The sequence below is a fragment of the Mycena indigotica genome (assembly GCF_014461135.1).
Source record: "Mycena indigotica strain 171206Taipei chromosome Unknown Mind.scaff0004, whole genome shotgun sequence".
NCBI lineage: Eukaryota > Fungi > Basidiomycota > Agaricomycetes > Agaricales > Mycenaceae > Mycena > Mycena indigotica.
The window spans coordinates 1088016-1148320 of record NW_023503003.1 but is presented as its reverse complement, the minus strand read 5'-3'; the positions used below and the strand labels follow the sequence as shown (position 1 = coordinate 1148320).

General features: G+C 50.8%; 14 protein-coding genes across 14 annotated transcripts; 6 read left to right on the top strand and 8 right to left on the bottom strand.

Annotated features, from left to right (window-relative positions):
* Positions 1–6177: 6177 nt before the first annotated feature.
* On the top strand, positions 6178–7044 carry MIND_00420000 (Triacylglycerol lipase; the record flags this gene model as incomplete). Its single annotated transcript, XM_037361017.1, has 2 exons — positions 6178–6271; positions 6398–7044. The coding sequence occupies 2 exons, from the start codon at positions 6178–6180 to the stop codon at positions 7042–7044; spliced, it is 741 nt and encodes a 246-aa protein (XP_037221309.1).
* A 4036-nt stretch (positions 7045–11080) lies between these two features.
* On the bottom strand, positions 11081–11984 carry MIND_00419900 (uncharacterized protein; the record flags this gene model as incomplete). The annotated part of the gene is made up of 6 exons (XM_037361016.1): positions 11081–11139; positions 11192–11230; positions 11286–11379; positions 11426–11564; positions 11619–11758; positions 11808–11984. The coding sequence occupies 6 exons, from the start codon at positions 11982–11984 to the stop codon at positions 11081–11083; spliced, it is 648 nt and encodes a 215-aa protein (XP_037221308.1).
* A 1017-nt stretch (positions 11985–13001) lies between these two features.
* MIND_00419800 (Heme oxygenase-like protein) lies at positions 13002–16103 on the top strand (the record flags this gene model as incomplete). The annotated part of the gene is made up of 15 exons (XM_037361015.1): positions 13002–13084; positions 13135–13215; positions 13267–13579; positions 13632–13888; positions 13941–13971; positions 14025–14076; positions 14126–14191; positions 14244–14521; positions 14570–14748; positions 14799–14880; positions 14926–15453; positions 15503–15665; positions 15715–15930; positions 15981–16024; positions 16071–16103. 15 exons carry the CDS (start codon positions 13002–13004, stop codon positions 16101–16103), a joined length of 2406 nt encoding a protein of 801 aa, XP_037221307.1.
* A 732-nt stretch (positions 16104–16835) lies between these two features.
* On the bottom strand, positions 16836–18368 carry MIND_00419700 (uncharacterized protein; the record flags this gene model as incomplete). Its single annotated transcript, XM_037361014.1, has 2 exons — positions 16836–16857; positions 16903–18368. The coding sequence occupies 2 exons, from the start codon at positions 18366–18368 to the stop codon at positions 16836–16838; spliced, it is 1488 nt and encodes a 495-aa protein (XP_037221306.1).
* Positions 18369–18613: 245 nt separating this feature from the next.
* MIND_00419600 (Dolichol-phosphate mannosyltransferase subunit 1) lies at positions 18614–19503 on the bottom strand (the record flags this gene model as incomplete). Its single annotated transcript, XM_037361013.1, has 6 exons — positions 18614–18901; positions 18949–19037; positions 19091–19189; positions 19299–19329; positions 19375–19419; positions 19471–19503. The coding sequence occupies 6 exons, from the start codon at positions 19501–19503 to the stop codon at positions 18614–18616; spliced, it is 585 nt and encodes a 194-aa protein (XP_037221305.1).
* Positions 19504–20679: 1176 nt separating this feature from the next.
* Positions 20680–21578, top strand: MIND_00419400 (uncharacterized protein; the record flags this gene model as incomplete). The annotated part of the gene is made up of 4 exons (XM_037361012.1): positions 20680–20967; positions 21021–21076; positions 21125–21395; positions 21444–21578. The coding sequence occupies 4 exons, from the start codon at positions 20680–20682 to the stop codon at positions 21576–21578; spliced, it is 750 nt and encodes a 249-aa protein (XP_037221304.1).
* A 1079-nt stretch (positions 21579–22657) lies between these two features.
* MIND_00419300 (uncharacterized protein) lies at positions 22658–23707 on the bottom strand (the record flags this gene model as incomplete). Its single annotated transcript, XM_037361011.1, has 5 exons — positions 22658–22718; positions 22768–22859; positions 22908–23004; positions 23060–23474; positions 23524–23707. 5 exons carry the CDS (start codon positions 23705–23707, stop codon positions 22658–22660), a joined length of 849 nt encoding a protein of 282 aa, XP_037221303.1.
* Positions 23708–24326: 619 nt separating this feature from the next.
* MIND_00419200 (uncharacterized protein) lies at positions 24327–26171 on the bottom strand (the record flags this gene model as incomplete). The annotated part of the gene is made up of 3 exons (XM_037361010.1): positions 24327–25747; positions 25797–25823; positions 25871–26171. 3 exons carry the CDS (start codon positions 26169–26171, stop codon positions 24327–24329), a joined length of 1749 nt encoding a protein of 582 aa, XP_037221302.1.
* A 464-nt stretch (positions 26172–26635) lies between these two features.
* On the bottom strand, positions 26636–28275 carry MIND_00419100 (Zinc-finger protein ZPR1; the record flags this gene model as incomplete). The annotated part of the gene is made up of 5 exons (XM_037361009.1): positions 26636–27040; positions 27088–27231; positions 27278–27903; positions 27950–28070; positions 28123–28275. 5 exons carry the CDS (start codon positions 28273–28275, stop codon positions 26636–26638), a joined length of 1449 nt encoding a protein of 482 aa, XP_037221301.1.
* A 159-nt stretch (positions 28276–28434) lies between these two features.
* MIND_00419000 (uncharacterized protein) lies at positions 28435–32012 on the top strand (the record flags this gene model as incomplete). Its single annotated transcript, XM_037361008.1, has 2 exons — positions 28435–28840; positions 28885–32012. The coding sequence occupies 2 exons, from the start codon at positions 28435–28437 to the stop codon at positions 32010–32012; spliced, it is 3534 nt and encodes a 1177-aa protein (XP_037221300.1).
* A 20115-nt stretch (positions 32013–52127) lies between these two features.
* On the top strand, positions 52128–55672 carry MIND_00418900 (Heme oxygenase-like protein; the record flags this gene model as incomplete). The annotated part of the gene is made up of 15 exons (XM_037361007.1): positions 52128–52213; positions 52265–52351; positions 52399–52735; positions 52782–53035; positions 53095–53125; positions 53177–53228; positions 53273–53338; positions 53391–53644; positions 53697–53872; positions 54361–54442; positions 54490–54993; positions 55049–55214; positions 55275–55502; positions 55557–55588; positions 55634–55672. 15 exons carry the CDS (start codon positions 52128–52130, stop codon positions 55670–55672), a joined length of 2394 nt encoding a protein of 797 aa, XP_037221299.1.
* A 250-nt stretch (positions 55673–55922) lies between these two features.
* MIND_00418800 (uncharacterized protein) lies at positions 55923–56918 on the bottom strand (the record flags this gene model as incomplete). Its single annotated transcript, XM_037361006.1, has 6 exons — positions 55923–56226; positions 56282–56341; positions 56399–56434; positions 56483–56667; positions 56722–56783; positions 56846–56918. 6 exons carry the CDS (start codon positions 56916–56918, stop codon positions 55923–55925), a joined length of 720 nt encoding a protein of 239 aa, XP_037221298.1.
* A 375-nt stretch (positions 56919–57293) lies between these two features.
* MIND_00418700 (NAD(P)-binding protein) lies at positions 57294–58369 on the bottom strand (the record flags this gene model as incomplete). The annotated part of the gene is made up of 4 exons (XM_037361005.1): positions 57294–57745; positions 57792–57803; positions 57873–58301; positions 58348–58369. The coding sequence occupies 4 exons, from the start codon at positions 58367–58369 to the stop codon at positions 57294–57296; spliced, it is 915 nt and encodes a 304-aa protein (XP_037221297.1).
* A 555-nt stretch (positions 58370–58924) lies between these two features.
* On the top strand, positions 58925–60140 carry MIND_00418600 (uncharacterized protein; the record flags this gene model as incomplete). Its single annotated transcript, XM_037361004.1, has 6 exons — positions 58925–58973; positions 59029–59070; positions 59127–59359; positions 59413–59491; positions 59545–59918; positions 59964–60140. 6 exons carry the CDS (start codon positions 58925–58927, stop codon positions 60138–60140), a joined length of 954 nt encoding a protein of 317 aa, XP_037221296.1.
* Between the last annotated feature and the right edge of the window lie 165 nt (positions 60141–60305).

Here is a 60305-nt window from a genome sequence, read left to right as displayed (position 1 = left end):
CGACGGGGCGGTTCTTTCACAATCCGCCCCGGACGGGAAGTGGCACCCTGTAGCATTCTATTCCAAAAGCTTAAATGATGTCCAGCGCAACTACGAAATCCACGACAAGGAGATGCTCGCGATCATCCGCGCACTCGAGGAGTATAGACACTTCCTCGAGGGTGCCGCGCATCCCGTCGAGATTTGGACTGACCATAAGAATTTGGAGTACTTCAGGAAGACGCAGCACCTCAACCGGAGACAGGCCCGCTGGTCCCTCTACCTCTCCCGGTTCGACTTCACGCTGCACCACAAGCCCGGTCGCGACATGGGCCGACCTGACGCCCTCTCTCGGAGACCCGACCACGGAATCGATTCCGACAACTCCGGCGTCGTCCTTCTGCGGCCCCAAACTCTTCCACGTCCGCGCACTCGAGGGTGTTTCCGTTTCCGGTCCCGGTTCCGAACTTCTTCGCGACATTCGCGATGCCCTCTCCGGTGAGCCTGACCTGGAGGAGCCCGTCGCACTAGCGGCCCGGCAACTCCTAAAGGTCCAAGGTCAAGCTCGAGGCCCCCGCTCCTCACGCTCCGACGAGTGGGCCGTCTCCGGTGGTCTTCTCCACTTCCGTGGGAAGATTGTCGTGCCCAAGGACAAGGACCTCCGGAGGCGCATCATCGAGCTCTGCCATGACACTCGAGTCGCCGGACATGCCGGTCGCTTCAAGACCTTGGAGTTGGTCTCCCGGAACTACTGGTGGCCTCAGATGTCTCGCCATATCGGCCGGTGCGTCGCGACCTGCGACTTGTGCTGTCGCACCAAGGCGCTCCGGAGACTACCCCACGGAGAGCTACACCCGACGGAAACACCCCGGAGCGCTGGCATACCGTCTCCGTCGACTTCATTGTCGAGCTCCCCGAGGCCCATGGGTGCGACGCAATCATGGTCGTCGTGGACACCCTTGGGAAGCGAGCCCACTTCTCCGAGTGCCATACCACGGTCGACGCAGTAGGAGCAGCCCGCCTCTACTACCGGAATGTCTGGCGCCATCACGGGACTCCGGAGAAGTACGTCTCCGACCGTGGCTCACAGTTCATCGCGGACTTCACCCGAGAACTCTGGCGTCTAATCGGCATCAAGCCAGCCACGTCCACCGCGTATCATCCGCAAACGGACGGTCAGACAGAGCGCGTCAACCAGGAGTTGGAGCAGTACCTGCGGATCTTCACCAACTATCAGCAGGACGACTGGGATGAGCTGATTCCGGCCGCGGAGTTCGCTTACAACAACCATGTCCACTCATCCACGCAGCAAGTCCCCTTCATGACGGACACGGGACGGCTTCCGCGCATGGGCTTTGAACCCGGAGCCCGTTCCGCTATGGAGTCTGTGAACGAGTTCCGCGACCGAATTGCCACTGGGGTTGCCGAAGCCAAGGCCGCTCACTAAGGCCAAGGAAGAGTATAAGCGCTACTACGACCGGAGACGCACTCCGTCTCCGGAGTTCAAGGTTGGCGACCGTGTTTGGCTGGATGCCTCTGACATCAGGACGACTCGCCCCTCGGAGAAGTTCTCCCACCGCCGCCTCGGTCCGTTCAAGATAGTCGCGGAGATCAGCAAAGGTGCCTACAAGCTCGACCTCCCTCCGCGCTACTCGAAGCTCCACCCGGTCTTCCCCGTCGTCAAGCTTGAGCTCGCCCAAGACGACCCCTTCGACGGACGCCCCGGCTACGACCAGCCCCTCCGGACCTCGAGGACGGAGTCCCGGAGTGGGAAGTAGAGGAGATCTTGGACCAAGGGTGAGGTATAAACGGCTGAATTACCGTCAGATGGAAAGGCTACGACGCGTCGCACGACCAGTGGGTCCGCTTCGACCGCGTCTTCGCCCCGGACAAAATCGCGGAGTTCTACCGTAAGTACCCTGGCAAACCACGGCACATCGCCTCCGCAACCTTCGACTCGATTCCGTTCCGGTCTATGCGTCGGGACGCCGCATTCAAAGGGGGGTGATGTCAGGGGAACCTCCCTTTCGGCCCCTCGGAGACGATCCCGATTCCGGTCCGACTCCGGTTCCGACTCCGGTGATCGCATCACCGCCTCCGTCAGGCGCATCGCCGCCCCCCCCTGGCGATCCCCCTGGGACCTGGCCTGCGACATGGCGCAGGCATACTGCACGGAGCAACGATCAACCTTGGCGCGTCAAGAGCGCAGTATATAGTTCCGCTACCTAGCAGGCGGACCCTTAGAGTTTCTTCTCTTCGGATCCTCCCCTGCTAGGTCAGCCTCACTTGTATTTGCTTACTTCTATTCACTCTTCGGATCCTCCCCTGCTAGGACCTTGATCTCAGGCCTCCGGGGTTGCCCTTACAGGCTCGCACTTCTCTGCCTGGGTACCTGCTACCGCAATGCCACGGTATCGTAATCGCAAGGGGTTTATCGGGCAGAATATTCTGGCAGCCTGCAATTTTGCTCTGATTTTTGTCTATGTGCTTACAGGCTGGGAAGGGAGTGCATCAGACTCGCACATCTTCAATTATGCGCGCGAGCATGATTTTGCTGTTCCACTGGGCAAGTTCTACCTTGCAGATGCTGGGTTTCCGCTCTGCGACGTTTTGATGACCCCATACCGGAATATCCGATACCACCTCAAGGAATGGGGCAATGTCAACCAGCGCCCTCGGAACTACAAGGAGCTATTCAATCTACGTCATGCTCAGCTTCGAACGCAGTCGAGCGGATATTTGGTATTCTCAAACGTCGCTGGAATATCTTTACGGGTGGTGCTCCAGAGTACTCGGTCGAGACACAGGCTCAACTAATCTCAGCCATCTGTGCACTTCATAATTTTATTCGGGTCTACGATGGTGAAGATGATGGTTTGGAGCCCAACGACACCAATGAAACCCCAAGTATCTCATCCATCACCACCCCGACACGGCGAGAAAGCTCCTTGCAAGATCTTATCGCTAATCCAGCAGAGCCTATTTCAGCTGAGGAGCTAGGGTGGTCAATCAGCCCAGAGGAACGTGCTCGAGCATCAGCCCGGCGTGACGCGATTGCGCAGAATATGTGGGCAGATTACAAGGCATATATGCTTACAAAAGGTATCCAAATTCAAGAGGTCGCTCCCGAGGAATAGATAGTGCTATATTGACAACACAAGTACTCTACGGTGCGAACAATGTACTCTCAATAAGGCCTTGGACAAATTTAGTACGTAGGGCCTTTGTTTTCGGTGCAATGTACAGCTGCGCAGCCTTTGAATTGTTCATGAACAGCTTCATTGCCTCGACACTCTCATTATCCGACAACTCGTCATCCTCCTCCATCACCTGCACAGCCCTAGCCAAGATCTCGGGGCTCCCCTTCACCTTCAGAGCTCCTGCAATCTCGAGCATGGCAGAAGCCATGCTATTTGTGGCATCAGCATTGCGCGCTCGCGACTTTCGGCCAGGCTTCTGCGGTGATGACGAAGCTGCTCGCTTGCGGCTTGATGCTGGCTCGGTAAATGGAGAGGATGGGGTGGCGTCGTTGTAGGCAGGCATGCGAATAGGCGGCGGGTGTATGTGGAACTGTTTGGGAGGGGAGGATGGTGTGCCGGGCGCAGATGGGTTGTTTGAACCTGCATCGGTGCCTGTACTGGTGCTAGGGATGACGGGGTCATTTGTCGATGGAGTTGGGGTGGTGCCTGCATGAAACGCGCCTTCGCCGGTGGCTACGATGCCATCGACAAGGAACATGATGTCGTCGTGTAGAGGGGGATGGTTTTTTTGCCATTTTGTGGCCCAGGCATTTTTCTAGAAAGGAATTAGCGTACACACAAGGCTGAAGAAACAGCCACGCACCTTATTCACGATATAATCCGTCCACACATCATCCGTCGCCGTAACAGTCTTGAGACCATCGTCCCACCCGAATCCCGACCGCCGCGCGCAGCTTTCGAAGCCGTTGAACAGTGCCTTGAGCCCCCGTAGTGGTCTTGGCACTTGGCGGCTGTCTTCGTGGCGCCAGGAGATGCGGCGAGGGGCCGCTGCGCAGATTGGCCACACCTGTGGTTTCCAGCCGCTGTCTGTCTGAAAGGCAGCCTTGTTCGTGCGGAGGGTATTGATGAGTGTCGCGTCATCGGCGTCCCGCCACGAGCAGCGCTCCTTCCGCTGCTTGGTCGAAGGCTCAGTCATGGAGGTAAGAAGAAAAGAGGGGAGGATTGGCCTTGATCCGCGCTCAGCGTGACGAGACAGATGGCTGGCAACGTACCTCCGAACGCCCATCTGGCTACGGAATCACAGGCATCTGCGTGTGTTGCCATCTGGGTTGATTGTGAGTGTGTCCGGGATCAATCCCGGTGACACCGAGCAGGCCCTTAGTAGTCCCGACCTCAGGACCGAGCCAACCAGTGGAGTCTTGGTGGCTCAAAACATATGAAAGAAAGGCCGAGGTCTTTGCCTTGATGGCAGTGTTGTTGACGAGTACGCCATTTGGAACCATTGCATTCTTGACAACGTTAAAGGCAGCGCAAGCTTCGGTGAGGCAACATACAAACCAGTAGCTTCCCGCTGAGATATCCGATCAGAGAAAATAACAGCGCAGGACAAGCTCAACCCACCTTCTTCGAGACTGGAATATGCAGCACTTCCTCCAGTCCAGTCGGTTTGGGATACACTTGAGGGTACTTGAGAAACGGAGAGAGATGATTGGTATATCACAGACTAATGATAGAATTCGTGTTCGTGGCCTGCAAGGCCATTGGTTTGAACCATCAGCTGAAGAAATAATGGTCAGTAAAAAAAGTGATGCGGACATCGCAACTTGCCTGGTCAAACAGCCATCCGGTTGGACGCACAGAGCCTAAAGGGATCGAGAGAAATTTCTTGGGGGCAACTGAGTCGAGTTAGATGTCAATATGGCGTGGCACAAAGAAACATACGGCGTCGTAGGTGTCTGACTACCCACACCCGACGATAGTAACATCAAGGAAACGACGAAAGGGACAAGGCCAACCAGACTGGAAGACATATTGGGTTCGCCACTCAAGGGATACCCACCCAGTGCTTATATGCATCGATTCGAGAAGCTATGCAGGTCTTGCGGTCCAGACCACTTGACGAAAGGATGCGTTGGAGTCGATGAGCTCATGACCGTCGAATGGCACATGCGGCCCGTTGGCGGATGGATCGATTGAGATGAAAATAGAACTTGGTTAAGTATCTTTTAGTTCGGGACCGAGAAGGAAAAGAAGGCACTGCAGGAGTTTGGGAATAAACAGTGCCCCTTTCGATCCATTATACATCTAAAATCAGTGTACCAAAAAAAGAAATTTTTTTATACCTCTATTTGCACCCAAAAAAGATTGTTCCAAATTTGCCTGCTTATATGAGAAATAGATACTATAAACGGACTCAGTTTTGTCAACTGGTTTTGGGGCAGATCAAACAGCCTTTTCTAGACCAGTTTTTGTATCAAAACATGAACCAAAAATATTCACATATATTCACTTATATGATATATATCAGGGCCCTGGACCATATTTTTTTGGTCCTTATTTTGATGCAAAAGCTGGTCTAGAAAAGGGTGTTTAATCTGCCCCCAAACCGGGGGACAAAACTGAGTCTGTTTATAGCATCTATTTCTCATATAAGCAGGCATATTTGGAACGATTTCTTTTGGGTGCAAATAGAGGTATAAAAAAAATCTTTTTTTGGTACATTGATTTTAGGTGTATAATGGATCGAAAGGGGCACTGTTTATTCCCAAACTCCTGCAGTGAGGAGGAGGAATTGAGGAGGAACAACCTTGGGAAATCTTTCAAAGTCCCGTGACGGGACGTCACTTTTTTACATGTAATTTGCCTGAGTGCCTCTCCCTTGTGTTCAACCACCGACTTCCTTGAGGAGCGGCGATGATAGTTGCTTGCAGTCGTTGGTGTTCGATGTCCTCATCTATGCCGACCGTCAATTTGACCGACCCGCAATCAGTTTTCGAACACAGCCAGCGGCCTCGCCGAATCCTCACTCTGTTCTGCACTGGCTTTTCCTCTTTCCCGCCACACTCCCCTTCTCATCTTTTGTCTTCACAAGCAACAATTTCCCCGCTTTTGTTGTTTTCCATCGCCCGTGGCTCCACTTGAAACCTCGACGTCATCGGTTACCTCAGGCCAAAGCGAAAATCATATTTTATAGCTGGCACACGACCAAATCGCCCCAATGCTCACCTCAGCGAAAGACAAACTGATCCTGACGGAGGAGCAAAAGCTCATGTACTCAAATGAGAAGGTCACAAATTTCCGCCTCATTTCTCGTATCCTCGCGAGGCAGCACCGGAGGCGCTTGGAGGGGAGCATCTCGTCCCACACGAGTTGCAAGGATACCTTGCCGAAATAGTAACTGAGGTCTTTTCCCAACCTATAACTGACATAACTGAGAGGCCAATTCGCAGAACTTGCTTACAATGTCATTCCTGTCGCCACCGCCTTTCAGAACCTCCCTGTTCTTGTTGAACCCGGTCTCCCATTGGAAGGTTATCGAGCCCTTCTTCCCGCACGTCTTTTGAACTCTTTCGTTGGCACGACTGCACATCTACCTGGCTTTGTCGCCTACCGCGAAGACACTGGGCAATTAATAGTCGCTATATCCGGTACAAATGTTGATTCAGCACTCCAAGCGCTTTACAATATCCATGCTTTGCGACATCCACACCCTTCCAAACGAGGCAAAATTCATTCTGGGTTCTGGAAGTTGTACAAGGGAATCAGGACCCCGTGTCTTGCTGGGTTGAGGGATGCATTGACGGAACTGAACGGGAGAATTTCTGAGGTGGTGATTACGGGCCACAGCATGGGCTCCGCTATATCCCAACTGCTGGTATTGGACATCTTACATGATGAAAGCTTGCTTCCTCTGGGCAATGCACCACTACATTTCGTTGGATTTGGTGGACCACGGGTTGGAACCGAAGGGCTTGTCAACTTTTGGTCTGAGCTGGTTGGGAAGAGGCAAAAACAGCATGGTAACAAGTCGTTCGCTGAGTTTGCGGTCAAAATGCATAATGATGGTCAGACCATTTACGATTAAAGCTACCACTCATGTTAACAACCGCACAGGTGTTACGGCCATGCCTCCCATGGCGTTTGGCTACAGACATTTCGTTCGACAACCATATTACTGTAAACATGGACGACTATATCATGTTCCTGTGTACATGAAAGAATATTCCCTCTTCCATTGTGACACCTCATCATCTACTCTAACCTCGAGCTCAACTTCATCATCAACATCCTCCCTTTCCACAACTTCCATGCCCTCAAGTTGTCCTGACAGTGTTCCAATAGTACATCCTTGTGGTGGCCATAATTATTATAATGGACGTGACATGGAGCAAGTCGCACGGTCTATCCGGTGGTTCAAGAAGTCGATGTTAAAGGGAGAAGAAGGCTGGCAAGAGAGATATTGGGCAAAAGTTGAGGAACATCGTCGCAAACAATGGCATAACTACTTACCTTAGATAGCTATCTATTTCATTTATCATATCTAGTCTACAGATAGAAAAGGATAATAAGACATCTCAAATACTAACAGGTTTAATCAATAATTAATATTCTTGAATTTACAGATTAACAACTTGAGTCATTCAACTAAACAATTGTGGATCTCAAATCAACTATGGTCAGATTCCCTGCCTGTGAGCCTGTTGCAAAGATCCCCTTGCTTGCCTCCCACAATGTCCTCAACCAAGGTTGGCGCCGACTTGCTGGCACCCAACAAACTCGTTTCCCAGTATGTGGAAATGTAATCCATCCATCCTCCTGAAGATAATGCATTTCATCATCTGGAAGCAAGTCTCCATATGTCACAGGTTTCTTCCCTTCTCTTATTTTAATTCCTTGGTTATGAGTTGCTTGCCGATCTAATCTCCAGTCCTGTATAGGCCATGGTTCAAAAATTAGCTTGTCCACTTTCCACACTTTTACAGATTCATCTTCCAGCCATGAAGCAAGCCATTGGCCATCTGGAGAAAATAATACCCAGAGAATTGGAGGCATTGGACTTGGATCTCCCTTGAGAACTGTGATTTGATCTCCAGTTTGGACATCCCAGATATAGATTTTACCATCAAGAGTCCCAGAACATATAAGTTTATCATCTGGAGAAAAAGAGGCTACACCAACCCCAGCATTATGATATAGCAAATGCTTCTGTGCTTTGGTCACAATATCCCAGATAATAACAGAAGTATCTGGAGAGGCAGAGACAAGTAGAGTGCTATCAGCAGAAAACTGTGCTGTATAAACCTCATCTGTATGTCCTTCCAGAATAATAAATTCAGGCCAGTGTTCTATATCAACAATACAGATAGTCTGATCAACAGATGTTGATGCTAAGAGCTTATCATCACTGCTGAAGGCTAATGACAAGACAGTTCCCTGGTGAGCTTGAATTGGTTTATGAACTAAACTTCCATCATCTGTATTCCATAAAGCAATCTTTCCATCAGTAGAGCCTGATGCAATATGATCAATCTGTTCTGGTATTTGCACCACCATTACAAAGTCTTTTGAGCCCTGGACACCAGTCATTGTAGCATCCCATAGGCGTATAGTTCTGTCCACAGATGAAGAAAGGATATAAAGTCCATCAGACATGGAGCAAATAGATTTGATTGGACCAGAGTGTCCCCTATACTCTGTAGTACAGGTATTCTCTGTAAGATTCCAAATGCGGATAATTCCATCTGAAGAGCCAGAAAGAAGACATACTCCTTTACTGTCAGCTAAAATAGCAAGAGAGTTGATAGCTGTAGTATTATCACCTAGACAGTTAATCTCTTCATATGTTTTAGCATTTTGGACAGTGATCACTCCATTTCTGGAGCCAGAACAGATCAGGGAAGATGTAACAGTAAGACATAGAACTGCATCTGCAAATTGAATGACTTTAAGTAAGCTTCCTGTTTTTATATCCCAGATATGAATAGTGGAATCTTCACTGCCAGAAAAGATTTGAAAGCCATCAGCTGAAATGGCAAGACAAGTTACAGAACCTGAATGCCCTGTGAATAATGCTAGCTGTTTTCTTTCCTGAACACTCCAAAGAGCAACTGTACTATCATCTGAACCAGATATAATTATGTTATCACTTTTTGAGAAGATAGCTGCCTGAACACAGGCTTTGTGACCAACAAAGGTAAAGAGATGAGATCCAGTAATTGCTTCCCAAAGTTGAATTGTGGCATCAGCACCTCCAGATATAATATAGGATGAATCTGAGGAATATTTGACAGAATTCACTGCTCCTTCATGACCAAGCAAACAAGAGACTTGTGCTCCATTAGAGGTATCCCAGATACAAATAGATCCATCATCTGAAGCAGATACAGCCCTTCCTCCTTTGGGTAAGAAAGATATCATATTGACAGATGATGTATGTCCCTCAAGAACTAACAGGTTTGCATCCCAGTTTACAGTTCTAGGGCTTCTTAAGCTAAACATTGGGAGTTCCTGTTTATAAGCCTGAAGAATTGAGCAGTTGGGAATAAACAAAAGAGCAGAGTCATATACTTGAAAGGCACTAATGCTTATAGCATTGTGAAAATCAAGTACAAGTCGGTAAGCATCATATATGAGAGGATAATTCTGTGGAATAGCACTCTATTTTTTTTAAAAAAAATCAGTATTTATTTCAAATCATAGTAATAAAATTACCTTGCACCATTCAAATACTGTAAGCAAGTTACTGATACAAAGGGAAAACCTCTGCTGCAAACTGAGTATCTCTATCCAATAGAGCAGTTTAGTAGAAGCAAAGGTAATCATTTTTTCTGCTAGTTCAGGACTTTTGTCTGACTTGGCTAAATGTATGCCCCAGTACTGACATGCATATAATAATGCTGGAGAAATATATTGTTGAAGTCTGTGCTCTAGATCTGGTATCTCTGAGTTAAGTGCAGTAGTATTTTCTATATTGCAGAGATTGCGTTTTAGATGTTGAAGCATGATATCTAAGCAGCATTTTGCAAGATGTGAATGCATCTGTCTTTCAGCAATACTAAATCGTAAATCTTGACATCGTCCTTTGATCAGAAGGAAATCCTGAACAGAGGGGTGAAATATGCGGATAGGTTGCTCATAATCAGAAGGCACTATAAGAAGAGAATGAAGAGGAGTAAGTGCTCCTTTGATGTCTTCCTGATCATAGTCAAGTAACTCTGCCAGTCCAGATATAGAAAGAGGATTTTGTAGAACCATGATGGCTCCCACAATTTTCTGGAATCTAGCACAGAGTTCTGGGGTATCAGCTCTGTTTTCTACTGATGTTTGTAGAATCTGCAAGTAAAGAAGATCAACCTGGCTATATAATGTTGTTGTTGTTGATCTATTGATATCAACAGTTTCCAACAGCCTTTGAAGTTGTTTTTTAGGGCTGTACAGTTGATCTGCAATAATATTGACAATTGTAGCAGCAAAAATGAAGAAGAGGCCTGCATGTGCAACTAATTTATTAAACACATCATTTCCTGGCCATTCTGGCCAAGAAGGAGATATGTTACGTAACTGCTGAATCTTTTCAAGATGATAGGCTAGGTAGACACTGATATCTTCCGTAATGACAGCTTGATCCATATTATACAGAACCACAGTTTTATGCATAGCCATAGGATCCAGATTTATAGGTCTGAATATGTCTTGAATTGAACGTTCTGGGCGACTTGTAACAAGAACCTTGATATTCAAACCAGAACGAGGTAATTCAGTTAGAAGCAGGGGTATTAGATCTCCACCTTCAACACCCCTCTCTTGGTTGCACTCATCAAGTGCATCAAGCACAATGAGATAGGTACCTGAGAATGCAACTTGCTTGAGAGGCTTCAGAAGAAGTTCTGTTAATTGAGCCTGCTGTGCATAAGAGGCCACATCTGGTTGTGCCTTCAAGACATCACTGAGTTTCCCACAATATGTAGGGTTAACAGAGGCTAGTTGGAATGCTAGAGTTGGTATAACTGAGGCAACTTGTCGACAATCAGCCTTGTCTCTTGAGAAGAAAAAACTTGCACCAAGATGTTGGGCAAGATTTTGGCACAAAGTATGAGATACTGAAGTTTTTCCGGTTCCACCTAAACCTGATAACCAAAAAATCTGGGGGCCATTTGTGTCATTGAACCAAGAAGCAAGTCTATCTAATAGTTGTTTGCAGGTTCCAGGAAAGCAACCAGTACTAGAATGACGTGCATGGAAGCTTGCACTTGTAACTGGCTGTAGCAAGGCTGTCAAAGCATAGCTCTGAGCATATGCATCAAGTCAGACATAGATTGAACTTACAATTGAGCAGCAAGATATTTTGCTTGTTTTGCATATCTTGCACTGCTTCACGTAATTGGTTCAAGGTCTCTTCTGAGCGCATATGCTCTGTAATCTGCAGACATTTGTTAGAATGATCACTGAAAGGACAAGGGACAAACATTGAAGTTGTCTATTGCAGTGTTCAATTTCTGATTCAATACTGCTAGCTTGCCATCAACTTCACCACGCTCAAGGACTCGTTGAATCAGAGAGACAGATGTCAGGTGGTCAAGAAGATCTTTGACTTCTCGCAAGGTACTACATGATTTGGATAAACACATAACCAACAGACAATAAAGCTTTGTAACATACCCCCGCAAACTTGCGACACTGTTTTCACGTCTTGCCAGGGTTTCCCGATCACTCTTCATGAGCTCTGTGGTAATCGCAGCCGTGATACTCAAGACACGATCAGCTAGGAGGTCACATTGCTCGCGCTTTGTTTTGACTTGCTAAGCTCAAGCTTAGTCAAGTTATTATTTGTTGACGGAGGAAACGCACATCTTTGACTTCGATGATGTACAGAACAGCTTCAAGGGCACCTTCAAGAGTGTTCCCGACCAAAGGAATCGCTTTAGACACCGGTACGGCTATTTTGAGAACATCCAGAGCAAGGGCTTTCCATCGGTCAACAGCACCACTGTTCTTGCCACTTTTCTTTTTCGAGCGTGCAGGCATGGCGATGGGAAGGGAAGGAACGAGGACAATGATCGCATCGACTGAGGTTATATATCGCACCAGCACTGTTCTCACGGAAGTACATCCAGGGTTCATTTGTCGGTTTTTTATTTGGAGACAGACATCTCAGTTGCAGCACTGACAGCACGCACCCTGAATTCAGACTGACATTGAAACGAAGAGTTGGATAAACTTAGAGGCACTTGAAAACGAGTAGTAACTTGGCAAAGCGGCCAAAGCCCATTCGTTCCATCGGGAGAGTCGCCAGTCGTAACCATCAGCGAGCACAATACCCCCCTGGTTGTTGTCCCAGCTGATGTCAATATAGAATCATCGACGTCGAGCCTGCGAACGATAAGCAGAGGGGACGGATGCGTGAACCCGATTGAGGCGCTCGCGCCAAGTTTTGGGTCGATCGACGTAAACGGGCTGAAAGGCATGAACACGAGGTATCCGTGTGGTCAAGATCCGAGAGGGACAGACGACGATAATCTTGTAGAGTGTGAACTTTCGGAGAAACAGGCCAGATGTGATTCTTGAGCAATTTCAGAGTTCACAAATGCATGTTAGTTTTGCAGAACACGATATTCCGAGAAGCAGATTGTAGACACGCTCTTGTAGTATGTAGACACGCTCTTGTAGTAAGACTCGCTGTTGTAACTCGGGGCAAGGTGGTAGTAAGGTGGTAGGTGGTTTCGAGTGACAGTAACACGACGGTATGTAACACGTTTTCTTCCCTCCCAGACATCCAGATGGCATTGCCAATGGTATTCTGTCCAACTTCGCTCTCCGCAGCGCCTACTTGGTCTTCACACGCTGCTTATTTAGTCTATTCCCCGGCGCTTTCCACTTTCGGGGCGTTGAGCAGAACCAGAGTACCCACGGTCGGGCGCTAAACTTCCAAGTTCATCGACAGGGAGCTGACAACGGAAGAAATAGACGGTGCCTTGCTAGGCGTCAAGAGATAAACATGATAAAACCCCACCTGAAGAATCGCTGCCGCGCTCGTTGTCCATCATGGCCCAATTCGCAGACTTGGAGGAGACTATAGTCTCCATCGCTGATGCTGCCCTCACAGCCGCTGAAGCTGACGCCGCTGCGTACGTAGCTTTATCCACAGTGTAGCCAGTCGCTCAAAGACATCATCCAGACCCGACACCAAGCTCATCTTCCGTCCAGAATGGCGTCCCACACCTCGAAAGCGAAGCACTACAAGTCAACGTCCACCACTGTAAGCGGATAACTAACATTCTTGACCTTCGACTGAACCAAGCATCTCTAGAGCAAAGCCTTGGTCGTGGGCCTCCGTCGTCAATCAAGTACACCGTGCTGTCCTCCAACCTGAATCTCCCCGGTCCGGATCGCCGGTGGTGCCGCCTCCAAGCCCGTTCTCGACGGCGCCGTCTACTTCGCCTCCTCCCGCCGCTTCCCCCGTTCCACCTCCACCTCAAGCCAAACCACAAGCCCAGGAAGATTTTGTTGCCGAGTTGCTGAAGAGAAACCAAGATGTCTTCGATGCAGTCATCAACCACCCATTCCCCCGCGCTATGGGAGAGGGAACTGCGTCATTGGACGGTTTCAGATACTACATGCTGGTCAATATCGCTTCTATTCTCTCCAGAACCGCTCTCATGCGCATTTCGATAGCAAGACAAACTGTACCTGGAAACCTGCGCTCGATTGAAGATGATGTCTGTCGCTGAAGCATCTGACTTCGATGCCGTTGAAGGCTTCGAATACCGTCATAAATCCTCAATCGAATATGTGACAAAGTTGAAGGAGGTTTGCATGACGATGCTCGGGATCACGGAAGAAACGATCAAGGCGACCAAGCAAAGTGTTCAACTTGACGCAAGCCAGAGATTCTACAAGGACTCTCTCCGGAACGAACACGCTCTGCTGGGGTTCGTTTTGCACCGTCGTTCGTTTTCATTTACGCAGCTAAAACTTTCGCAGATACTATGTTGTCTTACTCCCTTGCGTATTGGTGCGGTATAGCTCATGCCTTGTCTATATGTTGCTGACATTCAAACTTATCAGTGCTACTGGAAGATCGCTGAACGTCTCATGAACGATCCCAAGACGGTGAAAAGTACGGATTTAATTTGCCTTGCACTTTTTTTAAGAAGCTGTCGACCCAGATGTCATCTACCATCCAGCTTGGATCGAAGTCAACTTCGACTCTTCTTCCGTTGGCAAATATACCAGTATGTCGTGCCTAAAAGCGTAGGCCAAATTTACCTGACCGTCATCCCCAAGAATTCATCAATGAAAATATTGCCGCGCAAGGTGGACTCGACCGATGGAACTACATATTTCGAATCGCATGCGGGCTCGAGAGGGACCTTTTCGACACGGGCCTGGCCGCGCCAGCCCCTTACAACATAATACCCGATGGAACCTACTCTGTCAACCCTGTCTCAATCCCAGGCTCCACACTCACCGCTCAAGATCCTCCAGAGCATCTGCCCGAGTACTTCTCCGCCTCTGGTAGCTCTGTCTTGGTGCGGAAGAAGACTGGGCAGGATACGGAGAAGGTAAACGGTACTTTTCGTTCGTTTGCTAACTCAATCTCATTGTAATAGTGGGAGGTCTTGGCCACTAAAACGGGCTACACGATCAAGAACATTTTTACTGGACGATATCTTGCTATGTCTGGCGAAGACCGCGGGAAAGGCCGTATCCTGACCCTCGCTACCGAGCCCTACTCTTGGTGGATCAATCCCACAAAGAGCAAGCTCGGTGAGCGCTCATCAATGTACCAGTATGCCCTTACTCCACAACAACTTACTTGCTCCTCATCAATATCTCTAGCATTCATGACTCCGTCAACCTTCGCCACACGCTTCACGCAGATGCCAAAGCATCCATACGAACTGATGCGTCTCTCAAAGCGGTATGTAGCGTGTTGGCCTTCTTCGTCGTCGTAATGTTTGCTCAGGTCGTTGCGCAAGAGCATAATCCGAGCCCTTCCCAAATGTGGACCATCGACACCGGCGGGGAAAAGCCCCGGCCTCCACCGGTTCAGATAGACGATGACCTCGCTACCAACATCCCAGCCAAGGAACCATTGCCTGATGCTTCAGACAACTCGGGGCTAAGCGCTAGTGACCTCGCGAACATATTGAAAGGTCTTGGGGAGGAGCATGACAACGAGATGCAGGCCCTAAGGGAGGACGTGACAAAGAACTTCGCGGGATTCGGTACCCAACTTGGCGAGGTGATGAAGGACCTTGCGAACAAACACAAGACCGAGATCGGCGCGCTGAAGCAAGAGTTGGCCACAAGCGTGTCGGAAACGGATAAACTCGTGCGCGATTTTCGAGCGCTGAAGGGGCAGACAACGGCAGAGATGGCCAAGTTGTCGAACCGCATGAAGGAAATGGAGACGATGCTGGAGACGGTCAAGACGGAGAAAAAGGATACAGAGAAAAAGCACGAGACGTTGGCGAGAAAAGTGCGCCTTCTGGTGAGCGTGTTCCTCGTGTATTCGGCGATATCTGAAGTACGACCGGTAGACATGCCATTGGGAATCCGCTGGTGGCCACTTCGACGCTGACAATTTCCATCCACCTCCCATCGAGTCTGGAGACCGAGATGGCATATCTTTCTCCGTCATGCGAATCGAGATAAAGCAGGCTTCATGGTATATCACCGATATTGGCGACGGAGGGTTCTGTGGTGAGTCCCTCCGGCTTGATGTAACTTAGGGTGACGACTATTGTTCAAGATGCCCATGGAGGCGAACGCAAATTCTGGATACTCGTTGGCGAAGGGTCCTTGTTGGAGTGGGTCCCGCATCACGGACGATTCAAGGCTGACTCGGGCCTCGAATTGGTTCCCGGCTGGGACAAGGAGTCGAGCAGAGTTGCCAGTACTCTCTATATCGCGCGCTTCACCAAGTCAGGTAGCACCTACGTGACGCACGTGAAGGATGGCCAGAACGGTATGCTGGCCCTTGAGGATGATGATGGTCATTGACATTTTTGTTTTGAGGCGTCTCCAAGAGGCTTGACGACGAGACAAATCTGTCTTCAAAGGTGAGAGGCCCAATGAAAAGCGGGAATGCTACTGATATCTGGTCAGGACTATGAAGTGCTATGCTATAAGGACTTGTGAGATAAGCCCGATTGAAGTCGCTGTTCATATTTTTTTATATGAGGGACGAAGAGAGAGTGAGACGCAGAAGCACGAATGAGTGATATGGCAAAAAAAAAAACAGCATAGTTTGAGCTCGTCAACGTTGTCTACATGGAGTATAGGCATCTTCATGTATCTCGAAGAAACGAGTGTATCCTAATTAGGCAGGTGACTTACTAAATTTGGAATTCCGCGTAGGGCCAAGAACTCTGATTTGCTTGACAAAATATAGTCAAATCCTCGTCTTTCATGAGAGTCATATATAAACTCCAGAGTTCTATCCCAATGTTATGCCACGAAATTAGGCAAGTACAGTAGTCTTGAGCACACTGCCCAACCTTGCTTTTCGATGGTATGCATTACACAATCAAAGTAAGCCTGCAGGTGCAAGACATGACAAAGCAGTTGTCATTCATCGCTGGTTGCCGGTACTTCATTTCAGGTAGGTGACATTCTACAGCCACGGGGGACGAGAGAATCTCTACTGGACAGCGCTCCTCGACTTGTACCAGTCTCGTTTCTGCCTTTTCTTCCACCTTGATCTTGTTTAGTCTGTCTTCCGTTTCCTTCAACTGGTGTGCAAGTTACGCCACCTCCGCCCTTGCATCTGCGAACTGCCCTTTCAGCCTATTTATTTCAAGCCGCGGACTTCTTCGTCATGTCCTCTCGTCACGTCCGCCTCCTCGGGCTGTCATTTTCATGATCTTGAAGTTAGACTCCGAGTTTTGAGTTGCTAGGAAAATGTTAGCAAGAAGGATGTAGCCGCTTCAAAACTTACGATAGGACATCGACATCCCCAAACTTGATGCTGACGTTGGGACGATCTGGCGCCGCTGCAATGTGTCGAATCTTCTTCACAGCGGCAGCCTCGACCTCAGGTTTCCTGTGTGCTGCGGTAGTGGGGTCGGGCTTGTTGTGAGGAATACACAACTCAAAGCTCTTCAGGGAGATATTTTGGCTGCGCGAGACGAACGACGCTATTGACGGGTATGGAATGGGGCCCAGAGCCATAGCGAGCCGGACGTGTTGGATGTGGCGAATGGGCTGAGGTGATTTTGCGGGTGCTACTGGTGGCCCGTCCAAGAGAATAATTGATGCTTCTGACTCCGTATCCGAGTTGGACTCGCCGTCTCCCGGCGCGAGGAAAAACATCAGTTCCTCTAGCTCCTCCCATCCGAGTCCGGTCACAGTTAGGCGGTCGAGATGCTGGGCAGCATCTAGAATGCGCGTGACGGCTCCGTAGCTGTCATTCGTATCAATAGTCACAGAACGCAGCGTGGCGCCGCATTTGGAGCGGGAAAGGAGTTGGGGGAACACATCCACATACGGCTCGCGGTGGCGGAAAGTGAGATGGGTGAGCGCAGGAAGCGTGAGCCAGTCGATTAAATGGTGTCTTCTCGGTCCGGCGTCACTTGGATTTGGAGTGCAGTCTACTATCAGAGTGTGCACACGTTCGAGACTGAGCTTGGGCAATGTGGAAGAAAGCAATGATACCCCGAAAAGCTCCAAATTGAGGGTCTCGAGTGCGGGTGTCTTGGACAATATTTGGATACACCAGTCCGGCTTGATGGAGAAGAGCGAGAGACTTGTGAGCTGTGCCCATGGGAGAGAAATTAGATCGCAAGGGTTGTTGCTCACTGGCCCAGAAAGATGGACCTCTCGAAGCATCGGTGCGGTTTCGAATACGACACGAAGGCCCTCGCGACCTAGAGGCTCGTCAAAAGGACAGTAAATGCTGAGTCGTTGCAGGCGAGGCAGGCGCTGACGTATGCTGTTCCATTGGCGTATCCTGACTGAGTGGAGCTCGAGTTCTGACAACCGTTCCGCTAACGGCGCAAGCAACGCGAACGTTGCATCAAAGCCATAAAACTCCACATTGAGATTCACGGCATTACCAGCGCGGGACACGCAGAGAGAGAGAATTCGTTGGACTGGGCGGGGATCCAAGCAGAGTATGGAGATGCGCGTCCATAGTTGGCACAGTCCCAACGCAATCTCGCGCCAATGCTTGCAGACGCTGGCAAGTATAAATGGGCCCGTGTCTTGATGCTCTCCGATCTTGATGCGGTCGAGGGAGGATAAGAGGAAAATTTCGGACATTATTTCCACCGGAAGCTTGAGAACGCGGTAGGTAATACGCTGCAACTTTTCAACAACATTTTGTCGCTCAGCAGCTAGAGCCGCAGTTTTGGCGTCGATTTCCTCCAGATGATGTCGCAACGCGGCAGCGGATTGGCCAGACATCCCAGGCGGTGAAAGTTTTTGACAGGAAGAACTTGAAAGGGCGGCCCGATGGCCGGTCACGTGATATTATCTATACAGTTGCTGAGAATAACTTGGTTGCCTTAATGCATCGTAGGGAGTTTACGACCGCCACGATATTGGGGCTGTAAAAGAGACAAGCTTTAATATTCTAGCCTGAGTTCGGTTCCGAAGGACACTGAAAGCGTATATCGATGATAAGTACACTGCGAAGGATTTGTTTGGGTTTAATAATCGCCATCGCCGACCCAACCACCTTTATCACGCACTCCACCCCCACCCCCACCCCACTTCGGTTTAGCCTTCGACTTGCGGCCATTGAGTTCCTTGTACATTCCACGCATCTCTATTTTTCCTGGAGCGGTGACCTCCGCCTCCTGTCTCCACTTCTCTTCTTTCAGTTCTCGAGGTGTCTGGGCTCCCGAAAGGACGGGCGATGTGTAGCCTGAGCCACGGGACATGACCGCTGTCGTGCTCCCCGGCGAACGACGGCCGTTCGATAAATGTACAACTCTCTGAGACAATATCAGTCTGGGCTGGCCCAGAGTAAGGCACAGCGCACCCAGTTCTGCTTCGATTCTCTCTTCGTCCACTTGCCCGGAGGTAAACTCTCGTCGTGGAAATTCTCCTTTCTATAGTGTTGGAACCATACTAGTGGGACGTCAGATACAGTTCTCGAAATTTGCGTCGGGATGAAGATTGACCATAGTTTATTGTCTGGCTGCGATTCCATTTCTTGGAAACGAGCGCACATCTAGCCAGGTCTTTCAGTGGGAGTTGCCCGAATATTCTCTGGGATATTTCTGTGGGAAGCGCCTTGAGTAGATCGCGGCGCGATGGAGATGCCGATGATAAATGTAGTGGGCCCCGTAAAGGGCGGGTAGCAGCGCCGCCGGGTAGGCGACGGCGGACGGGTTCTAGCAGGCGTGCCGGGGAGTGATACCTGGAATGAATAAGGAGGGGTAGAGAAAGGTGGGATCTGACTCACAACGTTGACGAGCTCATCGTCTGATTCGTCAGAAGTGTTACCCCTCTGTTGAACAACTTTGTTCAGTCGCCTCTCTATCGACTTCGCGTCGAGTACGTTGGACCGCAAAACGTCTTGCAATAGACTCATGGTGGTGGTTGCGGAAAGAGTTTGGTGAGGCAATCCAAATCAGGATCGGTGACATCATAACCTAATCTCAAGCCAATGGAGTCGTGGAAATTATATACCGACAAACAATGCCCAGACACCCTTCGCGTAGCCGACAATCTCGTCTGCACCAAGCTTACTCTCTCCAAATATGCGGTCGACGAAAGTTATTGGTACTTCGCCAACGGTGTAACCCAACGCTCTTGCTCTGACCATCATTTCCATCTGGAAGACATATCCTTTCGACTGAGTCTCTGCGATAATATGCCGCAACACGGGCAGGCGGTACAGCCTGCGAGCATATAAGCAATAGAAGCAGCAGTCAAACGGAGACATACCGGAAACTCCCCGTCAAATCACTCACACCCGGATTCAGCACAGTGTCCGCCAGGAAATTAGCTCCACGAGAAACAAGCTTGCGCTTTAAATCCCACCCATGCACTCCCCCCAGCGTTGCTTCTTGCAAGAAAGGCTTCGATGTCGAGCGGTAGCGGGTTCCAGTCACAATGTCAAGATTATGCGCTTTCTGCAGGCTGTTTGACGCCTAAGTAAGGTGTAACACAAACAACAAGACAGACCTGATGAACTGCGGGATAAATTTCGGCTGAAAAACGCGTTAATTAGTACAAGTGATTTAGACGCGCATACGTGGTGGGAGAAGTCGGCATCCATGATAATAACAAAGTCTCCCGTGCAAAAGTTGAGTCCATGAATATAAGCCGTTCTGTCAGAGGTATCAGCACAAAAGCATGTAGTGTTGCACTGACCCAAGACCAAGCTTTCCCGCCCGCGGTTTCAGCACCTTGTGAAAAAGATATGAGACATTCGTCAGAAGACGCGACACGTACAATCTTCTCGGGACCATAAACCCCAGCCAACTGCATCGCGACCTCTTGCGTCCCATCCGGGCTCGCATCGTCTACAACAATGATCTCCCAAGCAAGTTGACTATTTCGTTCAGTCCTTAGTTAGCAGCAGTCGCGCCAGCGAGAATGACCGACTTTTCCTCGAAGACTTTGGCAAGCAACCAGATTATAATAGGCAGGTTCTTGCGTTCATTATAGGTCGGCAGGATAACGGAGTATTTGTGCGTATTGGAAGTCGCGAACTGGCCCTGCATTGTCGCGAGTGAAAGGTTGTTACACGGTGTGACTCTGTATGCAGCGGCCCGTCATCTCCTACGACGACATTACACTGTCTTACGATGACTCTGAGCCCACGAAGCCAGCGGCTGTAGCCTCATCTCCGCCCAAGGCGTCGTCCTCCAAAAAGCGCAAATGGAACAACAACCATAATCGAAACAAGAAACCACCTCAAGCCCCCGTAAAACAAGAGCCAGAATACGACGATGAGGACGATCCTGACAGTCGCATATTAACTGCGGAAGAAATATGGGACGACTCCGCGCTCATTGACGCGTGGAATGCGGCGACAGAGGAATATGAAGTGTGTTTTCTTGCTGATCACTCAACGATCCGACAGCTCAATACTTCTTGCAGGCACTGAATGGACCGGACAAGGGATGGAAGAGCGAGCCGGTACATAAATCTCCGTTGTGTGTTTTCTTCACCCCCGTTGCCTTCCTACTAACCGTGTAAGACAGATGGTACAATGTCCCTCCCAATCAACCACCGAAGAAAAGGCCTAGGACCGAGGCTGTTGCACCGGAAAACGATGGAGACTCGCAGCCAATAGATTTCGCGACCTTCGTGCCAACTTATGACGCGTCTCTCGTTTTGCCGGCGCCGACCCTTCCCGAGTCAAATGAGGGCTACCACCTCCCAAATCTTGCATCGATGCCCAGTCAGGATGAAGCATTCCAGCGAGCCTTGGGTGCCATGTACTGGGGTGGGTACTGGACAGCGGTTTATCATGTGCGTGCTGTTATTTTACTTTACATCATTGTTTAATTGACTTTCTAGTGCCAACGTAATGCTGCGGCTGGCCTACAAGAAGACGTAGTCGAGGAAGGCGAAGATGGAGACGAAGATGACGAAAAGGTGTTAGAGGACGGCGAGGATGAGGGTGAAGAGAATTTTGTGCCTACGCAGAGATGAAATATTGGTTCGTTTCAGCAGAGCCGAAGTCTGTTACTAACATGTTCGAACAGAGAGAAATCTAGTCTACTTTCTTGTCTGTATGTTCATCCCCAGATGCCGATTGCACGGATTACATCCTGTTCGCAGTGAACTCTCGACCCTCACGATCAAGAAAGTTTGTTTGACGGCTTCCATCGTTGTCTCTCTCTTTAGCCAGGCTATGCGGCGAAATCATTGGTTTTCGAGCCTGTAAATTGCATCATATCAGCAATTCTGGCCCTGCGATCTCCCTATAATGTCAGTAAAGCGAAACCTGGACTTCACTTGCTGCCCGCAATGATTAGTAAGATGTCTAAATTCCACTTCCAGTATTTTTTTTGACTCCCTTGCAAGCTCACAACATCTTGTTGCTCATGATGATACTTCATAAGAGGTTGACATTGACATCGTCTGGAATACCTTCGGAAGCACCACATCTATATCCACCAGACAATCCACGCTGTTTCCATCTCCCATTGTCGCAGTTAAGCAGCACCTGGAGCGATTAGGAAGCATCCGAATAATCGGTGGCCAAGTTATTCACATTGGCTTACTAACCCTTTATTCCCCAATGCCTGCGCCGCGTCTTTTGACATTGAAAGCATATATTACAGCTCTCCTGCGCTCGTGTGGGGTATCAAACACGTTGTCCGATCTCTTCCTGGTACGACTTGAGTTGACGATGAAGGTTGACCCTCAATCCCACGTTTATCTACTTGGCCGCCAGCGAGGCTGCTCAGTCACTCGAAAACCAGCCCGGAACTGGCCGGGAAGCATGCAAAGCACACATGTAACCTGATTTGCAAGAACTAGTCATCAAAGGTCATCTCAAGAGTTACGTGCTGAATAGGACCATTTTGGGATGAGGTTGGAGAAGAGCAGAGACAAAAGGCTTGTCTCCCGCAGTTACACTGGTGTCAGACTGTGAATTTGGTCTGAGCGGGCGACCAAATTAAGCCGAGGACTGCAAAGGATAGGGAATCCGATATGTGCATTTGGCTGCTAATTTCGCAGTAAATTTCAGTAGTACAAGCCTTCGACGTTCGCAAGCTTCCACCCTAGTAACCTTCGAAGGGAACTACCCTATTACTTGCTGCGGGATCAGCCCACTTCTCCAGACTGCAGTCATCTTCAGTCAACAAAGAAGACAGATGGAAAATGGACATGCGTGATAAGACCATAAGCATTGGGAAACCCTTTACGGATCGACGGGTCCAGTGCTGCAGGCTGAATGGAATATTGAATACAATTGAGAAGAGCCTGTAATAATTAGTGAGAATCACTTCTGGATCGAATAGAACAGCATACGTGCTGGCCTAAGATAATGAAAGTTGCGCCATTCGGGAGCTGCGGACGGAAGTGGATGACGGAATCAATGGGCTTAGGTTTCTTCACGTTCGCAAAGCTGTAATCGTACAGTAAGCTAGATAGGATACCGTGTCATAGAGCTTTGAACGCACGATATTTCCATGAAACAGCTGCCTTCAGTCTTGCCCTTCGTCACAGCCCTATTCAGCTGGCTAGTTACGACGAAGGACGTCTGCGCACCAGTGTCCCAGAGACACCAGACGTTCGTGAAGACCGACTGAGGTGGATTACGGGACGTCTCTTCGGCATTTGTTATAACGATTTGCGTGGCGAGGATGAAAGGCAGTTTATTGGCCGCAGCGTCCTTTGATAGGCCGAGCCATGTCTTCGGCGGGCCCACCACAAAAGGGTTAGGAATGATCCCATCCGGGAATGCTTCCTTGGTGAGCTCCAAAAGGCGTCGGCGACGCTGTTCACGGAGCGGATCGACATCGATGGGCTCCGGAGGGTTGGCGATAAACTCGGAGACTGTAGTCATTTCAAGTCCAGCAGCAGGTTGCCAGGTGACTGGGAGCCGAATGAGCGAACATGAAGGAGAGTTAGTGGCAGAGCCCACGTTCAGTGACCGCTGCATGGCGTTCTTCTACTTGAACGGCCCGGCGCTCGTCCTCCTCGTGAATAGCGTCGAGGATGTCTTGAAGGGCAATGTTTGCATCGAGTTTCTTCAGCGCAGCTTCGAGAGAGTCGACAGAAATCACATCGAACTTTGAGCGGGTGGGCGGAGGAGGAGGGAGGGACATGATTGAATACTCATTTGGCGCAGCGTTCATTGAGATTTTATCCCTCTTGCCTTGGGCTTTGTTTCCATTCAAACTGCAGTCCAGATGCAGTCGGCCTGTAGCTCAGCTGCCATAGTGTGGTGCCCAGCATGGTACTTTCCCAAACACAAAGCTCAGTCTTTCAGTGGCCCCAGTCTATCGTTCCTACTTGGCTCTCAATGCTCTGAGATGCGTGCAACAAGTCATAGCATGGGCGACTCTAGCGTAGAGAAACAACTGGAGAAACGCAGAGTTCAAGTTGTACGAGTTGGGACTGCGAAGAGATGCTGATGCTGCTATTCCGGTGATATCAAAACCCCTGAGAAACCACGGTTGACGGTTGGAGCCAGCAAGAAGCCGACAGAAGGGGTTCTGTAGCAGCATAATATTTTGGACTGCAAAGAGATCCTGATTCTGAGCCTCAGGCTGCTACTCCAGTGATATCGAAACCCCTGCGATACGGTTGACGGTTGGAACTAGCAAGAAGTCGACAGAAGGGGGACCAAGTTAAGTTAGAACACGTGAGAACACGTGATCGAGCATTTCTAACCTTAAGCTTGAATTATCCAAGTCGACATTATCTTCCGCTACGATACCGAGACTAAACACGACACTGTACATCTACACCTCCAACAAGCTTGAATCCAGCACCCAGCGCCCAACCCAACTCTGTCCCCGCAATCTGCTTGCCATACATCACTTCCCGGTGGCCGTCAAACTCGTAACCGTTCCGCAGCAGACGATGCATAAACGTCAAGTCAAGACACCACTCCGGGCGCTCCTCCAAGTCTGCCATCAACGCAGTTTGCGCGCCCCATCGAGGAAGCCACCCTTCTCTTCCCTTGCACACAACTTTGGCCAGATCAGCGATCTCATCAACTGTCGTAGCAAGCTGGGTGTCGCCTTTCGGTTTGGGCATAAGCGGTGCAACACGGTCGTAGAAGTAGCTGAGGAGGAGAACCCGACCAGCGTGAGCCGGGAAGGCTTCACTCAGTGCAGGCTGGTAGACACCTCCGAAAGCGCAGGGCCGGACAGTGCAAACCGCGTCTTTGGCAAGCACGAGGTCGACGATCTTTTTACAAGCCTCGAATCCACCCACATCACCGCCGTCCATGGTAAAGTTCTGCATCGCCCCGCCGTCTATTGGGAGCTCGACTCTGCGACGGGTTTCGCGAGAAAGACAAGGATTGCTGATGACGGGATCCTGGCCATGAGCTGCAACAGGCGGATCGTGGTGTAGCGACGACATAAAGTGGACAACACGGTGGATGCTAGCACGGGCCTGCATTAGCCCATAGCCCAAGTACGAATGCTGGTACAGCACACGCGTTTTACCGCCAAAGTCAAGGTCGTATTTGTGTTCTCCTTCGTGAAGCGGTGCATCGCCGACTGGCGCAAAAACGATTTGTGTGCTTGCCCCTCCGAGGTCGAGAACGGCAAAAGTGGGCGTCTTGGGTTTGGCATCTGCGCGGATTGACCCGAGGAGATAGTTGGCGGTTATCCAGGCAAACACGGCTTCGTCAGCGCCGTCCATGATCGTCACGGGGTCCTTGGAAGGGAGCGAGAAAGGGTAGTTGTCGCGTAAATGGGTTGTGACGGCCGCGAGAATGTCAGCGGATTGGGAGCCTGGAAGCAATCGCAGTCCAGCAGTCGCGCGAACAGCAACGGGAGTGCATTTCCGCAGCGAAGGAGGGACAACACGCATGGCCTCCTGCATGAGAACATCCAACGAGGCAGCTGCCGCCTCAGGTCGGCCAGCAAATGAAGACAGACCACTCTTTTTGGTTGTTTCCGTCTGTTTGAAGACTTCATACTCGTAGACAGGCTGGGGACCGCAGTTGTTGAATTTGTAGATGTGGATACGTGAGCCAGTGGAGCCCGCGTCTATCATGAGGCCAAACTGAACGAGTTGCTCAGAAGAAGAGTGCGGTTTTTTGCAGTATGTGGTCTTAGTTGGGTCCGAATCTTCGTCGAAGGATGTAGGATGTTTGAGGCCATTTGAGGGCGATTTGGCGGGCGTTTCTGTTGGCTGGTTAGATGGGGTGTGTGGGGAGGCTTTAATGAGACATACGTGTTGGTCGTCGGAGTGGTGGGATGACTGGGGAGTAAAATTCAGCCACGGCCACGAGCGAGGAAGCCACACACCTTCATCCCCTGAGCTCGAGCTCCATTTCGGCAAGTGGCGTCGCTCTTTGGGCACAAACAGCCACACCAACACGAGCAGCAAACTGGCGCCAATGGCAAACTTTCTCCAGCCAAAACGAAGCGACTGCTTTGGAGGGGGCCGGCCAGCTTCGAGTCGGTCGTAGATGGGCGACCCGGGAGCCATGGGAGTGCGGGAGCGAGGGGCCGTTGCGGTAGAAGGGGAAAGGGTGGCGGACACGGAAGAAGAACGAGATGAAGTGGTGGGAGGCGTGATGTGTCGTGGTATTGACTCTGCCACCATAAATTAGCGTTCAAAGTAAGATTTCTAGCGCATATAGAGCTAGCGGGTACGGAGGTCGTAGTCGTAGTCGCGGAGCACTGCCAACCCGGTTTTGTTCGTCATCAACGGCAACCCGACTCGGACCTAAACAACTTTAAAGTTTACGTAGCACAAACCACAAAATCATGGTAAACTCAGTCACCGGTAGCTTGAGGACGACGATATTGTGTTCCTGCAAGCCGCCTTTCATCTGGTTTAAACTGGTGAGGTTCTCAAGGACTTTCTCTTGCCTTGCTCATAAATCAGTGAACATATTACGTAATACGCGTCACGACCAATTGCAAACCTTTGCAAACTGCCACCACATCGCATCCATCCTTTTCAGCTCTATCCAAACGATTCTATGGACTGTTATTTTGGTCGTCTCTCACCCCCACTCAGACCAAATTCACAGAAACAATCTACAGACAGTTGACTAACAATAGCTAGGATTCTACCTTCTCCTCCTGCTTCTCTTCGTATCCCTCTACCTTAATATCGTTCAGGCCCAGCTCCTCGTTCTGCTGCCATGTCCTATCATACAGCTCGATAACCATGTTGGGGTCCGGGTCTGGCGCGTACAAGTTTTGCACGTACGAATTTGCCAGCGGGTCGTCCAGAATCAACGTGAATGGCTCGTTCGCCTCTTTCACTCCTTTTAGCTTCCCCAAGAATATCTCAAACGCGCTTCGCCCGTCATCGTCCGCCGAATCACCGGCCTTAAACACTTTCTCCGATAACTCTTCGTATATTTGTTCCAGGATGCCTTCGACAGTGGTGAACCTCCCACCAAGAGTGCCCTGCTGCAGTACAAGGTCGATTTCCGGTATTTCTAGGCCAGCAGTCTCGCTCTATTGAACGTGAGCCGTGTAAACAATGCAAATATTAACAAGCCGACCTTCAAAATGTCACGACTCAAATCCTCGCGGTCCTCCACCTTGAGTATTATTCGTTTACCCTTCTCAGAGATGGCGGCACCCGACTTGACTTCGTTGTCTCGGTAGCCACATCGATCGCAATTCGTCGACATGATAAGCACGTCCTGTGCGTTTCAGGAAATGCGAAGGGGTTTCTGGATGATAACTTACTTGGAAGTATGGGATTGTAACCTTCTTCATGAGGGTGTCCAGCGGATGGCCACAGCTCGAACAGGTGCCTTTGAAAACGAAGATCTCCTCGTTTTCGCGACCCTCTAGAGCCTCCTCCACTTCTTCTTCTTTGACCACAGCAAGCTCAGGCTGGTCTTCTGGTGCAACTAGACCCAAGGTGATGTTATCTTGCAACGAGCGCGAATACGTTCGCATGTTCCACTTTGGGTCAGCCATACTCCCGATAAACTCAATCCAAGAGTTTCCAGCGGGATCGTTGAGTCGGATTGTGAAAGCAGGCATGGGGAGTTCTGCCTTTTTAGTAGCCGAAAGTGGTTCAGTGGCTTCCTCATCGTCGTCGATCACGATCTCTTTCAATTTCCCAATTAGCTCTTCAATTTTGTCGTAACCTGCGGGATCTTGGATTCGACGGAGTGGCTGGTCCATGCTGAGGTCTGTCACAACATCGCGAAGCAACCCTTCAACGGTCGTGAGCTGACCACGGCTTGATGGAGGAAGAGTCAACTCGTATTCAGCCAGATAAACCTCGCAAGTGGGGGATCTAACGATTTGTCGATCGAGGTCGCTGCGATTTAGGATGCGGGCGGTGTAGACAGTTCCCTCAGCTAAAGACACTATAAGAATAATTTTATGTGGCCGAGTGCACCTTACGCCGTATCGTGCTTGCCGCTTGGACCTCGTTGTTGGTCCAGCCACAGTGTTCGCATCGGAATGACATTACGATGACCTCGCGGAAATAAGGGATGGAGGTGAGCAGCATTCGGGTTACACCCTACTATGTAGGGGTTCTTAGGCTTGAAAGTAGTTCGGATGGATAAACGCACCTGTTCATGGCATTTCATGCACAAGGACTCGATCTCCTCGACTGCTTTGTCTTCGTCTCCATCAACGGCGCTACCGGTATCGGGGGGCTCTTGAAGTGAATCAGTTTGTTCAGCTACAGCGCCGATAGTGGGGAAAAGCGTTGCGTCGGTCATATTTTAGTATATGGATCCCAAGTCCTAAAAGCACTAGTTATATCTTGAGCGATTGACGAGTATTGACTAGAGTCGAGTCAGAGAGATGAGTGGCAGATGTTGGGCAGATGCTAAAATTTGGCGACATCACATGAGTAATCTCGCTTGACATCGACAGCCATGTCCTCGCTTGTGGGCGCTGTATTTGAACGTTCTGCCACATCTAAACCGTCATCTCCTTTTGCACCGGGTCCATCGAGCGCCGGATTTCCTCAAGCCACCCATCGGTCAAAGAAAAGCGCGTTTTCAAAGGCCAGAGAGCAAAATGTCCAACGTCGGGATCATCTCCCAACAGTGGTTCCTTCGCAGCCAATGCAGCAGCATGCTGAAGCCGGTCGAAGTCTGGACTGGAGAGAGCAAATGAGTCGAGAGAATGAGTATCGTGTCAGCGCAATGACGGAGGACGAGCGAGAACAGGAAAAGAAGGAGATTTTACAGCGGTTTGGCCCGGGCATTGGGGACATCTTGAAGAAGGCGCGTGAAGCACGAGAGAGGAATGTTGCTGGGCCGTCTTCCCCACGAATCGGTGCGTAGTATGTTGTGATTCAACATCGTCTTAAGTAGACATAGAGCCACTCCCTTCTGCGCTCGCCTCTCCGTCGCGACCTGCCAGCAGCGCCTCCAAAAAGATCAGATTCGCTGAAGTCACTGAGAGCGATGTGCATGTGTATGAATCTGCCCCGCCTTCACCGCGAAAGAAAGCTCTCGCATTACCGCCTCCCTCAATCGACGACAACGACGCGGTCTCCATAGGCACCTGGAAGGGCAAATCACCAGCTTCCACCCTGGCGAACGAAGAACCTGAAGAAGGTACACCGGAATACATCAGACGTCGATTCTTCCCTTCTGCCCCTTCCAATAACCCAAATCTCGCTTGGATGGAGGAATCTGCTCGACCAGGCTCCTCTGGTCCAGCTTCCACTTCATTGCGATTTGACCTCTCCGGAAATGTTCTCCCTCCATCACTTCACGACTCCCTTCCAACTCATCTTGGTCTTCATCATCATGCCCCGGACGAAACTGGCGTTCAACTGGCCGGATACACACTGGATGATATCTTTTTAATGTCAAGATCAGAGGTGAAGGCTCAACGCGCGGCTGCAATGCGAATGTTAGGTGGAATTGCCGACTGGGCCAATTTAAATGAAGACCAAGCAGAGTTGAGACCTCGTGTCTTGGCTGCAGGTATTGAAGCGATGGCGGAACGAGGTAGTCTGGGACTTCATGCTGTCGAAGTTGTCTGGAAGTGCCTGAGCGCATATGCAGTGCCGATTATTGCTGGAGTAGAGCTAGGAATCACCATTCCCTCTCTTCCTCTTTCGCATCTCCTTCAACAGACAGCCACAGCCCTAGAAACGTCGGAGGATCCCACTTCTTTAGGTCATCTACTTGCTATTCTTAGACAATTAGCGAACACAAACAACGATACTGCAACCGAAATCGTCTCGACACCGTCGCTGATCTCAAACCTATTCCGAGCCTTCCTTCTTTCCAGCTCGCATACTTCTACAGAGCACGCTAACGAGGCCTTGCAACTGCTAACGACACTTGCCTCCTCGTCACGTGCCAATGCCAGAACACTCTGCGAGCCTGCTGACGCTCTCCTCCGTTTCATCGCGATTTTACCGCCGCCAAACCCACATCTCGTCACCTCAACGCTGGCTTTTTACAAAACCCTTGCGTCATATGGTCTCTACTCGAACATCGCCAGTACCGCACACCTTCCTCTTACCGATCTTGCTCGGTATATCCACGACAATCATAGTCTTGCAGCTCCGTGGGCTGAATTATTAGAGGCGTGGATTGTTTGTGCCACCGATCCACATCATACCACTCCAGAGCATGATATTCTTTGGAGCCAGGTTGTCGCTTGTGGCTGGGGTCAAGATTTACTCGCTATAATGCCTAAGCTGGACGACAGCGATGATATGGCTGCTGTATGGCGTGCAACTGCGACGTGGCTCGAGGGGGCAAGGATTAACGGCGTTCGAGCCGGAGAGGAAGAACGGGCCGAATGTTTGGCGTCGGTGAAGGCTGGCTTTGAGACGGAAGGAGGCTTGGAACACAAGACCGTCCAAGCCGCGCTATCAAATTTAACTTCTGAGCTTTCTCTGATTGAAGGATCCGACCCTGAGAAGATGGCCAGAATGGGGCGTGTCGCAGAGACGTTAGCGGCCGCTATTCGTCTGTGGCTTGCATGTTTACCAACGTCGTCAACAAACCCGATTTCTTCACCGCCATTTCGGCTACCCTTCGAGCAACTTTCTGAAATATGCAGAAAGCTGGTAGCACATCCGGTCTGGTCTGCTCTACCAGGTTCTGGTGCGGGATACGCTGTCTATCGACCGCTCAGCTCGCTCCTCGCCAGGTACCTCCGTCTTTCCAGACACCTTCCCAATATCTCTCAAGACGTGTGGATGGCCCAGGCGCTTGCTGTCATCGCCCGCTTGCTTCCTGGAGATGAAGATTTTGCAGTCGAGGTGACGAATGAGTTGATTGACTTGTTTACGGTCGAATGGACCAATGCTCGTGGCTTCGACATGACCTTGGAGTTCTGGAATAAGAGGGGTCTCAAAATTCTCAAGCCCTTTCTTCCGCACGTTATCCGTCCCACTCTGGATGTCTTTGTGGGCCCTTCAACGACATCTCCCAATTCCATAAAATACTCCACGACACAGCGGCTCCCCACACATTCATCAGCTTTCTCGCGAGAGTATGGCGTGCCTTTGCGAAGAGACTGGTCGCTGGCTCCTTTGGATCATCTACTTCGTTCAGGTGTCTCTCCTGCCTTCCAAAATCTTCCACCGTCCTGGGATGGCTCCGAAGTTGATGTTACGCGTGCCGCATTGCTGCTGACGAATATCTGTCGAGAAATATCATCCAGGTATTCGTTGTCAAGCTTCGTCTTGACCCGCGAAGAGGCGGTATTTGGCTGCATGAAAGTGTTCATGCTTGAACACGGCCAGCCGCATAACGATTCGGCAGAGGAGGTATTCCGTGATCCGCTCGTCAACAAATTGATGGACAACCTGCTGAGCCGATATACGGCTGTCGCTGGCCTCCCAACTTCCCCAGACGACCTCGAACAAGCCGCCATACCTTTCCTGGGGTCTTCAACCCCGTTCTACCAGTACTACACAGACTTCATCGCACTCTACGATGCAATTTCCTTCTCCCACCCGACCTTTGCCCGTTTGCTGTTGCCGCCAACGACAATGAAGTATGCACCAGACTACCGTCGCCATCTTTGGAACGACTTTGCGCATGTGATCAGAACCATTCGCGTTACGCCGGAGACTCTCATCGCCGGTGACCTCGGGGAGTACCTTTGGCCAGTAGATTCGGACCCGCAAATGCTCGGCGGGTATCTCCGCGCGCTGCTGAAAGATGGAGGGGTTCAAGACTTCTTGCGGCTAGTTGCCCTCCACCATGTCGCGTGCAATATTTGGCCTGATCTGCGGGAAAATGGCGAGGACGAGCGGGCGGAGAAGTTGTTGAAGGCGGTCATTGAGCAGGGGTCGCATGACACTGTTGCGGAGGTGATGCGCTACCGACAAGCTTCGAAACAACATGTCTCTTTGCCCCCAGATTGCTTTAATATACATGAAAACCTTAGGATCTCACGACTGGACTTCGTTCGTCGTGTGGGAGGCGATGTGTTGGTGGAAAGGGTTCATGGCTTGTTTTCGCAAGGGTAGCATTGTACATAGACATACTTTAAATACTCGGTGCTCGAAACTAATCAAGTAGGAGCTTGGGGCTCAACGACGAAGCTCAACGACAGATGAGCTCTAAGAAATAGTATGGGTTTAAAACCGCGAGTCGTTTGGCACGGCGATCAGGTGTGACAGTCAAGACAGACTGTGAGGAAGAACTGCCATGTAAGTAGGTCCTTAAGTAGGAGGACTGACTGCAGATAGCTAGTCTTGCTATCAACTCTCCATGGAGAGCTCTCCATGGAGAGTGCTGCTTTGCCAAGGCAGCTCTGGTTGTCATAGTTTTCCACCTGTAGTTGCCTACACAATCCAACTTATGTCTCTTACCAGCACTACTGTAGCTGCCTACAGGCTAAACTGGCCTAGATGACTTGGTAACCCAACTGTAGATGTCATAGCCATACATCTATAGATGCTGGCTCAACCTACCATGAGATGAGTTAGAAGGGCAGCCCAGGGTGAGCTGTAAGAGCAGCTGAGGCTGCTCCAAGCAAGGCACCTAGGCTGTTCAGGTTCAGACATCATAGGCTGTTTCCCCAAGGCTTCTCATGAGGTTCTGAGTAATACATCCTGGTATGTTTAGACAGTCCAGCCAAGGCAGGCCTAATAAAGCAGCACGCCCATGTGACAATTTGACTAAGCGGCATGCAGACACGCTCCTTTATCATGTCCTCCACCCCTGCTCTAGCCTGCCAGCTTGTCAACAACCAAGAAGAGCTGTATACACTGACTCTCTTTGTCAGTCTTCTCTCCCGTCTCTGGACCCATGTTGTCTATCAAGATGAGATTCCACTCATTCTCTCTCGGAGCAAGCTCAAGGACTTTTTGATCCTGTTGTTCAACACTGAAGAGCTTGTTGACCATCTGTGGCTCACAACTCGTCTTCATATCCAAAACTGGCAGGGTCCAAAGTTGGAGGAGAAGGTGGATGGCCTCTTGCAGCAACATGGGGAGGCGTTTGAGCTTGGTTTGTATTGTTTCGGTTCAGCTCTCTATATTCACCTTCTTTCAGGAACGGAAATGCTCTATCCACCTCACCGTAACTGTGTGGGTCAACTAAATGAAAGGTGCCGGGGTTATCGACTCACTCAACCTCAACGTTCTCCCTGTCGCATTTTTACATTGCGCCGAGGAGTTCTTGCTGCTTATGAAGTATCTCTTTATTGTGCTGGTAAGTCTTTGGCCTTATACTCAACAAACAGTCAAGCATGGGTCACTAGGATGCAAAACACGTTACCACTACGCTTATCATGTAAGCGACGCCGCACAAGCTGACGCCAAACGTTACTACTACCGGGAGCCTCTATTGTACATTCAAGCTCAAGAGGCATCATTCGTTGACCGTGATCTTTGCGTTTATTTTGAGAGAGCACTGGCAATTTCCCAGTAAGGCCTTTCAGCTTCATTTCACAGCTAAACCCGTTTAGCACGTCGACTTCAGATTTGGCCGAAATCTACAATGACACCCTTGGGAACCCTAGCAATATAGTCAACTCTCCTCTCCTCTCTACTATCAGTCAGTCAGCTGTTCTGGATGCTTTCTTCATGCATAGTCTGCTGCGACGGGCAGACCGAGCGGGCGAAAGCTTAGTACTCCGTCATCAATGCACTCATGCTCAACGTCTAGAGCTTGCCTTCATTCACTATAACAAGGCTATAGTTCTCAACGGGCAACCAATGCGGCTCCATGCCTGTCACGACTGTCTCAAGATTATTAAGGGGCAGGACGGCAGTCAGCGTACGTGACCCGCGACTAAGTTTCAACAGCATTTGACGATTCAATTCTAAGGCTTGTTACGGGCAGCAGTAACTGACGGCGTTACAATTGGCCATCCGTGCTGTCTCAAGTTTAACTGCCAAACACGACTCGAGTCAATCAAAGACCAGTTCTGCCCAACCCACCGAGGCTGTGATACTCAATGCCGAGTCTCTATATGTGAGATGCCTGCGGAGCCTGGTTTTATTACCTGTTCACTTCCGGCTCATCGGCAAATGGAAGAGAAGATGGTCGCCAGCAGCGAGTCGGTCTTTCGCGATCTGAATCGTCGCTTAGATAAGAGTAACGTGCCCAGAACACCAAGACGTCTCCGCTCTCATAAATCTAATGGACCCAAGTCCCAGGGCAGGCTTGAGACCCATAGGAAGTATACTCATAATGACCAGCTCTTGGTACTACCATGTGGTATCATCACAGGTAGAGCCACATTTTTCACGTCGGAAGGTCAGGACTCAGTACGGGTATGTCTATCTATCCTGGAGATTTCCTTATCTGTGACTGATAAGGAATTAGCAATTCCTAAAGGCTATGTTTCCTGAAAAATGGATGCTTCCAACTCACTTGTTCTACGATAATGCTTGCCATCTCTTGAAGCATATTATGACTGAAAACGATCCTCACTTTGACAACGTCAACTTCGTTCTGGATGTCTTTCACTCCTCCGGTCATGATGACGAGTTTTGCAACAATCACTGTCTCCCCATTCTCTTCTCCGAGCTCAGAACCAAAGACACTTGGACCTTCAACTCTTCAGTCTGTGAACAAACCAATGTGTGGTATGGCGCGTTTCAGTCTATAGTGCGCGAGATGCCCGAACCACGGTATAAAGTTTTTTCATACACAAATACACTAACTTATATTGTCAGTTATAATTTTTTCCTTGACGAGATGGTATGGGTGTCCAACGTTCGACGATCAGCTGTGCTGGCTAAACGCGGAAAGCAGCCATTTATAATGGAGGAGAGACTATTCAAAGAAGAATGGAAACCTGTATTGAACTAGTTGAAAATTATGCTGCACCAGCCAACGCAGCTCTACTACGTAAATTATAGTGATTAAGTCCATCGCGGCAGGTTTGAGCACGGTTTCGATTACGGCGGTTGTCAGAGGCATGATCTCCCTCCGAACGAGCACCAGCATTCATGGCCTGAACACTAGGCATAATGGACCCATGAGCGTCACGTCCGTCAAAGAGCCTATCACTTTATCAGAAAGTAACAAAAAAGTCAAGACGTTAAAAAATACCAGGCAGCATTGGTGACTGTATACACAGCTACCCCCCATTCAACATAAGCGAAGTTGAAGTTGTGTTTGCCGCAGTTCTCCTTAAGCAATTGGAAGCATGGATGTAGACACCCACCTTCCACATCATCGTCCCGATGAATGCAGCTGAGAAAATTGCTGCAGTGGTAACCGGTTAACCCATACTTGCCCATATAGGCCAACTCCGCATCCTCCACCAGCTCTCGGTAATGCGCGGCAGCACCACTCCAAATGGTTCGTGCACCCTCCACCAATAGATTCAAAGTCTATGAGTATTGTCAGCAAAAACTCATGCAGAGTTTAGATAACTGACCAGGGCGTGTCGCATGAGAGCCAGCAGGTCCTCTGGCGTGGCACCACTATGGCATGCATAGGCATTATAAATGTCGCCCTTGATCCCACCTTTTGGTTGCCGTGTACCGTAGCCCGTCATGGATCCAATGTGAGACCATCTATCCATTGCCGCGCGCCTGCGAATCCCATGTACTTGAACGAGGCGATGATTTTCAGTAAGAATCTTGAGTATTTCATCTGAGAAAGCACAGAAGTTGACTCCGCCAACCTGTAGGACCATCAGATAACAGCACACACAGAGCCAGAAGAAAGATAGACCAGTCGGCGCTTTCCATCTTCCCGACACCAGAAACGCACAATGTCACGCCCACACCTTTTCGCCACATCATCACGTTTCCCATAGTTGTCAGGGGAACCCCCGCTTCGGCCTCCTTCGGACCCTCCGAACGCATCCGAGGCGCATCCGACCGGCGCCCCCTCGGACGCTCCGACCCACCCCGACCATCGTCCACGGCCTCCTTCGCCCGCACAATCACCGATCCGTCAAGACCCTCCCAACGATCACCTTGGGACAGAGCCTGCGACGCCGCTCAGGCCTTCTGCGCTCTCGTCGGCAGTTACGGACGACCAGTATATAGTTGGCGCCCTAGCAGGCGGACCCTTAGAGTTTCTTCTCTTTGGATCCTCCCCTGCTAGGTCGGTCCCTCCGTGTATTTCCTGTAGTCTTATTCACGCTTTGGATCCTCCCCTGCTAGCTAGGCTTTCGTCGGAGTCTCCAGGGTTGCCCTTACAGCAGAAGAAACTCTCTACGGGATTAACCGGTCAAGATTGCCAGGTTTGGTGCTGACTCAGGCTCGAGTACGAGTCCGTACCCCCCTCGTCACCGCCCCTGCCACTTGACCCCTCCTCCTCTGCTCTTGTCGTCTTTACGCCCGCTATGTCTACCGGAGCTGCTCCGGACGCTGACGCGCATGGACGCACTTGAGGCGAAACTAGACAACCTCACCAATATCCTCACCCACCTTGCTTCCCAGGCTTCCGCTGCCGCACCACCTCCGGCAGCTCCCGAACCGCCTGGCATCTCCGAATGCCCCCGACGCGGATGCGTTATTTGGTGACATTACTGTCGCCTCAAAACTGGTCTTACGACCAAACCCCCCGTTTGCGTTTAACGGAGACCGCAAACGCGGCCGCGCCTTCCTATACGCGGTCAAAACCTACGCTCGGCTTGCCCCGGGAGGCCTTCGTAGTTAACGGAGAGCCGAGCGAAGAAAAGGCCGTCCGCTACGCCATGTCCTATATGGCGGAGGGACCTGCTCAGCAATGGGCAGAGCGTCATGGGAGCAAAAACCCTTCCCTTTCCCTCGGTGGAGCCAGTTCCTCTCCGAGTTTCGCCTTCGGTTCGTCGAGGAGAACGAACAGGACCTCGCGCTCGCTAAGTTGGAAAGCGGGGTTATCACATGGGAACGCGGGATGTCTACGGATATACCGACGACTTCGAGGACTTGATGGACCTCGCTGGCTTCAAGACGCGTTGGTTAAGGTAACCAAGTACCGCCACGGACTTGACCCCTTGATCAACAACGGCATCACCTCTTCGAACGACCCCCAGACCTCCGTGACTATCTGGGCTGGCGCACTCGGGCTTTCCGACAGTATGAAGCCCTGGTGCGAGCGAAGCTCATTAAGGGAACGGCTACCCCGCGACCGCCGGGAGCTCCGCGCGGCGCCTTCCCCATCACTCGCTCGGCAACTCCGTTCCCCATCCGCCCGGTGGCCCCGCCTGTGCCACCCAGGCCCGCGCCCCCGTCCCGGTACCTCCGGCTCCCGTCCCTATGGAGCTGGATCGTACTAGGGCTCGGGGTGCCCCTCGTCGAGCTTGCTTCAGATGCGGCGACCCCAACCATTTGGCTCGGGACTGTCCGCTCCCCGCCGACGTCCGCCATGTGGACATCCTCGACGAGGTAATCCAGCAACTTGGCGATGAGATGCTGGGAGAGCTGCTTGCGCGGTTGTCCGATACTGCGGCCTTAGCGGAGGCGCATTCGGAGGCTCCGGCAGAGGATTTTGTCCCCGCGACGAGTGACTGGTGTGCCCTCGTTCGCGTCCATAAATCGTTTCACTTGTTTGTATGATGAATCAACTCCCTTGCCCTACAACGAGCCCGAAACGAAAGACGCACCCTCTGCCCCCTCCGAAGCCCCCGTTCGGATTCGCCGACTTGCCTGGGAGAAAAAGCTACCTGGCAGTTATACCATCTCCGCCGCTCCTGGCGTTAACTCGCTGCACCTCCCCCTTGAACTTGAGTCCACTGCGAACGCGCTCAAGCTCTCCCTCTCGGGTCTGGTCGACTGCGGAGACTACTTGGACTTTATCGACACAGAATATGTCAACCGGAATAATGTGCCAGTCCGAAATCTCTCAGTACCCATCCCGGTCTACAACGTCGACGGCACCCCCAATGATGCTGGGTCTATTCGCCAAATCGCGGACCTCGTTCTACGGTACAACGGACACTCCGAACGCGTTCAGCTGGCTGTAACCCACCTTGGGAAACAGGACCTGATACTCGGATACTCCTGGCTCAAAAAGCATAACCCCGAGATCAACTGGGAAACAAAGGAGGTGAAAATGAGTCGTTGCCCCCTGCAGCTGCTCTACCTGCCGTGACGAAGAGCGGGACCGAACGCGCCGAGGTTCGGCGGCTCCGACTCCTTAAATCACGACTACTTGCGGGCGCCTTCCCCACTGTTTGCGCTATCGATATCGCTGGCCCAGATGATGCTGACGACGAGGCTCGGAGCTGCTTCGACCCTCCGGAGCCCTCACCAGACCTCGACGGCGACGAGCATCTTGAAGACGGCGACCGCATCTTCTACACCTCCTTTCGCCCAGTTGAGGAGATCCGCGCTGGCAGTACAGTGTCCCAACGCCTTGCAGAGGCCTTCGCCCGTAACTCGGCCCCTCCGCCTTCGGAGATCCCGGACTGGGCCAAGGAGTTCCAAGACGTCTTCGACAAGGAGTCCTTTGACACGTTACCAGAACGAAGGGCTTGGGACCACGCTATCGAACTCGTCCCCGACGCGAAGCCCGCTAACTGCAAGGTGTATCCGATCTCTCCCCTCGAACAGCGCAACTTGACGAGTTCATCGAGGAAGGACTTGCCACAGGCCGTATTCGCCCTTCGAAATCTCCGATGGCCTCCCCGTCTTCTTCGTTAAGAAAAAGGACGGAGGGCTTCGGTTTGTCCAGGACTACCGCGCCCTCAACGCAATGACGATTAAGAACCGGTACCCCCTTCCGTTGATTAACGACCTTATCAACAGGCTCAAGGGCGCTCGTTACTTCACCAAACTCGACGTTCGCTGGGGTTTTAATAACGTCCGGATTAAAGAAGGAGACGAGTGGAAGGCGGCCTTTCGGACTAACCGAGGGTTGTTCGAACCTTTGGTGATGTATTTCGGCCTGACAAACTCCCCCGCGACGTTCCAAACGATGATGAATGACATTTTCCAGGATCTCATTCTTTCAGGCGACGTTATGATCTACCTCGACGACATCCTTATTGCACATTCGGACCTCCGCAAGCACCGCGAGATCGTCCGGGAGGTCCTTCGGCGGCTCGAATGCACAAGTTGTACCTTCGCAAGGAAAAGTGCGACTTGAGAAATCGTCAATCGAGTACTTGGGGGTCATTATCTCGCACAACCACGTCGAAATGGACCCCGTTAAGGTCGCCGGAGTCTCCGCATGGCCTCCGGCCGAAAACAAGAAGGACGTTCAGCAGTTCCTGGGGTTTGCTAATTTCTACCGCAGGTTCATTCGGGATTTCTCGGCCCTAGCGCAACCTCTCTTTGCGCTCACCAAGAAAGACCAGAAATGGACCTGGGGAGACGCCGGCCGCCGCCTTTCAAGCCATCAAGGACGCGGTCGTGTATCAGAACCTGTCTTAGCGATCCCGGACGACTCTCGGCCTTTCCGACTTGAAGCAGACAGCTCAGATTATGCGACGGGGGCGGTTCTTTCACAACAATCCGCCCCGGACGGGAAGTGGCACCCTGTAGCGTTCTATTCCAAAAGCTTAAATGATGTCCAGCGCAACTACGAGATTCACGACAAGGAGATGCTCGCGATCATCCGCGCACTCGAGGAGTACCGGCATTTCCTCGAGGGCGCCGCATCCCGGTTGAGATCTGGACTGACCATAAGAACTTGGAATACTTCCGAAAGGCGCAACACCTTAATCGTCGGCAAGCCCGATGGTCGTTGTACCTTTCCAGGTTTGACTTTACGCTGCACCACGTCCCAGGTCGCCAGATGGGCCGTCCCGATGCTCTCTCCCGCCGGCCTGACCACGGTATCTCCGACGACAACTCGGATGTCACCCTCTTACGCCCCGAGCTGTTCCACGTTCGCGCGCTTGAGGCCGTCACTGTCTCTGGGCCTGGCTCCGAACTTGTCCGCGACATCAAGGAAGCGCTATCTGGTGAGCCTGACCTAGAGGAACCCGTCGCACTTGCGGCTCGGCAACTCTTGAAGGTCCGAGGTCAAGCTCGGGGCCCCGCTCATCGCGTTCGGACGAGTGGGCCGTCTCAGGCGACCTCCTGTACTTCCGCGGCAAGGTTGTAGTCCCCAAAGACAAAGACCTGAGGAGGCGCATTATGGAGCTCTGCCACGACACGCGTGTCGCCGGACATGCCGGGCGGTTCAAGACCCTGGAGTTGGTTTCGGCAACTACTGGTGGCCACAGATGTCCCGCCATATCGGACGCCACGTCGCGACCTGCGACTTATGCTGTCGTGGAAGGCCCTCCGAAGGCTTCCGCACGGGGAGCTACATCCAACCGAAGTCCCCCGAGCGCTGGCACACCGTCACTGTGGACTTCATCGTCGAGCTCCCCGAGGCCCATGGGTATGACGCGGTTATGGTAGTGGTTGACGCCCTCGGGAAACGCGCTCACTTCACCGAATGCCATACGACAATAGACGCGGTCGGAGCTGCCCGCTTGTACTATCGGAACGTCTGGAGACACCACGGAACCCCCGAGAAGTACATTTCGGACCGCGGTTCGCAGTTCATCGCTGACTTTACGCGCGAACTCTGGCGCTTAATTGGCGTCAAGCCGGCTACCTCTACGGCTTACCACCCGCAGACCGACGGACAAACCGAACGCGTTAACCAGGAGCTCGAGCAGTACATCCGAATCTTCACCAACTACCAACAAGACGACTGGGACGAGCTTATCCCTGCCGCTGAGTTCGCCTATAACAACCACGTTCACTCCTCCACTCAACAGGTACCCTTTATGACGGACACTGGCCGGCTCCCCGAATGGGTTTCGAGCCGGGCACCCGCTCAGAGTTAGAGTCAGTGAACGAAGTTTCGCGATCGGATAGCGAACGGCGTCTCCGAGGCGAAGGCCGCGCTCGTCAAAGCCAAAGACGAGTATAAACGGTACTACGATCGGAGACGATCGGACGCTCCGAATATTCAAGTTGGTGACAAGGTTTGGTTAGATGCCTCTGACATCAGAACAACTCGGCCCTCCGAGAAGTTCTCCCACAAGCGCCTCGGACCGTTTAAGGTGCTCGCAGAGGTTAGTAAAGGTGCCTACAAGCTCGACCTCCCCCGCGTTACTCCAAGCTCCACCCCGTCTTCCCCCGTTGTTAAACTCGAGCTCGCTCAGGACGACCCCCTTCAATGGACGACCCGGCTACGACGAACCGCCCCCGAACTAGAGGACGGAGTCCCCGAGTGGGAAGTCGAGGAAATCTTGGATGCCAGGATAAGGTATAAGCGTCTTAACTACTTCGTCAGGTGGAAAGGCTACGATGCTTCGCACGACTCGTGGGTTCGGTTCGACCGTGTCTTCGCGCCAGACAAAATTGCGGACTTCTATCGGAGGTACCCAGGTAAACCACGGCACATCGCCTCAGCGACCTTCGACTCCTTGCCCTTCCGAACTATGCGTCGGGACGCCGCATTCAAAGGGGGGTGATGTCAGGGGAACCCCCGCTCGGCCTCCTTCGACCCTCCGAACGCATCCGAGGCGCATCCGACCGGCGCCCCCTCGGACGCTCCGACCCACCCCGACCATCGTCCCACGGCCTCCTTCGCCCGCACAATCACCGATCCGTCAAGACCCTCCCAACGATCACCTTGGGACAGAGCCTGCGACGCCGCTCAGGCCTTCTGCGCCTACGTCGGCAGTTACGGACGACCAGTATATAGTTGGCGCCCTAGCAGGCGGACCCTTAGAGTTTCTTCTCTTTGGATCCTCCCCTGCTAGGTCGGTCCCTCCGTGTATTTCCTGTAGTCTTATTCACGCTTTGGATCCTCCCCTGCTAGCTAGGCTTTCGTCGGAGTCTCCAGGGTTGCCCTTACAATAGTACTTGAGATTGAGACGTGGGTCGTCAGGGGAAATATACTGTTGTCGTTTGCCCTTCTTGGATTTTTTTGCCCTGGATTGCATGTCAGTCAAGATATAGCGCGGAGGTCAGAATGCACAAACGTTGAAAGTACGTGGTTGGAGACGGTCCTTGCCTTGTGCATGGGTGATCGCGTAGTCGGTTAACTTGCTGGCATGGGGATTCCGGAAGACTTCCTCAATTCGAACACAATACTGAGATTTATCGCCAGCCGAGCATTTTGGACACGAGCGGTCCCGCCACCAGGAAGGCGCGTGAGGGTCAAGCATGTCCGGGTCGTCATTCCCATCATCGACCATCTCCAAACTCTGAGAGTTGTCGTTGGCTTGCTGCTGCTCTCCAGCATGGGCAGATTGGCTGGTACGTTGGGTCCGATTACGCTTCTTACGCGAGCTGCGTCCTTCACCGCCTAACCGAATCCCCGAAGTCGATAACTCATCCCGCTCTCTCTTCACTCCCTTGCCCTTCGTCTCAAGTGCTGGCTTATGATGAAGTTGGTTATTGACGTTGTCGAGAAGACTGCGCTGCCAGAGAGATTCGGTAGTAATTGTGCGCAACCGAGGGTCAAGATTCTCGACAAATATGGTAGCTTCATCTCGAACCACCTGGTGAGGAGGAACATCTTTGCGAGCAGGCCGAGGAACAACAACGTAGCCCATTACATGGTTGTATACCATATGTGGGTCCCAACGATCCGGGTCCTAATATTCAAGTCAGCAAAGCCAATTTTAAGGCCTTTCAACTCACCGTCTTCCAGCGTGCACGCCCTGGATAACGTTTCATGCAAGTCTTGAGATGTGGCTTCACCCAGCGCCGCCAATTGATAGCGAATGCAGCCTGCGACATGAACATGAACGCCGCCATTGGATTATATGACCAAGGCTGCATTTCACGTGTGGAGCTTAGGAAGCCCAAAAAGTCAGGAGCGAATTGTGTGTTTCCCGCGGCGGGATCGATTAAACGTGGTTCATTCTGAGGCCTAGGTTAGAGTTACCCAACCACAGCAGGACAAAGCGCACCAGAGCCGGTTTCAATGGGGGAATAGAAGGAGCCTCCCAACGGTCAAGCAACAGAACATACGCTAACTTCCAGTTGTATTGTCGAAAAGATTGAATAAGAGCATCATGTTGACTAAATTCGATGAGATTGCCAGGTTCGCAAAATGTGTACATCCATCTTCGTAAACCTGATGTCTAGGGACTGTAAGGACAGGATATACCAAATTATTGACGATTACCTTCCACTCATTCTGGAATTCGGCTCGCTTATAGGTGCTGCGTTTGATTTTGCGAAGCCATACCAGGTCGTCAACCACATAGCCAAGTTCGGTCTTGAAGGTTTTCATGTCGTTTGGTTGATCAGTCCACGGAATGGCCTATAGTCATAAAATTAGTGATATATCCCAAGTGTGAAGAAACAGGGTCATACGCGATAAAACAGATGATGAGCACGCTCCCGGATTCCCTGCAGTGATCTCTCTCCACCCCTCAGTTCTGGCACGTAAGGGAGCTCTTCAGTCTCCCAGAACCGTATATGTTCTTGAAGTTGTTGGAGGCCATCTTCAAGCTCTTCTTCGACGTCTTCCATAACAAAGTCCGTGTCGTTCGTCACAGAGTCGCTATCATCTTCTTCGTCATGACCCCATGGCAATAGTATTTCCTCTAGGGTTGAGTACTGTCGGCTGGGAGCATTCTATAGACAGTTAACCAGGAATTCATGAAATAATAGAGCGCGCTGACCGCAAGCCATTGAGTGGTCTGGATTTTCTGGAATTTGGTTCGGATCTGGGTCAGAGCTGTCCGCGCGTAGGCCACGCTTTCTGGTGAGTCGTTATCTTGGTTGAAACGAAGCTCTTGGAAATCGACAAATTCGTGAACAAGCAGGGACAAGCCCTCATTCGGAAAGTTGCTCAGATCAACGTTGAGGACGCGACTGAAGTAGTCAACAATGAGCGCAATCTGCCAACCACTCATTAGTTTCTACCCTGAAACCGCAAAACCAGTCTTCTACCCAGTAAGTGGAGACACTCAGATGCTCCAGCAGTTGAGAGCGTAGAGCTTTAGCCCCTTGCGTTTTGAAGAATGAGTTCGACAGAGAGAAGCCCAAGCGGCGGTTGTCCTCGGACCATATTCGAGTCTGCAGATATTCAATTGAGTCAACCTGGGGGGGTCCACCCCAGGAGAATTGGTAGGACATGGCGGCAGGGTCGAAAATGGTGACAGCAGTCAGCCACGTTCCCATTCGGACATAAGACGGTAACAAAGGTTCATACGATTAGGATCAGTCGTACGCTAAATTACAGCTAAGTACAACTCTCCACTTTAACCAAATTCCCCGTCTGTCACCCTCACTCGCTGCCCGGTGGCGCGCCGCAAACGTCGCCAACGTCGCCTGTGGCCTTGAGGAGCTGGGGAGATTGAGCTTTGGGTACGAAAACGAGGTAAGTCATTCTTACGGCTAATCGGAGCTGGCAGACCATCCGGGTTAGTGGCCGGGGCGAGCCTATCCGCTCGACCACGGTTTTACCAGAGAACCAAGGAGGTTTGTCGCCGTTGTAGCGTCAGAAAATTTGAAGGGGTTGCGGAGTCGGACCTTGACGACTTGATATCCCAGAGAGTTCAAGAGCTCAACTTCATCGCAGGTGACAGCAAGGTTCGTCGGCTTAGTTGTGAACTTGGAGAATCGGGCTGGGTTATTATGGGTGTCGAGAGCCAAGGAGGGTGAGAAGGAAGAGCCGTGTGGAGGAAATGAGGGAAGGCCAGGGTGGAGACCTCGAAAATGGATGGGTTCGGGGAGGAGAGGGCGATCTGGGGCCTCCGCGAAAGCGAGGTGGTCTTGAGGGCAAGTTCAGCGTCAAAGTTGGCGAGCGATGGCGGGCATAAATTGCGCAGGGAGGGAGAGGAGAGCGGGGAGAGGGTGGTCGTCAGGCTCAGTAGGCGGGAGGGAGAGGGTGGTCATCGGGCTCAGTTTTCGCTCGCGATTTGTCGCGGTTATCGACCTCCACAACGGACGGCGGGTTCTGCCGATTAGACCGCGTGCAAAGTTTTGCGGAGGGCGGGATGCGGGAACGGGGGACGTTGGGCGCTCAACTAGAGCTGGTGGGCTCTACACGTGTGGCGGGCACAAAGATCGACTCCCCACGACGCGTTGTTGTGGGCACGCGGTGAGCCAGGGATGTCGTCACGGGGACACTCTCCTTCTCCTTCACGGGGGTCTACCAGGCTAGATGGCACGAACGAGGCGTGGCGGGGGCTTCGCGAGTACTCGTAGGTGGTCGTTGGGTGGTCGTGGTCGCAGGGAAGGTGGTCGTTGGGTGGTCGTGGTCGCAGGGACGTGACGTGGCACGGAAGCTGATCGGCCGGATCGTCCCGATCAGCTTCCGTGCCACGTCACGTTTAGTCACCGCCTCTCCTCCTTTTCTCTTCGCCAGACGGGTCTGCGCCGCCCGCAGCTCCCACGGGGAACGCCTCAAGCTAGTGGCGCCTCTCTCAAGACGAAGAATTCGAAGGTGGGAACGGGGCGGGGAACCGGGACGGGATGTCAAAGAGGGGAGGGGAAAGCCAGAGTTGGCAGGGGGTTATTGGAGTTGCGGGAAGGCGCTGAGAGGGGGGCGGAATGAGGACATAATAACACCAGGTGCGCTATAGTGTTTATTTCCCTCCCAAGCAACCAAGTCGCCTCGCTCGGAGTGCAATTCAAAGGCGCGCGGGACGGGACGTTCGAGGAGAGGGTGGCGGGTACCACCTACGGCTGTCAGACCAGCAGGGGAAGCAGGTGCGAAACGGGTATCGGGGCCGTTGGGTGCGGGAAGCGGGGATCGTGGATCGCGGGGGAGACGGGGACGGAGGGCTGGCTGCACTGGCCAGGTAAGGCTGTTTGCCTCCGCTCGAGGAAGAGGCAAAGACCCGGGTCAGGGTGGATGTAGCCATGGAGAAGGAGGGTGGTGGGCAGAGAACGATCGTAGGAGGTCGCGTGTCACGGCACGTAGTAGTCCAGCGAGACGAGGGTGGTCCAACACAATGAATAACGAGAACTTGATGATCGACCGGAGGGGTGAGGAAGGACTCGAGTAGAATACGTTCGGAACAAAGACTTGAATAGATGAGCGACATGCAGAGCTTTCAAACGGACAACTTACCCGTACAGTGACCACAATAAGCCAAGGAGAGACAAAACTGGAAGGAGGTAGGAACACGTCTCCACGGCTGTCGCCCGAGGGCCCAACCGGCAGGTCTTGCGACAGGCTGCTTTCACTCGCTCGCTACGGCAGCCTTTGGAGAGATGAGAAAGGGGGTAAAATAAGATCAGCCAGCTTAAATATGTGTGACCTTACCCTTAAAGGGTCACATATTGTTGATAATTCACGCAGCTGGACGCGTCCAGCATCAACAAGAATGTGACGAGACGCGTAGACGCGTAGACGCGTTCCACGTGTTGCGCATGACCGTCACTCCGTCACCACTGTCACACCGCAAGATTTCCTCATTCTCTTCTCTTCTCTTGACTCTGAGGTCGCTCACTCTCATGGCTTCTGCACCTCTGGTGCAGGCTTTCCGACAACCTCGAATAGTACCTCCTGCAGCTATCAACATACAAGATGCCGAGTTGCCAGACGTTCCTGAGCTGGTGGAGCAAGCGCGAGTACGACGTTTGGGACCAATCGTGCCAGTGGCTCCGGTTGCCTCACTGAAGTTAACCATGAAGCCCAAGAAGACCTCTCCTCTACCAGAGACACAAGAGACTGAGAAACACAACAAGCTAGAAGAAGGTGAGTTAACTTCGGTATCACAAACCTATCTTAACCGGGAGAATAGTGGCCGAAGTCTTGCAGTGCCTGTTCTGTGGAGTCATACCTCAAGCACCTGTGCATCTTTGGTAATTATTGGCACCCATTCTTTTCACAGATTCTCATAAATGTAGCGCTCAATGTTCTAACGGTATCGCCTGCGCCGCCTGCGTCACCACTTGGCTTGAAACCAATAAGCGCACTTCAACGTTTGCAGCCCAAGGACCTCATGCTATTCTGGACAGTCCCTGCTGCCGTACCTCCGTTTATATCGCGGGTATCCAAATTTCACGCAAGCTGCGAACGATCTGCGAGATTGTTGGAATTGCGGAGGATCAAGAGGGTGTGGTGGATATTGCCAAGCAGCGAGAGGCACTGGAAAAGGCAAAAAAACGTTTCAATTCTCCTACTTTTCTGAATGAGGACAACGTTTTCGTTTTTCCTGACCACAATTATCATGGCACGGTACGCTACTAGACCTTTTCATTCCTCTTCGCCACTTTCTACCTCACTACTGTCCTCCCCCTCCTGTTGCTCTCCCTCGTCATTACTATCCTCTTCGCTATTGTCTTCTTCGCTAGTAACAATCAATTCGGCAATGGCCTTTTGTCTCTTCTCCTCAACCATCTTAACATGCTCCCACAACGTCTTGGGATTGACCGAGGCGTTCTGTTTGCCTTTCAATGCCGCTTTGACCGCAGCAAGCTGATATTTTTCGAAGGCCGCGCTTCCTCTTTCTCCTTCGTGTTTGAAACGACGAATGTGTCCACCGAGACGAACCATATGGCGAATCCATTCGGGTGAGCGGCGAAGGACAGACTTAGACCAAGTCGTCCGAGTGTAAACTTCTGAAGCCAGTCAGTCTTTTGGCTTTGAACTAGGTCAGATTCACTTACTTCCTTGGTTATCCATGACACTAAGATAAATGTTGTTCATGTAGGGTGCCCACTCAACTAACTGGTCAACAGAAGCACCAACTCCAGCCCTGCTAGGCCCCTTCATCGCCATAAAAATCCGATCTCCACTAAATTTCTTGATCTGGTCATGCGCGCTAGCATAGGCCTTGACGATGGCAGCTCGAGTGGGCTGCTCATTACGATGCAAGACTTTGCGCTCTTTAGGACCGGATGATGTGGCGACTGTAGCTGGGCCATGGGACTGCTGGCGGGCAAGAAGCAGTTTGAATTCATAGGTTGGCTTATTGTCTTGACTGGGAATGCTGACCGCATGAAGTACAGGGTTTTCTTGTGCCCACCAGGTGAGGGAGCCAATGTCGTCAACATCATCCTCCGAGAAGACGATTTTAGAAATCTTGATGTTCTCCTCATGGGCACGCGTCGATCCTACACAGCCAGACGGGCATGTGTTCGCGCAGCGGAAGATAGCGCCCGACCAAGTATTTGTATCCAACGTTGTCGGTGTCCCAGGCATTGGAACCAGCTTTGAATTCAGTACCCATGCGTTGTTCGTGAATGGTAAGAGTATAGGTGTCTGATAAATCAGGTTAATCTTAGTCTATCATCCAAATTTTATCCTACCGGACAGGGCCAGACTCTCTTCTTCCAAGAAGTTGCGGAGCAGATGAACAACACCTTGGATAGGAATCTCAACGATAGGTGGAAGGGGCAATTCTTTGACGTCCGGGAACAGCTGAGCCGTGGTAAGTTCAAAAGTCTTCTGATTGCGTTGGACTATATTGAACTGGCTAGCGACGTCACGCAATGCTACGGTCATAACAACTGGATGTCATGTAAGTAAGATTCGGTGAATGAGCAGGCAAACGCACAGGAGGTGTGCTGAGGGATAACGTTCTGAGGTGGTTGGGGTGGGTCTTGTATCACGTTGGGATCATCAGGAGTGTCGGGACTGTTGGGCACTTCAACGCCTTCAGATTCTATGAGGTTTGCATTTGGAAGAGCCTGCTGAATGTGAGAAGAAGGGGAACAATTAATAAACGAACACGTACACTGATCTCCAGATAGGACAGTCGAATGAGCTGTCGTAAAGCCTTTTCCACCTCATCCAGTCCCACGGGTTCTTGCAAGGCTTTGACAAAATGAAGTCGGAACTGTACTGCCTTGTGTCGGAGAGTCTGAACAATTTTGTCGGGCTGGTTGCGTAAAGAACGGTCACGGATGCTGCGGCTCTGGGCAAGCGATGACAGGAGACGCCGTGCACGATCACCATCAGGGGTTTGGCGCTGCTGACTTTCGCGGTTGAGCCGGTCAAGAAGGGCAGAGGGAATCTTCATTTCAGAGCGAGTGTTACTCTCCATGATGGTGGTCTGAAGAAAAAACGGTAGCAAAACTGCGGAGACCCGTTAAGCTTTTTGATAATAAATAAAAAAATTAAACTAATAAATAAGATAAGATTATTTCCTTTTTGCTACGTCGCGCACAAGGGACCAGTGTCCCTTCTCCGTTGCTCCCGCATTCAGTGTCTGCTGGTACATATCCAGAATATCCGCCCGTGCTTTCCCATCATGTAAACTTTTCCAAAGACTTGAGTGTGCATACCAGCTCGCATTCACATACTGAGTGGAAAACACCTTTTTGAAAGCCTCTGGCACCTTGTCCCCCCCAGCCACATACCGACTATGCTCCAGAAATAACTTGTCCACTTCACATGTGTACAACGGTGGGAACATAGGAAGTGCCTCTCTGACAAAGGCGTGAGATGCGTCAACGTAAAGTTCCCTGTCGCACCTTTTGATCCCCGTGACTGGCGTACTGACAGCAGGGCTACTATGGTAGCTGCTCAGTCCTCGTTGAAGAATTGGCGTTTAATCTTACTTTATTAAAAATGGGTTGTCATCATCGGTCAGATCTATAATGGCGGGTGGAGGTGTTTTGGTCTGAGTTGATGTCATAGCCGTGTCGTGGAATCTAGATATGATTGGAGTAGGCATAGGGATTTAGATGCAACTCACTCAAGCTTGACACGTTTAATAGGAGACGAGTCGCTACTGGCGCGCGGGGCCTTTTCTGGGTGGCGAAAGGACAGACCTCATCCGCTAGCTCCATAGGACCTAGAAGAATGTGGTCACCTGCTTGTACGTTGGTCAGAGCCAAGGCTTGGGCCTGCCAGTGTCCGTCCATGGGAACACAGTAAATGCGGAGTTGTTCGGCGCTTTTTTGGGTGAACTGGATGAGCTCTGAGCTCTGACAGGGAAGAAAGAGAGGGAGCGCGCGTCAGCGGGAATCTTGCAAGATTTCGGCTTTTGATCAGGGGCCTATTGAGAAGCTGAGTGGATGGGTAGTTTGAAAGCCAGAGGGAATACGCACTGAACACCACTCAATGGTAATAGCTCTTTCTAGTTGACGTCCAATCTCTGGTCGACTGAGATGGCGGGGAGTCTGTGTACCTCCAAGCTGAGAATTTTGAGCAAATGATGGGGGGAAGCCATTTTAAAGAAGGTTGTTGGAGAGGTTATTACCGTACCGAGCGCCTATAACGTGACGCGGGTGTAGGTGTGGTTTGCGCAGACTGGATTGGTGACGCAGAGGCCCCAGAGGGTGTGGACACAGTGGAAATGGTGGACGCGCTTGATGGTGAGTTTAAATTTTGTACAGCTGAGAAGCAGGCATTAGTACTAGCCATAACAGAGATAATTCTTACGCCAATGATCAGCAAAAATGCAGCCTTGCTCGGGATGGCGTGTCTTGAGATTGAGACAGCACTCTCGACAGATAAAGTGAGAGCATGAGTCGCTACGGAGCCCCTGCCCACCGCAGAATGCCGTTTCAAGACAGTAAACCTCCCCAGGAGGCTAGGAAGAATTTTTAGCTCTCAGCAAATGAAGGAAGAGATATCACTTGCCCGCGCATTTGTCTCTGAGTCAGCTCCAAGAAGAAAATAGACAGCACATCTGCGAGAACGCGCCTCACTGGGAATGCCTTTGGGTAGGCACCCTTGAGCAGGCCAACATAAAGAGCACTGTAGAGGAGGTGAGGTTTGGGAAACAGATAGGTAAGCAACTTCCCTTGGAAAAGTACTGGCCATTAAGACCAACCACAGAGGAGTTCCTTATCTTCTTGGAAGGAAGAATAGTCCCAATCTGGCATTTGGAGCAGAGGGAGCCAACAGAAGGGATGCTCTCCTCCTCAGTCATGAAGGAGGAAACGAGGAAAAGTGACTGATGTCACAACTGTATTGTTGATACAGAAAACGGAGAACAGAGAAACGCGCCCACAAATCTAACGTCACACCCATGCCTGACCGTGAATGCATCATCAGGCCTTCTTAGAACAAAGCCCTAGTCACAGATGTGAGATCAGCATCAGCTGTATTCTGATGACAGCCCCAGCTGTATGGCCAGAGCAGCCCTGTATACCTTAAGCAAACACCTTAAGCTGTCTTGACTTGAACAGCTCTGGTGGTCTGGGACAAACAACTAGGTTTGCCTTGAGTAGTAGGACCATAGGTTGACTTGAGAAACCAGCTACAGGCTGTCTGAGTGAGCAGCTGGAGTTGCCTTGGAGGGCCAGCCCCAGTTGCTTAAGAAGAAATGACTGGGCTGCTTTGAAGAATACAGCTATAGGTGAACAGACAACTCATCTACAGTGGTCTACTCAGTACAGCCCTAGCTAGCTTGACAATGCCACTGCTGTTGCCTCATGAATGCAGCTGGAGGTGTCTCCACAACCTAGCTAGAGCTGTTCTAGCTCAAGCTAGCAGTCTCCAGAAAGAATGTGGAGAGTTGATAGTAAGACTGTCGATCTCACTGACTGACTTTTTTTTTTTTTGAATCACATTTATATACCACGTACAAGTATGCGTATGCTACTAAGGCGCGGTGCTCGAAGAGCACGGGCCGGGGTGGGTTGAGTGTCATTTACTGTCCTGTGGGGGTTGATGTATTGGTTTCCGTGTGTATGATTGAGCAGCGTCTGATTCGCTGACATCCCGCGAGTTGATTTGTCGAGCATAAAGCATGGGGGTCATAGGGGGGCCATAATTGGGCGGGTTGGCAGTGAGGTTCGTGTGTAAGAGGGCTATCCCGCCGCTCTTGAACATCTTCAGGTCGACTTACTGAGACTGTGGCAAGAGGTGGCAAGAAATTGTCACGATGGCACGTGCCGTTATATTTTTTCTTGTACTCCCCGGCTTGTTCAGACCTTTTATCCTCGAGGTCTCTGTGCCCTTCTGCAACACGACATATTACTTATCTCCGGCGCTGCCCAAGCGTCCTGAATTCCAGCTGTAAGGGTGATAGATGGCAGGCACTTCACCAAACGGCCACAAGCGGCAATTTCGAGACTGAGAGACCGGCTTTCTCAGCCTTTCTGGCTTCTCTTGCATCGAAGTCATCGACCTTGAAGCCAAATCTATATGTGGAGCGCCGTTGAATGTTCACCGAATCATATGAACACCTGTTGTCCTCGTTGAAGCCACGCCATGCATGTCCCATGAACGAGAACCTTATCGATATCTCATCGAGTGGCTGCAACGGAAGGAATAAAGACTGACTTGCTTAGCGTCCCAAGGGAGTCTAAACACAAAATATCAAAGCCCCTCCAGAAATAGTCACATTCCACAGCTCTCTTATCATGGCCCAGCCCGCAGTCAACTTGGACGAAACCTTGTTTTCCATTGCCGACGCTGCTCTCTTGTCAGCTGAAGCCGATGCTGCCGCGTGCGTCCACTCGAATCTTTGAATTGGTCTCGTTACTCAGAGGCATTCCAGACCTGGCAGCTCGCTGACTTTCCGCCCTGAATGGCGACCTACACCCCGGAAGAGAAGTACTATCAATCAACCAATACAACTCCCCTGGTATGACGCGATCCAGTATTCGAATTGAAATACTGAACTTTTTCAAGGGAAACGGCTTCAGGTGGGTGGCTGGCGTCAACGATCAATCAAGTCAATCGTGCCGTTGTTTCTGGCTCTCCTTGGCCTGGGCCGCTCGCACCGGCTTCGTCGACTCCGAGTCCATTCCCCCAGCCAACGGCCAACACAACATCGCCTTCTCCTGCTACTCAGACTTCTGCCCCCGTAGTCCCTTCTTACCAAGCACAACCGAAAATCTCAGAGGATCTTGTTGCACAATTGCTGGAGAGATATAAAGTAGCGTATGACCGAGTCATCGATCATGCCTTCCCAACCGCTATGGGGAACGGTACCGCATCCTTGGACGGTTTCAGGTACTACATGTTGGTAGGTCGTTCGTTTCGCTCTATTCAGCGCTAACATATTCCTACAGCAAGATAGACTGTATCTTCAAACCTGCGCTCGCCTAAAGATGATATCCGGGGCCAGTTCTGACTACGCACAGGTCGAAGCTTTCGGGTTTCGTCATAAATCCTCCATGGAATATGTCAAAAATTTGGAGGATGTGTGTACAACGCTGCTCGGTATCACGGACGAGACAATGAAGGCCACTCAACCAAGCGTCCAAGTGGAGACAACCCAGAACTTCTACACAGACTGTCTCCGAAACAAGGATCCCGTACTTGGGTCAGTCTTTCAATCTCGTTCGGGCTGTTCAAAGCATCTAATGCGTCCTATGTACATAGGTACTATGTTGTTTTGCTACCTTGCGTATTGGTGCGACATGTACCATGTTCTTCTTATCTTTCTCACCTTCAAACTCATCAGTGCTATTGGAAGATCGCCGAACGTCTCATGAAGGATCCACAGACAGTCAAAAGTACGCATAAACATGAAACTTTCTTTCCCAATCAATGAAACCAGATGTCGTTTACCATTCCGCTTGGACTGAGGTGAACTATGACTCTTCTTCTGTCGACAAATACATCAGTAAGAATGTCTGAAGCATCATCAGCAACTCTCTCACTTTGACATCCGCTAGAATTCATCAATGAAAACATCGCAGCAAAAGGCGGAATTAAAGCCTGGGGCTATATATTCCAAATCGCATGCGAGCGGGAGAAGGACATTTTCGACACAGGCCTTGCAGCACCAGTCCCGTATAACATCATTCCTGACGGGACATACTCCATCATCCCCGTCTCAATCCCAGGTGTCACACTCACCGCCCATGACTCTCAGAATATCAGTACTTCTGTCTTGTTGCAGAAGAAGATTAGTGGAAATGCGGAGAAAGTGGACTATTTTTCTCTACTTTTGCAACTTGGTTCAACTGACTAAATTTTAGTGGACGGTCGCAGCAACAAATGCGGGCTATTCAATCAAAAATGTCGAAACTGGTCGGTACCTCGCTATGTCTGCTGAAGATGACGGTAAAGGTCGTATATCGGCTCTCGCTGAGCCTTACTATTGGTGGATTAATCCCACCAAGAGCAAGTCTGGTGAGCGTTCGGATATGCACCAGTATGTTATTTTTCAACACCTACGGATGTGCTTGTCGCTGAACCCAGGACCCGGGAAGCTCCACCAAAGGGTGATTCAAAAAATTTCCGGATTTTGGCCTCAAAAACCCATTTTTTTGGACGCCAAAAACCCATTTTTGAAGAAGGATCCTGACATGTCACCGTGTGACACTTGCTAAAAATGGTAATTCTTGCAGGTGTCAAAAAATGTCTTGCGCCGCTTTTACCTTTGAACTAACACTCTTTGGGGTGATTTCCCTCCCAAAAGGCATCTGGTACTCAGTCAAACACTGGTGCACATGTCAGTCTAAAACTTTTCTGTCAACCTTCCCAGGGCCTAAAAAACCCATATTTTGAAGAAGGTTTTCAGAATTTTTGTCTCAAAAACCCATTTTTTGGACAAGGAAATCGCGATTTTTCGGCCTCAAAAACCCAAATTTTTGAATCACCCTTTGGTGGAGCTTCCCGGGTCCTCTGAACCCCTCCCAGTATTCATGCCTCCGTCAACCTACGTTATGCGTTGGCCGCCGATGTGATAGGGTCGATGAAACCTGATTCTTCTCTGACTCCAGTATGCATTACTTGAAGCATACCTAAATGAAATTTGATCACAATCAGGTTATTGCCAAAGAGCATACTCAGAGTCCATATCAGATGTGGACATTCGATGCCGAAGAGCAGCATCCCCAAGACGACGTAGGCGCTGATCAAGAACCGAGTTCGAAAGTCGATGCCAGCGAGCCCGCCACAGAGACCGACATGCAGATGTTGAGGGAGGACGTGGCGAGAAACTTTGCAGGGCTTAGCGCTCATTTTGAAGCGGAGCTCAAGTCCTCTACAGAGAACCGTCAACATGAACTGGAAGCACTGAAAGAGGAGATAATGGGTGCCACATCGGAGATGCTTGCCAAGGATATTCGGCTTGAGACAGCCAGGGAGTTGACGAACCGGTTGAAGGGGATGGATGACTGGATGATGGACCTAACCAACCGGATGCATCGCATGGAGGAGCGGGACGACATAGTAGAGAAGTCTCTTCTCCTCAAGGTGAACGAACTGGAGGGCCAACTCCAGGATCAGAGACAAAAGTATGGCGTCCTGGCAAGACGAATGCGCCATCTGGTGACTGTCCTTTTTTGCCCCTCAGATTTGGAAAACCCTAAAGTGTGTTTGATAGACATGTCATTGGGAGCCCATCTACGGCCGTTTTGACCCCGACAACCTTCATGCGCCGCCCATCGAGGCAGCTATCAAGGAAAATGGGGTCAGGATATATGTTGCGCGGTGGCAGGTCAATAGGGCTCTATGGTTTATCGATGACGTTTACGATGGGGAAATTGCCGGTGAGTTTGCCTGTGAACACCCGGAATGTAAAATCACTGAGAAACATTATTGAAACGAAGACTTTGGCCAAGCCCAGGCTGAACACAATCTCAAGTTCTGGGCCCTTGTTGGGGACCCGTCTCAGTTGGAGTGGATCCCGCAACATGGGCGGTTTAACGCGGCAGCACTTGACCCAGTGCCTGGCTGGAACCAGGAAACAACTAGAGCGCCAACCACAATGCATATCGCACGCTTCAGAGCGGCAAATGGCATAGCACATGTGACATCTGTGGTGGACGGACAGTTTGGTACTTATACTGTATGTTATACGCGCAAAGTGGACTGATAACTTATTCCTCTAGGCGTCTCGAAGGGTGATAACATGCGGTCGGCAGTAAGTATGGAAGGCAACAGCAAATACAACTACTGACCTTTGTAGGACTATCAAGTGCTCTGTTACAAAAACCTGAGATTGTGATTGGTAGTGTCGATAACAAAGCCCGACCGAATTAGGCAACTGAACTGCCATTTTAAGAACAGTATGATGCGACGGGCCGACGGTAGGCACATGACTCGGGAACCTCTTACGCACTCCGCCGAGATGGCCGGTTATTTTAGCGTGTTCCTTTCTGACAACTGAATCCATTATTGAAACGAGTGGCAATAGAACACAGTTTTTTCAATTTATGACATCCTCTTGGTGAACTATAACTAGTCGACCGAGATTTTCATTCCAACGACGCAGCTGACAAGAAGCTAGCGTAGTCTCTGCTCTCGAACTCGCTTATGTTGGCCAGGTCAATCCGAGTGATGGTAGCACCTTTCGTAGTGAAGCTGGCATTGTACGCACCAGGTGCCGGGTACATGGGAGATGCATCGGTCCGGAAAAGTAACAAATAGCCAGAACTGTCCATGTTGAAGCATTTTTTGCACCTGTAGATGAACGTGGCATTTGTCGCAGTATATGCGGAGAGTGGCGACACAGTGATGTTAGCGTCGGAGACCATCGGAACGAGCTGTGCCTTGTCTGGACTGTGATTTAGATGAGCCATTATCCTAAAACACATATCTGCATATGCATGTTTACCTCGGCATAGATCGCTGAACGAGTAGTACATTAACCGATACAGCTCCCGCCGCCGTGTGTCTAGATGGATTGTTATTGGCCATGTACTCGTTAGCATTTCGTAGGTTCCGCACTTACTGAGTAGCAGCAAGAAACCATTCCAGCATGACCGGCCTGAGAAACTCGTTATTTGGAGGCGCCCGAGTATGAAGCGACACAAACTCAGTTCCGAAAAATTCATCGGCCTTTTGGTCGTTTGCACTAGTACTGCCAGTGCCCTGAGTATCCACTAGAGAAAAACCGGCTGCCCCATAAGGCAACGGAATAGTGACTTGGGCGATGAACTCGCGGTTAAAAGAGCCGGATGGTGGGAGCACAAGGCCTACGGACATCTGAGTTGCTGGATCCTAGAAGGATTCGTTATGTCGATACTAGTACTTGGAATAGAAATGGGGCTCTACGGAGACTTGGTTGAAACAAAGGCCAATTGTTGAGCTGCAGGTACGAGTAGGTTTGTTGTTTGCTGTGAATTAATGCCAGTAGAGTCAATAAAACTACTGTCGTATAAAGAGGGCATATACTCACTGGTAACGGCAATGCAGCCGGAGGGCAGCGTGAACAAAGTGGCAAGAATGATCAGAGAGTGGAGGAGCATCATCGTCCAACTTCAACTAGCAGTGGGTCAACTTGAAGCATCCGGGCCAAGGGATATCAAAGTCTCTTTTATGCTCCGCAAAACTGCAAAGCTGTCCCGGAAGCTCTATCTCAGGTAGAACCCGGATAGGAAAAGCTTTCTCTTGGGGATGTTTCTCCCGTCATTGTATTCTGGGCCATCATTGCCTGCACCTCAAGATCTCAACAAGAAGGACGAAAGGAGCTTATACCACGTAGCCGGATGGAAGGAAATCGTCAGCACACTGCCCTTGGTTCGCGGGAGGATCGACCTGAATATCATTTTTAACAGTAGCAATTCTGATCGAGAAAGTTATCCTTGTACTTCAAGATAAACAGAGGTGAACAAAAATACCAATCTTTACTTCGGGCCAACATTATCAGGCTTGATTGGCAGCTCCAGGCCATCCGACCAGCTCTCGAATGCGGTGGTCTCCTCTGAAACAGCGGCTATCTTGATTCTCACCCCACCAATTGCGTCTTTCCCAACAGCCCAACGCTTGGGGGGTGTTTCCAGTTGAGAGAACTTGAATATCGTCTCAGCAGCCGCTGCTGGGTTACCGCGGATGCCACTTCCGTCTTCAAACCACTCACGAACGAAGCGCGACGGAAGTCCTTCTTTATCATAGGCCGATGGCGCAGGGAACTTGAGCGTACGATCACCATGCATGCCCGTCTTGAACGCACCGGGCCCAATAACGGAAATCTGTCTGTCATGAGAACCATCGCAATGCACAAGCGGCGATCTCAGAACCTTGATATTCCAGGCAGGGTCGACTTCACCGGCGAGTGCTTCTGTTAGCCCTTCAAGCGCTATATGGTTGAATTAATATCGTTTGCATACTGCAGCTCGGCGCACTTGCCATGTTTACTATGTGAAGTGGATGAGTAGCTCGTTTAGTTGATGTGGTAGAATAATCTTACCTTGCAGCATATATACCGGAGAGAGGCATCGCAGAGAATCCGACCCCAGAGCTCATGTTGAGAAGTCTACCACCTGCACCAGCGGGGTTGACTTCCCGAAAGACTCTCACCGCCTCTTTGCTGACGCTCAACGCACCCCAGAAGTTGACTTCGAAAAGGGCACGAGCCGCTTTATTTGGAACAGCTTCCAGCTCGCCGAGTATCGCAGTGCCGGCGTTGTTGAACACAACATCGATCTGCCCGAATTTCTCGACGCCTGAAGCAAAAGCGGTGATCACATCTTCTTCGACCGTCACGTCACACCCAATGGCAATCAGGTCATCTGGGTTGGCTTCTACCAGCTTTCTCAAGTCGTCTGGGTTGCGAGAGACGGCGACAACTTTCTCTTTCATGCGCAAAGCAACTTTCGTCACATCCAGCCCAAATCCAGAAGATGCTCCAGTCACTATTTTATGTTTGAGTAACCACTGGCTTCCACAATAAAGACAAACCAAGCCAAACACGCGCAGACATGGAGGTTAAGGTCTGTGCTGCTCGTCTATGCGGCCATTCTCTTTTCATGCTGCACAAATCCACAGCCTCGAGAAGGATGATCGCGTTTAAGGCGCTTTCTGAACCGCCTTCCCTCAGACCGCAACACGGAAGAAGACAACATTCAACCCTGAAAGATGTTCTGTTCCGTTCGAATTCGCTACATCATCATTTCACGAAGGGTGGTATTGCGGCGTGCCTATGCCTCCCAAAAGCGGGTTTCCTCGATGTGTTGGAACATTATTTTTGGAGGTTCAATTTTGATTACCGTTCAGATGCTGCATTGTGAACACTGAACAAGTATAGTTGTGCGAGTACTGATCGTACCACGAAGGCGGTCATATCGCGCTATTCGTGCTTCGGGCCTCCTGGATGTGATACATAAATGATTTCCGCACTGGCAGTCGGACCGTGTATCACGATCAACCTACGCCTTTTGGATTAAATAAAAGGCTCGTGTTACTAACAAATGCTCATCGTCCCTCTCTTGTCGCAGCCGTCCTCTTTCAAGTTCTCGTTCTCGTGTATCAACTACGGATGACTCTACTTTCTTCCAACTCAACTCTAGTTGAACTATGGTTTCATGGCAAGCCTAATACAAAAAAGCCTAGATCTTGTTTAATTCGACCTGTCGCATGCAGGACTATATTCTGCCATCGTCATTGTCACTCTGGGTCTCATTTGTGCTAACTCTTGGCTCGGAGGATTGACTATGAACTAATTGAACGCTTGTTTCCAGACCACCATCGCGGCACCAAGAAGATTTTTCAGGCCACCATTGTGGCCATACCTTGGACCTGCTCGACTATTCATGCGACCCTTACTTGGTGGTGGCTGGCCAATGCGATTGACACTAATGAGGGTCCCAATGGACCAGGCCTGGCTTTCTCGCTTTCCCATCTGCCCCCCGATCTTGCTGTGGTGGCTCAGACTTTCTTTGCTCTGAACATCTTCCTTGCTGACTGCATGTTTGTGAGTACTTCGGCCAAGTGAAATTCCAAGTTGTTATTCATTGACTTGCTTAGATTTGGCGTTGTTGGTGTGTGTGGAATCGCCGTTCAATAGTCGTTTTGCTTCCTGTGATAGCGGCCATCATCGGTGCAGGTGAGGTGGCGGACTCAATTGTAGTGCCAGAAACTGAAACGAAATATGCACAGTTCTTGCTGGAATTCTAATCCGTTATCAGCTCACCGCTCTGAGGGCTTCCACACCCTTCGTCGTCGAGCAAACTGCCGCTAAGTTCCTCAAAATCAACACCATTTACTTTTCGCTGTCCATCGCAACAAGCCTGACGACTACATTCCTAATCGTGCTACGCATCGTTCTCGTCCAGCTCGCAGCTCGAGCCACTCGCCGCACCCCTGGTGTTGAAGGCTCGAACGGACAGCTGGCCGCGAAAGACTTCAATTTCATTATAGAAATTTTGGTCGAGTCAGCGATGCTCTATTCAGTGACGTTGCTGACCTTTGTTGTTTTTGACTTACACAAGAGCGCCAATGCAATTTATGCTCAAAACATCCAATCACAAATGGTGCGCCGGATAGAAAAGCTCTTTTCTCTTAAACTTCGATTGCAGGCCGGACTAGCGCCACTCCTCATCATCTTACGCATCGCTGCCGGCCAGGCACGTCCGCAAAAGGACTGGGAGGGCAAGTTGGAAATGAGTAGTCTCAAGTTTGCCGGCGCTGGCAATGCTCAGTCAAACTCTGAAATCAATTTCGAGCCCTCATCCGGTCGGATAAGTCAGATATGACATGGTCATGTGGTGGAACTGACTTCGGCGGAAATGGCTAAACTGGAGCAGGATAACGGGATGTTTTGCGATATATTTGATTGGTTATATCCCATGTACAGACCAAGTTTAAGGGCAACTTGATTATGGACAATCATGATGTGAACCTTCTAAGTCCATGAAGGA